This window comes from Haliotis rubra, unplaced genomic scaffold, assembly GCF_003918875.1.
Source record: "Haliotis rubra isolate DU_JTF1 unplaced genomic scaffold, ASM391887v1 Scf5, whole genome shotgun sequence".
Classification (NCBI taxonomy): domain Eukaryota; kingdom Metazoa; phylum Mollusca; class Gastropoda; order Lepetellida; family Haliotidae; genus Haliotis; species Haliotis rubra.
In genome coordinates, this window is record NW_025767190.1 from 3,262,870 (window position 1) to 3,334,958 (window position 72,089).

General features: G+C 39.5%; 3 protein-coding genes and 1 long non-coding RNA gene across 4 annotated transcripts; all 4 read right to left on the minus strand.

The window, feature by feature from the left end:
- Positions 1-6,929: 6,929 nt before the first annotated feature.
- Positions 6,930-8,579, minus strand: LOC124291792. The gene is made up of 3 exons (XR_006902278.1): positions 8,489-8,579; positions 7,610-7,706; positions 6,930-6,954 (listed from the first exon to the last, which is right to left on the minus strand). It is a non-coding gene; the product is annotated as an uncharacterized LOC124291792 (long non-coding RNA).
- A 16,159-nt stretch (positions 8,580-24,738) lies between these two features.
- LOC124291816 (trypsin-like) lies at positions 24,739-30,305 on the minus strand. Its single transcript, XM_046728894.1, has 7 exons — positions 30,217-30,305; positions 29,107-29,240; positions 28,207-28,304; positions 27,140-27,405; positions 26,264-26,409; positions 25,496-25,550; positions 24,739-24,874 (listed from the first exon to the last, which is right to left on the minus strand). Exons 1-7 carry the CDS (start codon positions 30,251-30,253, stop codon positions 24,771-24,773), a joined length of 840 nt encoding a protein of 279 aa, XP_046584850.1. The 5' UTR covers positions 30,254-30,305; the 3' UTR covers positions 24,739-24,770.
- Positions 30,306-33,370: 3,065 nt separating this feature from the next.
- Positions 33,371-40,202, minus strand: LOC124291814 (trypsin-like). Its single transcript, XM_046728891.1, has 7 exons — positions 40,090-40,202; positions 38,105-38,238; positions 36,627-36,724; positions 35,636-35,901; positions 34,883-35,028; positions 34,121-34,175; positions 33,371-33,506 (listed from the first exon to the last, which is right to left on the minus strand). Exons 1-7 carry the CDS (start codon positions 40,169-40,171, stop codon positions 33,403-33,405), a joined length of 885 nt encoding a protein of 294 aa, XP_046584847.1. The 5' UTR covers positions 40,172-40,202; the 3' UTR covers positions 33,371-33,402.
- A 3,339-nt stretch (positions 40,203-43,541) lies between these two features.
- LOC124291815 (trypsin-like) lies at positions 43,542-49,579 on the minus strand. The gene is made up of 7 exons (XM_046728893.1): positions 49,521-49,579; positions 47,433-47,566; positions 46,595-46,692; positions 45,904-46,169; positions 45,419-45,564; positions 45,198-45,252; positions 43,542-43,701 (listed from the first exon to the last, which is right to left on the minus strand). Exons 1-7 carry the CDS (start codon positions 49,561-49,563, stop codon positions 43,598-43,600), a joined length of 846 nt encoding a protein of 281 aa, XP_046584849.1. The 5' UTR covers positions 49,564-49,579; the 3' UTR covers positions 43,542-43,597.
- Positions 49,580-72,089: the final 22,510 nt, after the last annotated feature.

The following is a 72,089-nucleotide window of genomic DNA, read 5'->3' on the forward strand; positions in this document are numbered from 1 at the left end:
AAACAACAACACCCCACAAATAACGAAACAAAACAATCTCACAACTAAGGAAATAGGCTTTATCTCTCCATGATACTCTGGTGGTGATACTTGCTGTCTTGTGTTGTACGAGTCAGTCAACAGGTGGTCAAGTTATCACAAACGACATGCATCGTGTACACCAAGTTCTTCTGAGAGTGGTTTCAAAACCATATTACCCCTACTTTGGTTATGCATGGTGTAGCGGCACCTCACCCATACTCAGCGTTCGTGTTTTCGCAAACATTCTTAGTGGTTCTAGGGTTATGAGGAACGTGAGAGAATGATTATTGGAGATTTGATGAAGCAAACCCAACACAAAACAAATAACTGTGATCACGAAGATGTATAAGTAAATATTCGATATTTAGATTTAGAAACACATTAAATATATCGTCGTTAATTATGATTAAGTTATGTGTAAAAAATGACAGGATTTACGATGTAATTTTGTTTTCTCTACAATGACAGTGGATGGGAAAATTCCCAAATAATGCAGGATTGCGATGGGCATTAGTGTGCGTGATGTGTTTTGAATTTTATTGAACATCAAAGTGAGAGCGGAAGAGTCAGATAAGTTGGTTCCAACGCCATAAATACCGATTGCAGGTAGATGGTGATGTAGTTCATTGTGTGAAAGTTTACCCCGACGGTAGGGGACGTTGTTAGATTTCCACCACTGTGTGTGCATTGTTGAGTATTCCTACCTAACATTAGCAAACAAAAGCAGACAAAGGACAAAACTGTGTCAGAACATGAACCTGTTACCTACATTCTGGATACAACATCTGTAGATTTGATCCGAACAATCAGATGTCCACCTATTTGTAGCAGCGCGTGTCATGAAGCTGTTGCCTTTGTCATATTACCTGCCTGATATTGTTGGTGGTAATTTCGCCCTGTCTGTGGGCGTCAAAAAGACATATGTGTCAGAATCATCTTTTTTAATTGGAGGACTTGTTAGTTCAGCTTTTGCCTACGAATTGCACTATGATGCATTGAGAGAGATTAGATGCAAACGTAGCTGTGGAGGCGTTTGAGAAATTTTAAAAATGGTACAGGAAGAATTTTAAGATTTGTGAACACCTGGTGTCAAGATTGTGAGTGATCCATTCATATAATTCAACCAAACTTATGCTCCAAAAGGAATCTGTTCTGGTAGATAATCGTTATTGATTAATTAGTTATGAGAAAAATAGAAAAAGATCGATGCAACACATATATGCAAAAAGATTAATTATATACAGGGAAAACAGAGTAGAGAATAGCATGTCAGAACCCCAATCGTACATTTAGTAAATTATTACATTACTTGTCCAGCATACACAGTCTATTTAGTCGGATTTTGGGAGTGTCTTACTCCCAGTGGTAAGATACTGTTCGATATAAGTGCTGGGAATCGAGTCAAAATGATAAATAGTATAATGTCTGAACCATCCAGGGCTCAGTGGTTTGCTAGTCACGCCGAAGACCCGAGTTCGATTCCCAACGTGCACGTGTGTGTACAATGTGTGAAGCCCCTTTCTGGTGTCCCTCGTCGTGAATTTGCTAGAATATTGCTAAAAACGGCGTGAATTTAACTCACTCACTTACTCACTCTGAGCTATCCTAATAATAATAATGATAATAAATGCAGAAGGCTGCAGTGTTGGGGAGCCTTCATATTCTCCGGAAAATTCTTGGTGGGTTCGACTAAGCAGTGTTTCCTGGGAGAAGTCCCATTCGCTGTCTGGGCTGCGTGTAGAGGAGGCGAGGGCCCTGAGCTGATGATGGGCATTACCAGCATGACAGTGCCAGAATCACCCGAACCCTCTCTGCTGCAAACTATCTTTAATCTGTAAAACATAATAATAAACACTTTATCTTAAGAGACATGATGGCATGGCTCGCTGCTTTTATTACCGTCTTCGCCATGCCTGTGGCTTTGACTCTGAGGTCCATCCATGGTACCACCCTGAACATGTCCAGGGCGTCATGGAAAATGATGCTTTCAAACTTCTTTGGAAAAGACCCATATACAACCTAAGAAGAATTCCAGCCAACAAACCTGATCTTGTCCTTTTTGATAAGGCCAAAGAATGTATTTATATCATTGAATTTTCAGTCCCTTTTGACAGCAACGTGATTGGCAAGATTCAGGAAAAGCGTTCTAAATATGCGGACCTCGCCTTTGAAATGTCTCGCTTGCATCCCAAGTACACTGTCCTCAGACTCCCCATTGTTCTCGGTGCCCTTGGTTTGGTACCTCTTGATCTCTTGGCGCATATCAAGAGAGTACCCGGGTTCTCCACCGGGAGCACAGCCCGTCTGACATTCTGGGTAATGCAGAAGGCTGCAGTGTTGTGGAGTCTACATATTCTCCGGAAAGTTCTTGGTGGGTTCGACTAGGCAGCGTTTCCTGGGAGGAGTCCCATTCGCTGTCTGGGCCGCGTGTAGAGCCTGACTGTGCCAGGATCACCCGAACCCTCTCTGCTGCATACTATCTTTAATCTGTACAACATAATAATAGATAGATAGATAGATAGAATAACGTAGCAAAATGTCTATGATACCTAAAAAAACCACATGATGTCTACAGGATTTTAATTGACCTTAACTGAAAACTCACGGCCGCAAAATAAACGTGGAACCTGAGTCGAGTCATGCACAATTGCACTTGGAGTTTCTAATTACGTTAGAAAACATTTTCTTGTAACGTAAACTCATCCTGAATATCAAATTAAATGTTTCAATAGATCTATATGACATTAATGCTGCATATCGGATGCATGCTAACAATGCAGAGATGCATGGAAATAACATGTACAACTTCAAAATGAGAGTACCGGACTTAGTATTGATTGTCATTCAAATTATTAATGTTACGTTATTGCTGCTGTCACATATACCATGGATATCTTTTAGGACATTATCCATATATCTGATTATTTTTGTGTTGCATACTTATATTTGGGTCCTTTCAGTATGTGTATAATATACATTCTGCAAGTTTTGTGAGACAATATAATAATTCTATGTTTCAATTGGTGTTCTAACATGCACACAAAAGCAAGTCATTTTATGATACCCGGTTGTGTGGAATCACTTTCATCACTATCACGAACTGGAATTAAAAACACGCTGTCATATTTGCTAATAATTTACACATAATTCCTGATCTACTTACATGGTAGTACAATTGGGATTCTATTTGTATGATTACATGATTATAGTATGCAAACATTTTCATCAGTATATGTTCAGTGACACAACCTACTTTAGATACGTACAATCCTAATGTCCTTATTTGAAGGCCATATAGGAAACATCCGATATATTTCACATATAGTAAAACGAAGGTATCCAAGTTTATTTCATTCGTCATATTGTAGTGACCATCTATGCATTTATGTTAGCTTCAATCCACTGCTTTCCTCCTGAAACACTAGCATAGACCTCGGGGGAATTCGGCTCACCGCAACCAATTCCCTAGCTCACAATGCCTGCAAATATAAGAGTAACTGCCATGAAAACCGATGTCTTCGAGAGAAAATTTGACATGTTTCAATGTGACATTTGTGTATTCATTATGAAAGTTACTATTGAACATGAAGACAAAACACTAAGGTAGAAAAACGTACGCTTCAACAATCTGGTTAGAGTGTAAAATGCTAGTGAAACGAAACACGGACAATCAGAGACACAAAGTAATTTATATCTATTTCTGAAAGTGGTGTCAAAATGAAGCTCTCCATTGTTGTTAAAACTCGTTGACAATACCTCAAATGAGAGGTTCATATATTTCGTGTTAGACCGTGAAGTAAACAAGTCCACATTTAATATCAAGATTAACATTATCATCAAGTTGAAACTCTTATGTGAGGGGATTGCATCGTACGGAGAGCTGACTCTTGTCCCATAACTGGAGGGCTATGATGTTGCAAACGTGTTGGAAGTAATGGACATCAACACATGATTAGAAAATCATGCAGATCGTTACTCAGACGGACGTCAACAACTGAAAGGGCTGTGGGGTAGCCTGTTGGTTAAAGCGCCCGCTCGTCACGCCGAAGACCCGGGTTCGATTCCCCACATGGGTACAATGTATGAAGCCCATTTCTGGTGTCCCTCGCCGTGATAATGCTGGAATATTGTTGAAAGCGGCGTAAAACCATACTCACTCACTCAATAACTGAAAGCAGTAGGCGTGTCCATACGCTGGATTATGATCTGCCGGAAAGCGGGATGCAGTTATCATGGGCATTTTGCATATATCACTTCTGAGAAAGACATGTCTTAATATGACCCCTTACCAATGATCTCCATACGATTGTTTTGGTAGCACATCAAAGTTTCTCCGCTGTCGCTCTGTAATAAACGTTTTCTCTCTATCAGATCAACTACGTCAGCCCAGTTACATATTTTACAAATAGTCTCAGGTTTGTGACAATGGGAAGGTCAACTCATTTCATCACTAATTCACTTTGTAAAAGCAGTGCAGTATGTACACAGTGTTCTAGTCTTGCTTTTGTGTTCTTTTTGTCACTTGTCCTAATTGTCCATGAAATGTGGGATCGTGATTTAACACATACTTCTAGGTCACAAATACCGGCGGTTATTGTACTACTGTTCCCCAAAGTTTATCGTAAATAATAAACGTGACTTATTAATTGCGTAAATGCCAAACACAGCTTCTATGTAAAATGCAAACACAACTTCTATGTGAAATGCAAACACTTAATGTGTATCATAACAGTGACACAGTTTCTCATGACATTGCTTTTCATTCCGTTCATTCAACAGAAAACGTTTAAATTCTATTGATTCTATATATCTTTTCACCCAGCAGTGATTATACCAGCGCTTCAGAAGCAGCTTGATTTGTGTTCTCCAGAGAGGTGAGCATGCAATTAGACTACACACAGACTGGGGTAATAAATATTGTGTTTTGAGCATGCTTGAGGGAGTTGATTTGGTGCACTATAAAACTGCGTTTCAGTATTTATTAGACATACATATGAAACAAATGAGGCGGTTTCATCGGATTCTTTAATTCCTAGCTAAGGTACCGTGGGTAATACAACTGTAGGGCAGTGGCTATTTGACTTCTATTGAACAATCATTAAGACAAAGTACTTACGGTGCAGGAGTCCTTCCCTCCTTCTATGAAGCCTGCACAGATCATCGAAGCTTCGTGGAAGGTGTTCGAGCCAAATAGGTCCCTACATTGGGTTTGTGACAGGACAGGCTTTTCAATAAGCTGGAGTACATCTGATGTATTTCCTCCTGTATGTACAGTTTGTCAGCAGGAAGTCAGTCTCCTGTTATTACAGTCACACTTTATGCTTATGAAACGACGATACTATTGTTTTTGCAAGGCTGAAACTAATTGGAAATTAACAGTCAATACCTAAAGGTAAAACGGCATATTTTATTATACGAATACCAGTTTTGTGGAAGTGTGTTTTTCCGATACAACGGTAATATTCGTGTACACTACTCAAAGTTGGCTATGGATCACTATTTTAAAACGTAAAAAGTCAATTAGCGTGAATTTATTAAAAAAGTCAAAGTGGATATTGCGTGAACACACTTTAATAAAGAAAGGTCTTCTGTCATATGACACAATAACGACAAACAACACGTGAGTTAAAATAGACTACTTGTCAGAAAAATAATATCTGAACGAAACTGAAACATCCGGTACTATTGTCCTAATATGCTCCTAATTATGTGTCTGGGTGGTTGCCCACAGAAATGATTCCACTCTTGAAAAAGGTCATTGCCAGGTTCATGTAGAGTTGCTGAATGTCTTGAAAAGGGCAATCTGCAGCTCGTTCTACATGCGTTCAATAGCCTTAGTGCCGGGGTTACCTAGCTTCCCACTCCATATGGACAATAGTTTCCTAATCTAACTAGGCATCAACAAGTCAGTTGAAGTTTAGCAACGATGGATGCGGAGAGTCCTTAAATGGATGACCATATAGGGCAGCTTGACTCCTGGGAGTTTCTAGGACTTCAGCCCTGCCCCACAACGAAGGCAACTGAGCTTGTTCAAACTTGTCTCTGTTCACCTAGCAGAAATTGGGTACCCATTGGGATAAGTCGTGTCACTATTTACCTTCTTGGGCCTCACAGGCAGCTTGTTTTATCCGGGGTAATAATAATCAGATTGTGTATATGCTTTGTACATGGAAAAGGCGCATTATAAATTCACAATTATTATTATTATCATTATTAGTATATCGGAATACTGAACTCTCTCTCCCTGTACATGTGTACGCCACACTGTTCAGCCTGGGCCCTGGTCTGTCCACTGAAGGGATCTTCAGCCTAATCAAAACGCACCTGCCATTCCAAACACAAGTTTTCAAACACTTCGTACCGATGGCTGCATGTCTCCTTGTGGATCAACAGGTCACGGTGTATCAGGACATATCAGTCATTGGAAGATTCGACTGAACGTTAACAAATGTCCAGTATAATTTACTGACAAAATGGAATGTGGAAACAGAATGTTTGATACAGAAACCAGGACGGTCCACTTGTCAACGATAGAGAAAGAATGAGCCATGTATTTTTTTGATAAATTTTGAATTAACATGTCGCGACTTCATATACAAATAGATCGACGCATGTACAGTCAGTATTATACACGTATACGTTTAGCGTCAAGAACTGAAAGACATACCTGACGAGATGATTCCCCATCCTGCGACATAACACACTTCTCCTGCTTTAGTGACATCCCCGGAAACACACCCAATGTTGATTTCAGGCCCAGAGAGCTGCGGGGCGCTACTCAGCTCAATCAGGGCGATATCATACTCCAATGTTTGGGTATTGTACTGAGGGTGGATCATAGCGGTCTTTACGTCAATTGACTCTGAGGAAGATTCGGTTTTGGAGAGATCATGAACGCCAAGGCGAACCTTCCAGTCTGACTCAGAAGTTCCACTGACAACAAGTGAATATTGTTTTAGAATAATTACGTTTTGGAAATGTGTTATCTTACATTCTGATCTCGGCATAGTGAAATAGAGTAAACGTGATATACATCGACTCCCTTAATAAGCCTAGATTATCGTTTCACATCAATGATGGCACCAACTCTTTATCCCTGCATCCAATTTAAGAACTTGCCAGTCATATGGGTGTACACCATTAAGACAGTGGAATAAGGAATAGCACTGGCATGTTCACGTGTAATACATGACTATACGTCTCAGAAACTTAGGACCAAATATGTTATTGACTGGTTACTCTTAGCAAGAAAATACATTGGCTTGTCTTGACTATACCGAAAAACAGATTTCCTTTAGGAAAAGAAATGTGGCTGTGAAATTCTTATGAATGGATCACTGAAATTCAGTGATGGCACCAGGTGTATCACCCCCCACTCACACGATTTGCCTCATTATACTCTTGCCATATAACACCCTCATCAATACGGCATGCCATGACTGAAATATTGTTCAAAGTGGCAATAACATAGACTTACTCATCACTCCTCTCTTACGAAAACAATAATACTTAAGATTTAATTTCTCATAAACGTGGACGTCTATTGTTCTAAATATAAGTTTACATGTTTTACATGTCATCAACTTACTGCAAACAGTGGGCAGCAGTTAGGACGAACACCTGTCAGAACTGCCTTTCAGAAGTGACCCACCGCAATGCAAAACACCACGGTTTTCAAGAGCGGCCTGGAGACATAGATGCAGGCAATGAAGGAACAGGATATTTGGTCGTATTCAACTCAAGTCAGCTATTTCATGGGCAAACAAACCAGTGGTTCGTGGCATCAGATATGATATATATGTACAAGCTCATTAAATCAAGCAGATCACACATTGTGGCCGCCTCATTACATTCACCTTCATCGGCTGTTAAAATGGTATTAAGTGTTGGGCACATCTAGGTCACTCAGTATATTAAGTCAACTGTTAAAAACATTAAAAATTTAACCCAACAAAAGTACAAGAATCTGTACATTACTAAGAAAGTGTAATCCAAAATATAGCATATGTTACACTTGACCACTTTCTAAATGGCATTGTGTAATCATTCAAAACAAAATTCAAAAGGATGCCTGTTTTCACGTCTTTTTCTCTGGTATTTCTCCAGTACACGCTAACATACAATGTGTATTTACGTGTTTTTCCAGTACACGCTAACATACAATGTGTATTTACGTGTTTTTCCAGTACACTCTAACATACAATGTGTATTTACGTGTTTTTCCAGTACACGCTAACATACAATGTCTATTTACGTGTTTCTGATAAGTCTGTATCTTGACGCTCTATGTTGTTTCAAACTATTGAGTCATATAGATGCGGAAGGTTTAATTTAAAATTAAATTGACTGAAAACCCAACATCACTAGAATCTGCAACTGAATGAGAAAGTGTAATCCCCTACACCACTATCTAAATGGCATTGCGTATCCTGGAATTTAACGTTGGAAAAGATGTGCCTTCATTTACCATCCATGGAAATGAATGTGGAGTTGCAATTTCTCCACCAACGATGCGTTTCCGGGTTACTTTTGGGAGGGTGGTGTAGTCAAAACCCACACCATTGATGCCACGTCCTGGAGGACTCAAATCACTCGAAACACCTGCCAAAATGGTCACGAACACGTTGATATATTAGTCGTCGTTTAAAGTTGGAAATCATTTTGTAATAGTTTCATAAGAACCTAAAGCAAGTCTGCAGGCAGTACCGTCCTGAATTGAGCACACAAAGTGTATCCAGACAGAAACATTTAGTTCCAACAACATGATAGGAAGCAGTTAATCCAGAGGTGTCTAATATTATAGGCACTGCATTTATAGAGTAACGTTTCTCAGCCGCTGCATTATGTTGACTGTAGGTTCAACTCTTCACACCAGGCGGATGCATGAAATATTTGTAGAGTGTACTGGATGGCTGCTGTGAGATACACGAAAACTGACACTGGAGCGTTAAAAATGTATATAATGTTTCCTGTTAGAAAATGCACATGCAGTACTTTTAACTGTAAAAAGAGGCTAAATTTAGGTTCGGGCCATTTAAAACACGATGCACAAGACGTCAACCTGGTTTACAGATTAGATAAGTAGTCAGCGTTGGTGTTACATACTAGTTTTGACGGTAAAAAACACATTCTGTACTTGGATATTAGGCCAGTTAATTTTAAATCCGCAACAGATTATTTTATTGAAATACGTCGACGTCGATGTTCTGGCGTAAGAATCCAAATGGAGCTTTTCAGAACTCTTCCCCGAGACGTCGCATGTCGAACTTGTTCCAGAAGGATGAATAGTGGTCGCTTTAAGAAATATTCCAGCAATATCACAGAGGGAACACCAGAAATGACTTTCACACATTTTGCCAGTGTGGGAAATCGAACCCGGGTCTTCCACGTGACGCTGTAACCAGAAGGCTACCCCAGCGCCCTATAAAGGTGGAGCATGACCACTAACATCCAGTGAGTGAAGTGTGTATGTTTGTTCAAAGATTTACCAAGTATGTGTTTCATGAACATACATAGACCAGGGAAGGTAACAGTGATATCAGTTCATGAAAACAAGAAAAACAAGTGGTCATTTGACCTTAAATATGCAGCCTTATTGTTGGACCGTTCATTAATGTCAGATCACTGAGTGCTGCTTCGTGTGACTTGTACCGGAATTGGCGTAACTGTGTGTAATCGCACTACAATGCGGCGGGTGAGGCAGGTACTATTGTCGACGAGTCAGGGTCTACATTCATACCGTAAATCTAAACAATATCACTATCTACGCCGTACGCACATAATTCCACTCCTACTATCAAGGTATGATTAGCAATGAGAATGTTTGATTGCATATTGTTGCTGTAGGTGCTCTTACAATATCCTTGTTTTGGGTCGCTTCCAATGTCAAATATGTGTGTCGTACAATTATTCAAAAATCGCATTGCATATTATCAAACCGTGATTCACATTTTGAAAACCTGTATTCAAGTTGTGCATTAATGCGCCTCAATATTGATGGTGGTAACAATCCATTTGGCTGGAGAATTCGGCTGACCACAGCCATAGCCCCAGCTGAAGGTTCCTGGAATATTTAAACTGATTAAAGTATGCTCATGATAATGCATCTCTTAAAGACATGTGAATCCGTTGAAAGCATTCATTTCATTTTTGTCATTGTTTCTCTCTTCATTATATCACTGACACGCTCTTTATTAGACTGGTACCGTAATGAAGGATTACGATCGCTCAAGTCAAGACGTGTATTTGGCAATGTATTGATACCATATAATATTACAAACGCCACAATGTACACATACTATGAATAGTTATTGCAATATTTGAAGGCCATCTTATACACTAACACTGGCTTCATCCCAATATCCGTGACAATGTCTGCTCCCATACAACCTGGTTAGAACAATGTATAATCATATTATTTAGATTTAATGTTCACTTTGACAAAAGGACATTATCTGATTTAAGGATTATACCCTCCTCAGACATGAGTGCTTTCTTAATATCATTTTCCCTGACACATCATATATTCTAGCTGTACTTTTGAAATTCTTCATACATGTATGTCATTATATAGCCCTGTTTCACATACATTTTGCAATACGTACCAATTATTTCCATACAGCCATCACGATAACACATCAGTGGCCCACCGCTGTTATCCTGAAACAAACACGCCCCAAACAATTGAAATAAGGGGTTACACAACCGGGTTTGAGAACTATAACCTAGTCAATGTTCAAGTCATGGTTCGTCAAGTATCTTAGAAAAGTCAGTTTCGTGTATCTAGGAATGTGTGTGTCACATACATTACACGGGTCTTTCCCTCCTTCAGGAAAACCTGCCCAGATGTAAAGGATAAAACACGACTCCGAGGTCTTGGTCGGGATTGTAAAACCTGAGAGCAGCAGGGACGGAGCTTGTAAAACCTTCGCCCTCGGTTTTACAAGCTCCGTCCCTGCTGCTCTCAGGTTTTACAATCCGACCAAGACCGAGGGAGAGTGTTTTATCCGACTTATGAACCGGCATGAATCTAAAACACAAATGTGTTTTATTTTCAATTTGTGCATGTACTGAGCAGAACAACATTGATGGAACAGCCCGCAAATGATGGAACAGCCGGTGTCAACTGGGATGCGACTGGCAGCCAACGCCTTGCCTCGCACGCGCTACCCGTGTCAGTACCCGTCTTATGAGGAGCACGTGGTTCATACTGACAAACAATCTCAATTCTTGCAGCGATCCTTCGTAGCCTAGTAGATAAAACCGCCAAGCTACAGATCGAAGGGTTGCGGGTTCGAAGCCAGTTATCGCCACTATATATTGATCAGTCATAGCAACTAAAAGTTGTATCAATCATAAATAATGGCCATTTCAAAACCTCATATCAGGTTAAATAACAACCATTTCAAAACCTAGGTTATGAAGTGGTCGAAATTTAACCTGATATGAGGTTTCGAAACGTGTACTTCGATCGGTGCAAAGTGACGGCAGAGGTCTATCCGATTCTGGAAGGAACCTACTGTACTGCAGAGAAAATCGGAGATAGGTTTATAACATGGAGGCTTCGTGGAAGTTCTACATGCGGACTGGGACATTACGGGCCTCTCCACAGTCTGCAGCATATCTGATGGAGCGCTTTCTGTTGGGATATGAATGAACGAACGAACGAACGAACGAATGTAGTCAAAGGCATGATTGATGAAAATAAAGAGCTATTGATCAAAGTGAAGCGATTTAATTGGATTCTGTAGGGATCGTCTAAATATAAGTAAGCTAAATTGCAACTGTAATCTATTTCCCCCTTGCGTATTAATCTTGATGTCTGTTGGAAAAGTACATTAATCTTTAGGTATGGAATGGAAAAAGAAATTTAATTTAATCTAATTTTACCTAACCAGAATCAAACATGTCACATTGAAATGACATTGTTTGGAAACGGTAAGACTGGCATACCGGTTCCTCGATTGAAATATACCTTCTGAAGTTGTACCCCATCCAATAACATAGCACGTTTCTCCTGTAACAGTTCCATTGCCAGTAACACAACCGAAACTGATTTCAGGCCTGCTTATCCTTGGCGCTCTCTACAGCTCCATCAACCTGTGTCATGCTCAAGTGTGAGAGGCTTGAATAAAGGATGGGTCATCTTAGCCTTGACGTCAATTAACTCAGTGGAGTGTTCATTTGCCGACAGATCGTGTGCGCCAAGACGAATCTTCCAATCCGTGACAATCGTTCCACTGTTATGTGACACAATTGTTTGAAGTTTCATAAAATGGTTATAATCTTTTTACGAAGAGAATATGACTTAAAATAAATATAAAATGACCCTATAAACGTTAATGTGGCCACGGTTGTATTCAGATAGCTCAAGAAATAACCGGTCACGCTTCCTACACGTACTCCATACGAGTTATGATATTGTTTTCTAACAAACCGAATTTGGGAAAATCTTTGCATTTAACCAACACCCGACAGATCTTAATAGCTACAGCCAAATTTAAAACCTTAATCATCTCTTAATCCATGAAACCATAGCTCCATTAAGCTGAAGTGTTTCACGTGACGAACAATTCATATCGTATGTTTGATATTCGGTTGCATTGAGATCAATTTATCTATATTCCAATACAGCAAGGTATACATCTACATACTGGGTAACTTACTGAAAACAGATGGGCAACGGTGAGGATATACCACCTGTTTGACGAACCCTTCAGAAGCGATCCAGCACAGTTGAAGACCCCTCGATATTTAAGAGTAGCCTGCAAGTCAGAAAGAATTACTCATTGAGCAAGAATATAAACTGCCGTATAGTGTACCTCCTTATCCTTATTGAGAAGCATGCTCCTTTTAGTGATCACACGGTATGAACTTTCACTGAGCTAAACTCACCAAGTATCTGCTTTATAGTTAATTCAACCCATTAAAGTGCTGGTTACACTTTCACATATCTGTACAATTACGTATGTAATTACCATTATGTTAATTGGCCATGCAAAGAATTGTATGTGTGTGTATATGTCTCTGTCTCTGTATCTCTCCATATATATACATGTATATATATGTATATATATGTACATACATACACACACATACATACATACATACGCACATACATACATACATACATACATACATACATACATACACACATACATACATACATACATACATACATACATACATACATACATACATACATACATACATACATACATACATACATACATACATACATACATACATACATACATACATACATACATACATACATACATACATACATACATACATACATACATACATACATACATACATACATACTAGCTGGTAAATGTAAAAATAATTTATTCATGAATACAATACAATATAAAATTGGGTTATAGATCGCCAACAACCGAAGGTAGATCACCATACTAGGGACCATGGGGACTTACAGTGCCTTTGCTACCTGCATAGACCCTAGCTGGATTTACACCATCCCCTCAGCCACTGGCGATTGTAGGAAAATTTAGCCGAAAATTAAAATAACAAAAATGCTACGTTTACAAAATTTTGGTATGTTTAAATTTTACTTCGAAAGTTTTGGGTCTTACGTGCCATCTCAAGGGGACAATAATTTTACGATACTTCAACCCCCTTTGAGGGTACAACCACTAACAATCAAAGTTACTAATCAAAACCACCAATCATTAAAATACACCAGTCTACAGAAGATATTTATCAAAATTCATTAATTAAATCAATTTCTTTAAAAAAATTATAATTAAATGGAAATTAACAGTGTTAAAAAGATCCTTAACTGTTTTCACATAAAAATACAGTACAACCAGAAATTATTGAGAATTTAAGATTGTAATTTTTATCTTTTTTCACTTATTACTAACTTATTAAATGTGAATATTAGCAGAACATAACTCCAGATTCAAAGACAGGTGAACAGTTGGTATTTTGTCAAGTCACCATGGGCACCAATGCAGGCTTCAATGCGGCGGGGCATACTACTGATCAAAGAAGTTAGAAAGTCGTGGTCCATGCTGTCCCAATATCGGACCACCTCTTCTTTCATTTCAGCAATATTTGTCAGATTTTTCTTATTGACACTTTCCTTCATAAGTCCCAAAACATTTTCTATTGGAATTAGGTCAGGGCTATAGCTTGGCCAATCTAATAATGTCATATTTTGGGTCCGAAACCAGGCCTGTGAATGCTTTGAACGATGTTTTGGGTCGTTGTCCTGCTGGAAAATCCAAACATTTCCATAGAACACGTGAGCAAATGGAAGTAAATGTCCCTCGAGAATATATGTGTACCGCTCACTGTTCATATTCCCTTCAAATACACAGAGGGGCGTTGCCCCTAACACAGATATGCCACTCCACACGTGAAATTTCGGCTGTACTTTGGGCGCTGATACAAAGGATTTTCAGTTTGTTTGGTCCAGAATTTTAGTGTATTAGGAAACAGCCACACAGAATTTTCATCTGAGAAAATCAGATTGTCCCAGTTAAAATTTCTATGCTGTAAGCACCAGTCCAACCTTCACAACTTTTGTTCAGGTTTCATGATCGGTGATGGAATTCCTCGACTTTTCTGCCAACCCATTGCATGCAGCTCAGTTCTAATTGTCTCCTTACAGACAGCCACAGTTCCTCTATCAATAATATCCAGCCTTAAGTTTTCTAAACACCTTCGTTTGTTTTTAGAAACAAGAATACCAAGCCGCCTCCTGTCACAGACAGTCAATTTTCTGGGCCTACCTGCGCCTCCCTGGTGCTCAATGCCATATCCATTTGCAATATTTTTCAAAACACGATAAACAGTGGACAAAGCTTAAGAGATGCCTGTTCTACTTGAAATGACTTTAGCTGATCTGATGTCCTTGTTATAATACTCTAACATCAACTTCCCCTTCTCTAAATCATCCATACTGAGGATCACTGAAAATGTCGTCTGGTAGCAAGTAAACAAAGGGGGATAACTCTTCACAAACTAATGAAAAAGGATTAACGGAGTTGTCTCTCTTGAATGAAACCAAGCACTTGATAGCTGGTCAAGGCTGTTTATACTAAAAATCCAAATAAACATATTCCTAAAATTCTCAATAATTTCTGGTCATACTATATCTATCCCTTATGATGGAGATTTCAACACAGTCAAGCAGGATATGCTTGACCGTTACTCTCTCATCACAAGGGACACAAAACGGAGGATCTTCACCTTTTAGTGAGTGAGTGAGTGAGTTTAGTTTTACGCCGCTTTTTGCAATATTCCAGCAATATCACGGCGGGAGACACCAGAAATGGGCTTCACACATTGTACCCACATGGGGAATCGAACCCGAGTCTTCGGCGTGACGAGCGACCGCTTTAACCACTAGGCTACCCCACCGCCCCTCTTCACCTTTTAACAGGTATTTGTGAGTATAACGCGTATGGCCAATACGACATCGTCGCATAATGACTTCTTCAAATCTGGACTGACAACCCGAGTAGGTGTAACCAATATAGGGGTTTATTTCATGTAATTTATTTATACTTACTTGGGTGTCCCACCTCTTCTGCATCAAATCACGGATATAAGATCTAATGACAGCTTTATAATCAGAGTATGGAAGAAGAAGTGGTGTCACAGATCTGTTGAGTGCTGCCTTAGCAGCAAGATCGGCCATTGTATTCCCAGAAATACCAACATGGCTGGGTAACCAACAAAAGACGATGTCGCATTGGCCAGTAGCTAGATCATTATAAAGTTCAATAATCTCAATTAAAAGTGGAAGTTTACAAGAAAGATTTTTAATAGCCTGAAGGCAAGAAAGAGAGTCAGAAAATATTATAAATTGTTTATATTTAGGGTGTCTATTATTATATTTAAGAGCTGTTAGTATTGCGTTTGCTTCAGCTGTGAAAATTGAACTGTCATTGGGTAATCTGGAAGATATTGTTTTAGACCCAATGACAGTGGCACACGCCACTGCGTCACAATCTTTGGATCCATCTGTAAATAAGGATTTATATGTATTGTATTTACCTTTTAATTGATTAAATTCTTGTTTATATTGTAATTCATTAGTTTCTGATTGTTTTAAATGTTGATAGTGTGAGGTCAACTTCTGGCCTCACCAATTGCCAAGGAGGAGAAGAAAGAGTGAGTGAGTGAGTTAAAATTTATCGTCACATCGGCAATATTTCAGCCATATCGTGACGAGAACAATTAATTTTATACAGAGTAATCAATGGTAAATTGTAAAAAGCTGTCAACGAAGGACAGTAAAATAACTAAAATTATCACAGATTCGAATTTAAAACTAGCAATTAAATCTAAAACAGTTTAACTATAGATGACAATACAAGGTAAAAACAGGCTATATATTGCCAACAACTGAAGGTAGATCACCATACTAGGGACCATGGGGACTTACAGTACATTTGCTTCCTGCATGGACCCTAGCTGGATTTACACCATCCCTTCAGCTATTAGCAATTTTAGATAATCTAGCCACAAATTAAACGAACATATATTCTACGATTAAAAAAGGGGAGAGTTTACGTTTTGGTTGAATGGTTTGGGACTTATGTATCCTCTCAGGAGAACAATCATTTTACATTACGGAGAAGAAAGAAGACGGGAAGGAGATATATTTTCGAGCTCAATACCAGCAGCAGAAAGAAAAGGTTTAACTCTTAATCCTAGAGGCGGAACGTAAAGATAGTAAAAGACTAGTCATGAGAATATAGTTTTGTTATATACTGTAAGGATAATGTTATACGGCGTTGGCTAAGAGATAGCTCATCAGCCTCGACGTGCAGACTGTCAATAGGAGAAGTTCTGAACGACCCAAGACAAAGTCTTAGGCCTTGGTGGTGGATTGAATCAAGTATTTTGAGGTTGCTTTTACAGGCTCCGCCATATATGATGGAGCCGTAATCAAGTTTCGACCGATGAGAGATCTATATAGGTGTAGTAGGGTAGTTTGGTCCCCTCCCCACTTGGAATTTGAAACGACTTTTAACAGATCACGTGCCTTCAGGCATTTAGCTTTAAGTGATTTAATGTGTGGCAAAAATGTTAAATGTGAATCGAAAATAAGACCCAAGAATTTGGACTCCTTTACAACTTTGATGGGGGTGCCAATTTATAATAATTCTGGATCTGTATCTGGTTTATACTTTCCGCAGAAATGAATACAATTTGTTTTCGATTTAGAAAATTTAAAACCGTTTTCAAGACATCATTTATTTATTTTATTTAAACACAACTGCAGTTGTTGTTCAATAGTATGCATATTTTTACCGCGACAAGAAATATTAAAATCATCCACAAAAAGTGACCCATCTATTGAATCGTTTAAAACCGTCGATAAACTGTTGATCTTGATACTAAAAATGTGTGACAGACAAAATACTGCCTTGCGGGACACCCTGGTCCTGATTGTAATGGTCAGACAGGGTTGTACCCACTCGGACTTGAAATTGCCTGTCTTTTAAAAATTATGAGATAAAATGAGGCAAACGACCTCTCAAACCGAAATCATGCAAATCTTTCAAAATGCCATGCTTCAAAGTAGTATCATATGCTTTCTCCAGATCGAAGAAAGTTGATACTACATGTTGTTTACTTACAATAGCATTTTTAACACAGGATTCTAATCGTACTAAATGGTCGATAGTACTTCAGTTTTTCCGGAAACCACGTTGAATATTAGTAATGAGATTATTGGTTTCCAAATACCACACTAAACGATTATTTACCATTCGTTCCATAGTTTTGCAAACACAGCTAGTTAATGATATAGGTCGATAATTAGATGCATCTGAATGGTCTTTGGTATAGGAACAACAATAGCATTCCGCCAAGAAGGAGGGAATTTTCCTGAAGTTCAAATGTCATCAAAAATGTCTAAAAGCACTTCAAGACATGATGCAGGCAAATGTTTCAGGAGCTGATAGTGAATATTTATCAGCCCCTGTTGCTGTATCATGAGCTTGCCCAAGGGCAGTATGTAGCTCATGTAATGAAAATACTTCGTTGTAATCTGCACCATTTTCGGAGTGGAAATTAATTTTTTTCTTTTCCTCAATCTTCTGATATTTCTGAAATTCGGGAAGATAGTTTGATACGTCGAGCTTTAGCACTGGTAACCTTACTATTATTCAAATTATGTACAGTTGGATGCTTGCGAAAATATTTTTCTGCTTTTTTCCTATTTTTTCTAACTTGTTTGCAATCGCCATCAAACCATGTCTTACGAATGTGGGGATTTGCAGAGAACTTAAGAATTGTTTCGGTAGCTATTTTATTCAGTTCATCTGAAAACAACTGAATGGGGTCAGCGGTATTCTGGAACGTTTCATGTTTTAATTTCTCAGTACACCATGATGTGAATTTAGACCAGCTAGCCTTTGAAAAATTCCACCTTGATGAGGGTGGAACGTCAGAAGGGTTATTGACTGACAGAAATGTTGGAAAGTGGTCACTTCCACATAAATCATCATGAACAGACCATGAAAATTCATTGAGAAGGTTTGCATCTGTAATTGTAACGTCCAAGGCAGAATAGCTACCTGTAGCAGGGTGTAAATATGTGTGGGTACCATCATTAAAAATACATAGACTATTGTCAGAAATAAAATCTTCAAATATTTTACCTTTGGTATTGATATCAGTAATGCCCCATAAAGCATTATATCCATTCAAATCCCCCATGAGTATGCAGGGCTGAGGGAGCTGATCATATAGAGCTTGAAGGTCTGATTTCTGCAGGTTTGAAGATGGGGGAATATAAAGAGAACATAAAGTAAATGCAATGTGTAAAGATACACGGACTGCAACAGCTTGAAGGTTAGTAGTAAGATGAACAGGGCTGTGTATAATACCCTGCTTCACCAAGATAGAGGATCCTCCAGTGGCTTTGTTGCCCGGAGGAGAAAAGTAATGGTGAGAGCTGTACTGACGTAAGTCAAATTTATCTGTCTGTTTGAGGTATGTTTCTTGGAGACAGAAAACTGATGGTTGAAAATCGTGTACTATAAGTACTGTCGGAAATAGAAAAACTGTATTTTCTCATTGATCTCTACAATTTATGTAGTTGATATGTGAAAGTGGGAAATATCTGTTAAACTAAGTTCGGCCTAACTACATTGTCAGTGGTAGAGAGATAGGAAACGGAGAAAAAGGACTTTACTGAGGGGAAATTAGTGCAGAAATGAGTTTTTTTTCTAAGTCCAAAAAGACTTATTTGGAACAGACCATGGCTTTATGCAAATTAGTGTGCGACGATATTGTATTACAAAGGACACTTTTTAAATGCCCAATTTGAAATTAGACGTAGATTCATTATAAACGATAGCTGACGTAAAAAATAATAACTTTTATGCCGAAACTATTAAGGATGTAGCTACCATGCAGTCTCACTGTCACTATAAAAAGAAACAGATAGGAGGGGTCGCCTCAAAGGCAAAACCTGGGGTCGGGCTTGGGGATAGAGATATCAGCTAAGATAAGATAATCTCTACACGGCACGTCATAACAATTTACAAATATATCCAGTCCTGTCGATCTTCGGGTGGTCATGCCACCTATATACTACGATGCGTTTCTATGGTTTTCGGGTATCATACTCTCTTACATATCTCAACATAAACTTTCTGAAAGAAAGACACGTAAGATGTTAATCAGTAGATGAGACATAGTCAACACACATGAAAAAGCACAAAATACCTTTGTGCCTGTAGGCAGCACGTGCATTTCATGCCAGGTGAGTCGACGGTTCGTCGTCATACCTGGCTGAGCGACCTAATTGCCATCTATAGTCTGATCTATTGTTTTCAGAAGCTGTTCGTATTTTTTTCTAAGTTTTGCCCGATTTTACGAGTAAACATGCTTTTCTGGATATCGTATTACGCATCCCACTGAACGCCCAGTTAGGCCGAAGTGGGTTATTTCGACATATGCTATTTGCAATTGTGTAAATTTTAGGGATACAGAGTAACAGCCTCAGAACAGTCTTTTTTCTATTTCCGACAGTACTATAATAACTGTATTTCATTTAAATTGGCCCTAAGTCCTCTGCAGTTCTACTGAATAAGTGTATTACTTATATTCATATTACATTAGGTGGTAGAACAGGGGATCTGTTCCTAGACCGTGGCGAATGACTTTTGCGGCGCACACGGTGGTGAGGAGTGATTTCCATATCTTCCAGAATTTGATATTTATTGAATATTTGTACCGGATTCCGTTGGCCTTTTGGTACTCGATCCGTTTTTGGAATAGTTGACTGTCTTGCTGGCATTCACTATGACAGGCGATGGTGAACGAGATTGTTGACGCGATGGTGATTTTTTGTGTGTTGATGCAACAGTTTGCGGTTCATATACTGAATATTTCGCAGTACTCACCCAGGTGATTTCTGACTGGCACTCTACTGATTTAACAGATTTAGTAGGCTGACGGGTAACAGCTGCAGAGTATGACACAGTTGCAGTTGGGGTATTAGCATGCGTAACCAAACGTTTAGCCTCGGCAAAAGAGATACTCATTTCATGTTTCAGTTTAACAATCTGATATTGTAGTTGCCAAACTGGACAGGATTTAGATGAGGCAGCGTGGTCGCCAGAGCAATTAATACATTTAGGGCTATTTGGACAGTCTAAATTATCATGTGCAAGTTCTCCACAGCGGTGACATTTCTTCCTGTTGGTACATGATTGGGCACCATGACCAAACCTTTGACATGAGTAACACCGAAGCGGGTTTGGTATGTACTTATCTACACTGATATTGCAGTATCCTGCTTTGATGGATGGTGGTGGAACTGGAACAGAAAAGTTAAGCAGATAAGTGTTCAACTGTACAATTTGGCCATTCTGCCGGCTTGTAAAACGTTTTACGTCTGTTACACCCTGGTCTTTTAGTTCAAAAGCTATCTCACCTTAAGATATGTCTGCGAGACAATGTTCGCTGTCTCTGACAATGCCCTTAGAACTGTTGAGTGTTTTGTGTGGTGACACAGTAACTGGTACAGACACGAGATGTTTGACAGCCAAAAGTGTAGATGATTGAAATGCTGATTTGCATTCAAGTAATATATAACCAGATTGCATCTTTTTCATTGACACAACGTCACCAGCGACGTCACCCACCACGGAGTATCATTAAGACAATGCTATATGCCAGTGGATTTCCAACTAGCAGCCCCAAGGATACTGGGATGATATACTCCAGCATAAGTATCAATTCAAGATCAATAAATCCACCAGATTGACCCATGAGCCATCGCCTTCTGGGCATTAAGACTCTAGGTAATGACATTTTGATTTATATAGAATCAATAGATAATACAGGTAGATATAAGCTGTTTGACCAAGACCCATAGCAAACACTTGAAAAAATCAAATTTGTGCAAAAAAGTAGAATGCACAGGGCTCGGCAGGACCAGTCGATTGGTAGAACCGGGCCCATTCTACCACCCGTCTAGGTGAAGTTAGGGCCGAAGTGGTGTGTTGGGCAAAGGAACGCTGTTCCTGGAACCAGTGCCCTCAACCACCAAAATCCCTTCCTCCACCGACACAGGGGCGCAACCCACGGCAAACGGGTTGGTGGACCAAATATACCCCCGGGTCCACAACGGGGGGTTGAAGAGCTCTTAGCGTTACCCAGCACCCACCACGAGGAGGTGGCTCTTCACGGGTGCCGGTTTCTAAAGAGAGGTTAAGGCTTCATTTCAGTCAGATATTCCAAAAGAACTATTTCTTTATTTACCATCCATGGGAATGAAAGTGCAGTTGCGTTTTGTTCACGAACGATGCTTTCCTGGTTACTTTTGGGAGGGTTATGTAGTCAAAGCCCACATCATTGATCCCACATCCAGGAGAATTTATGTCACCGAAGACACCGGGTCGTGCAATTACACATTGGGACAACAGACTGAACCGTCCGTATAGAGAACAGAGCAAACTATATTTGTCATGAAACACAGTAGTGAAACCCACTTATCTGAAATACGTTTAGTGTAATATACACCACTGTGTTCCTTGTATTCATAAACTTTAGTTACTATGCAGTACATACGAATCTATCATTTAACTGGCTATTGTTCTCATTTTGCACTTTTGCTTCCTTATAGGTATTATATTCTAAATCACGTTGTACCACATAGTGAGAAAGGTTTGAAAGTATGAAGCGTTCACTTCAATACAACTCGTAATGTGTGACATGTAATATAAGGCCACATATATACATTTGTTGTAGACGACAGAATTGTTACAAACTATGGCCCACAGGGCTTTTAGTCGTTTTGTTGACTTAAACATTTCTTCCCTTAGATAGAACAGTGTACCACTATGATTTAGATTTTTATTCTGATTCTAAAAGTGCTAAATCTAAATTTGTATAGAAGCCTCAATTGTCTATTCTGCAATTCATAGTATTAATGTAAATGTGCGATTTTGTAAAATATCATAGGTTCAGTGAATTCCATTTTGGCTTGTTTATTATGATGATTTAGTTTATGTACTAAAGTATAATCAGAAACCTTAAAATGTAATTAAAAACATTTGATAATGTTTGAAATAGAACTTTAAAAATTGTGTTGATTGCTGCATGCAAATTTATGTCGCAACTGGAGTATGATGACTATATCAAGGGGTATTTTAGATGTTTCACGACGGTATCCATTGCCATTAAGATGTGGTATACAATTGCTTTTATACAACTAATGACAACAACAGAGACAAACTTTAAAAAAACATACAATTTTCTATAAACAATGTCTTAACACTCATGTAATGAATGAGAATGGGAATTAACTCAGCAGTTTGACTTTTATCAAATCAATAAAACACATACATATTGAAAAATCAGAACCTTCTATAACCGAAACCGGGCTAGAACAATTCGGGAGGCTCGGTTTGTGGAATTGGAGGCAGCAGGATTTGTAATTTGATCTTGACCTAACACTATATCACTATTCATATCTACAAAACGAATCTATTTTTAAAAGACATTCCTTTAACGGACTTAGTTCAATGAGAATTTCAAATATTTCAACCGCATAGCAACACGATGGTTTACTATCAGTTGTCAAGTCCAAATACTAGTTCAAGAAAAACACGTGAACAAACCATATGTGTTCAGTTGTTACACGATAAGTAATCTCGCTTTCAGAACAGTTTTAGAGTTTAGATTAAGAATGAGACTACACATAGAGACTAAACTTAATATTTTTATATTTGCACTTCCAACTAAATTCTTCCTAATTTTGTCGACAGAACAGTATGATTCTTAATCTGGAGTATAATTATACATTTATGGAATACAACGTAAGATTTTAGGGTCGTAAATCTATGCTACTTTTGGGGTCTCCACAGGACTGACTCGTTCTACTGGTGATTCAAGTTTGATTTGAAGTGTCAAGCAGGTTTCATTAACATACACAATGACATAACATTGAGTCTATGAGTCAAGGGCGGTTAAGTAAACAATGACACAATGGGAGAGCAAGTCCTGCTAATTGATATAATTCTCAATGGTTTTACATTTGTATTTTTCAATCCCAAGAAAAACACCTAATTGTGGATTATGCATTGGGGGTGGTGATCATTTGAACTAAATAAGGTAAGGTAGAGTTGCTACCGCCTCTTGGCGTAAGATTATGTTATGTTGTTATGTAACTCCGTCTGTAAGTAATTGAGTCTGGACCAGACAATCCAGTGATTCCACGATGACGTGTGTCAACCAAGTCAGCGAGCCTGACCACATGATCCCGTTACTCTTCCTGACTGGACAACGTCAACGAATCTTTCCAGGCCATCAAAGAGAACCCAGTACACACAGAATGTGTTGGATACGATTGTTGCTCGACACCTGAAGAGAAAGTAAAATGCAACTGGATGTGCTAAATGAGTTTCTCTTTACACAAACTTAAACTGCATAGTGTCCGAACTCTAGACGTCACATGTGGGAATGAGACAGATAGTTAAACAGTAAACTGTAAAGGATATTTGTTGTAGCCTGAAAATAATAGCATGTATCAAGTACTCACCAAGACAATTTCTTGTTTCAACATATTCAAATCGTCACGTTTGCCATTAGATACAGGTGAGACATCACGATTCGAAGCATATTTTCAACGTTTACTATGATATTATACGACATTTCAGATCAGAAAGACTGTGACTCAGACACTCAAAATCACTTTAAGCGAAAGCTATCAGCTTTTCTAACCAATGTCCATTGTTGTCATATCTAGTCAAGGCTACACCATCGGTTGAAACTCACAACTGAATTTCCGTCGTAACCTTTACCAAAGATGCCCTACAAATCAATCAAACGTTGATATAATAGACCTTGTGCTGTGTCGTGTCTTGTCCATCGCTTGATTGACTGGTTTCTGATAATGTCGTCGCTGTAAGAAGCACTGCTATGTGGTGTGCACATATTGTTGCGGATTGAATGAATGAATGAGTGAGTGAGTGTGTGTGAAAGAGTGTGTGTGTGTGTGTGTGTGTGTGTGTGTGTGTGTGTGTGTGTGTGTGCTCACGCTACCGGTAGCTCAAGGTATGCTTACCCTCTTCGTAACACCTATGATCACTTACTTTTAGTCTTCATAAAAAAGAGCAATCTTTATGTAATATTTCAGTCTTAATGTAATGTGTGACGGCCATGTGGGAAACTCCCGCTTCATTTCACCAGTTAATAAAACGAGGGTATGCGACGTATTTCAATGCTTTTATTTCGGATGCCATCTATCCGTTTATGTTAGCTTCAATCCACTGCTTTCCTCCTGAAGCACTAGCATAGACCCCGGGGGCGTTCGGCTCACCGCAACCAATTCCCCAGCTCACAATGCCTGCAAACATGAAGAATAAACTGCCATGTACTTGTAGGGAGACTGATGTCTTTGATAGAAGGTCTGATATGTTTCAATGTGACATTGACATTTATTTAATATTTGGGCTACGATTGATTACAAAACGCCAGGATAGAAAAAACTTGCTTTGTAGATAAGTACTCAAATTAGAAAGAAAATGCGAGTGAAACGGACAACCAGAGACTCAATGTAGTTATATCTATTTCTTAAAGTGGCATCAAAATGAAGTTCTCCCCTGTGTTGTTAAGACTTGTTGATTTATATGATGTCAGACCGTGGAACAAACAAGTTTTGCTTTTAATATTAAGATTAACGTCATCATTAAATTAAAACTATTAGGTAGGTCTTGCACCGTAAGCAGAGCTGCACCGCGTCCCATGATAGAAATGCTTTGATGTTGCAAATGTATTTTTGAAATAATGGACATGGCATTAAAATACAATGAGAAAATACTACAGATCGTTAATCAGACGGACTTCAACAACTGGAAGCAGTAGTACGTTTGTTAACTGGTGTGCCGGAAGGTGGGATGTGATTATCATGGCCATTTTGTATGTAACACTTCTGAGAAAGGCATGTCTTGTAATAATGACATCTTACCAATGATCTCAATGCGATTGTTTCTGTAGCACATCAAAGGCCCTCCGCTGTCACTCTGTAATAAACGTTTTCTTTGCATTAGATCAACTACGTCAGCCCAGTTACATATTTTACAAAATATTCTCAGCTCGGTCATAATGGGAAAAGGAACATATTTTTTGCTAAATCACTTTGTAAAGGCAGTGCCCCTGGTGTTCTAGTCGTGATTTCATACTTATCTCATTGTCCATGAATTGTGGGATCGTGATCAAACAGATATATCTAGGTCACAAATACCGGCGGTTATTAAACTACTGGCCCCCAAAGGTTATCGTAAATAGAAAAAAATGTGTGTTATCAATTGCGTAAATACCAAACACAATGGCTGTGGGAAATATAGGCACTTAATGTGTATCCTTACAATGACACAGTTTCTCATGAAATTTCTTTTCATTCCGCTCATTAACGAGAAAACGATGTAATTCTATTGATTCTGTCTTTTTGTAAACCCAGCAGTGACTTTTTCAGCGCTTCACCAACAGTACTCTCAGAAAGGTGAGCATACAATCAGACTACACACTGATCCATTGGTAATAAATGTAACGTTTTGAGTTTGCTTGAAGAAGTTGATTTGGTGCACTATAAACGTGCACATCATTATTCATTAGATATTACACATGAGACAAATGAGGCAGTTCCATTGGCTTCTTCTATTTGTAACCCAGGTACCGTGTGTAAATCAATTCAAGGGCTGCGGCTATTGAACGATCATAAGGCCATGGTACTTACGGTGCAGGAATCTTTTCCTCCTTCTATGAAGCCTGCACAGATCATTGAAACTTCGTAGAAGGTGTTCGAGCCAAATATGTCCCTACATTGGCTTTGTGACAGGACTGGCTTTTCAATAAGTTGGAGAACATCTGATTGATCGCCTCCTATAAGTACAGTTTGTCATCAGGGAGTGTCCCAATAATACTTTGTATAGTCACATTGTATATAAGTGAACAAAAATCCACTGTCATACGACACACTCACGACAAACAACACGTGACTAATAATCCGCTCGACTACCTGTCAAAATGAGAGTGTCTGTACAAAATCGTCCCATGCTTCCAATATGTGTCTGGATGGCTGCCCGCGGAAATTATTACACCCTTCCGTAAGATCATTGTCGAGTTCCTGTAGAGTTGTTGAATACGGTCTCACGAACACGTACATAATGTCACGCCTGTGACACCCTGTTCGAGATTGGTTCTTCCAGATCCCTAACAAATCATGATTGAGCCCCCTTCACAACAGTCATGTTAGGTTAACTCGGAATGCTAAAGCCACGGTCTACGACTTACTGAGAGGTACTTGAGGCCAGTCCTGGTCTGTCCTATTGAGGGGATCTTCAGCCCACTCAAACGTCCCTGCCTGTCTAACACAAGGTTTCAAGCACTTCGTGCATGGAATGCGGAAATAGAATGTTTGATATGGACACCAGGACTGCCCACTTGCCCACTTTTAAACGATACTGAGAGGAAGAGCCATTTATTTTCTTGATAAACTTTGAATTAACATCTCGCGACTTCAAAGTGTTGCTCTGATTACGCAATTAGATCGACGCATAGACAGTCAGTCATATACACGTGTACATTTAGCGTCATGAACTGAAAGACATACCTGACGAGGTGAGTCCCCATCCTGCGACATAACACACTTCTCCTGCTTTAGCGACATCCCCGGAAACACACCCAATGTTGATTTCAGGCCTAGAGAGCTGCGGGGCGCTACTCAGCTCAATCAGGGCGATGTCATACTCCAATGTTTGGGTATTGTACTGAGGGTGGATCATCGCGGTCTTTACGTCAATTGACTCTGAGGAAGATTCGGTTTTGGAGAGATCATGAACGCCAAGGCGAACCTTCCAGTCTGACTCAGAAGTTCCACTGATAAACAGAAATAGTGTTAGTAACAAATAATTCGTTTTTATATACTTTGCTGGTGAACTGACATAGAAAACAGATCGCTCTATCGTACATGATGTTTCAAATATTACATAATTAAGCAATCGGCTTGAGGGCATTTAGAACCCCAAAACAAGCGAATATTGTTTTAGAATAATTACGTTTTGGAAATCTGTTATCTCACATTCTGATCTCGGCATAGTGAAATAGAGTAAACGTGATATACATCGACTCCCTAAATAAGCCTAGATTATCGTTTCACATCAATGATGGCACCAACTCTTTATCCCTGCATCCAATTTAAGAACTTGCGAGTCATATCGGTGTACACCATTAAGACAGTGGAATTAGGAATGGCACTGGCATGTTCACGTGTAATACATGACTATACGTCTCAGAAACTTAGGACCAAATATGTTATTGACTGGTTACTCTTAGCAAGAAAATACATTGGCTTGTCTTGACTACACCGAGAAACAGATTTCCTTTAGGAAAAGAAATGTGGCTGTGAAATTCTTATGAATGGATCACTGAAATTCGGTGATGACACCAGGTGTATCACCCCCCACTCACACGATTTGCCTCATTATACTCTTGCCATATAACACCCTCATCAATACGGCATGCCATGACTGAAATATTGTTCAAAGTGGCAATAACATCATGACTCACTCATCACTCCTCTCTTACGAAAACAATAATACTTAAGATTTAATTTCTCATAAACGTGGACGTCTATTGTTCTAAATAGAAGTTTACATGTTTTACATGTCATCAACTTACTGCAAACAGTGGGCAGCAGTTAGGACGAACCACCTGTCAGAACTGCCTTTCAGAAGTGACCCACCGCAATGCAAAACACCACGGTTTTCAAGAGCGGCCTGGAGACATAGATGCAGGCAATGCAGGAACAAGATATTTGGTCGTATTCAACTCAAGTCAGCTATTTCATGGGCAGACAAACCAGTGGTTCGTGGCATCAGATATGATATATATGTACAAGCTCATTAAATCAAGCAGATCACACATTGTGGCCGCCTCATTACATTCACCTTCATCGGCTGTTAAAATGGTATTAAGTGTTGGGCACATCTAGGTCACTCAGTATATTAAGTCAACTGTTAAAAACATTAAAAATTTAACCCAACAAAAGTACACGAATCTGTACATTACTAAGAAAGTGTAATCCCAAATATAGCATATGTTACATTTGACCACTTTCTAAATGGCATTGTGTAATCATTCAAAACAAAATTCAAAAGGATGCCTGTTTTCACGTCTTTTTCTCTGGTATTTCTCCAGTACACGCTAACATACAATGTGTATTTACATGTTTTTCCAGTACACGCTAACATACAATGTGTATTTACATGTTTTTCCAGTACACGCTAACATACAATGTGTATTTACGTATTTCTCCAGTACACGCTAACATACAATGTGTATTTACGTGTTTCTGATAAGTCTGTATCTTGACGCTCTATGTTGTTTCAAACTATTGAGCCATGTAGATGCAGAAGGTGAATTTAGAATTAAAACTGCTTTACAGAAGAATCCCAGACTGAAAACCCAACATCACTAGAATCTGCAACTGAATGAGAAAGTGTCATCCCCTACACCACTTTCTACATGGCATTGTGTATCCTGGAATTTTAATGTTGGAAAAGATGTGTCTTTATTTACCATCCATGGAAATGAATGTGGAGTTGCAATTTCTCCACCAACGATGCGTTTCCGGGTTACTTTTGGGAGGGTGGTGTAGTCAAAACCCACATCATTGATGCCACATCCTGGAGGACTCAAATCACTCGAAACACCTGGCAAGATGGTCACGAACACGTTGATATGTTAGTCGTCGTTTAAAGTTGGAAATCATTTTGTAATACTTTCATAAGAACCTAAAGCAAGTCTGCAGGCAGTACCGTCCTGAATTAAGCACACAAAGTGTATCCAGACAGAAACATTTAGTTCCAACAACATAATAGGAAGCAGTTAATCCAGAGGTGTCTAATACTATAGGCACTGCATTTATAGAGTAACGTTTCTCAGCCGCTGCATTATGTTGACTGTAGGTTCAACTCTTCACACCAGGCGGATCCATGAAATATTTGTAGAGTGTACTGGATGACGGCTGTGAGATACACGAAAACTGACACTGGAGCGTTAAAAATGTATATAATGTTTCCTGTTAGAAAATGCACATGCAGTACTTTTAACTGCAAAAAGAGGCTAAATTTAGGTTCGGGCCATTTAAAACACGATGCACGTTGACGTGTATCGGTCCTCCTACAAATGATGTCCCAATTTATGACATGGTTGTGATAATAATGTCTGGACCTACAGTGCAAAAGTGCACACGATAGTGTCACTCTGACGTATAGGTCAGTTCATAGATCATTAATTATTAATTAAATACATAATTAATATTAGCAGTAATAACATTCACAACTAAACTTATATAAGAATTTGTTACAAGTAATATATTTTAATTTCTACGTTTGAGGCAACTTGCATATCGTCTAATCTTGTTTGTGTCAAAACTAATATTTAAACAAAGATACGAAACAAAAACATAATTTTCATTGAATCGTATTAATATTGTAGCATTACATTCCTTTTCATTTAATCGAGATAAAGAAATAAAAATATATTTGCATTGCATTATGTAGATCAGAAATAGTTTCACACCACACAGAAGACAGATGTGGATATAATTCTTTAAAGAAAGAAAGCTATTACCAGGCGAAAATTGACCAGTCACTGTAGCAGTATAACTGCATCGTTATAGCTTACCTGATACAAGATACAACAAAAGAAGAAGAGCTGGCATATTCTTCTTGCTGACACCAAATTCACCAAATACTGCAGAACAAGACGTCAACCTGGTTTACAGATTAGATAAGTAGTCAGCGTTGGTGTTACATACTAGTTTTGACGGTAAAAAACACATTCTGTACTTGGATATTGGGCCAGTTAATTTTAAATCCGCAACAGATTATTTTATTGAAATACGTCGACGTCGATGTTCTGGCGTCAGAATCCAACCCGAGCTTTTTCCGAACTCTTCCCCGAGACGTCGCATGACGGACTTGTTCCAGAAGGATGAATAGTGGTCGCTTTAAGCAATATTCCAGCAATATCACGGAGGGAACACCAGAAATGTCTTTCGTACATTTTGCCAGTGTGGGGAAATCGAACCCGGGTCTTCGGCGTGACGCTGTAACCAGAAGGCTACCCCAGCGCCCTATAGAGGTGGAGCATGGCCACTAACATCCAGTGAGTGAAGTATGTATGTTTGTTCAAAGATTTACCAAGTATGTGTTTCATGAACATACATAGACCAGGGAAGGTAACAGTGATATTAGTTCATGAAAACAAGAAAAACAAGTGGTTATTTGACCTTAAATATGCAGCCTTAGGGCAGTCCAGTCTCTCATTGTTGGACCGTTCATTAATGTCAGATCACTGAGTGCTGCTTCGTGTGACTTGTACCGGAATTGGCGTAACTGTGTGTAATCGCACTGCAATGCGGCGGGTGAGGCAGGTACTATTGGCGACGAGTCAGGGTCTACATACATACCGTAAATCTAAACAATATCACTATCTACGACGTGCGCACATAATATTCCACGTCTACTATCAAGGTATGATTAGCAATGAGAATGTTTGATTGCATATTGTTGCTGTAGGTGCTCTTACACCATCCTTGTTTTGGGTCGCTTCCAATGTCAAATATGTGTGTCGTACAATTATTGAAAAATCGCATTGCATATTATCAAACCGTGATTCACATATTGAAAACCTGTATTTAAGTTGTGCATTAATGCGCCTCAACATTGATGGTGGTAACAATCCATTTGGCTGGAGAATTCGGCTGACCACAGCCATAGCCCCAGCTGAAGGTTCCTGGAATATTTTAACTGATTAAAGTATGCTCATGATAATGCATCTCTTAAAGACATGTGAATCCGTTGAAAGCATTCATTATATTTTTGTCATTGTTTCTCTCTTCATTATATCGACCGCCTCCGTGGTGTAGTGGTTAGAGCGTCCGCCCGGAGAGCGGAAGGTCGCTGGTTCGATCCCCGACCGCGTCATACCAAAAGACGTTAAAATATGGTACTTGTTGGTCCCTGCCTGGCGCTCGGCATTAATGGGTACAACAAGGACTGGTCGGCTCGGAGTCAGTATAATGTGTCTGAGTGGGGTATTCATGCTTCACTGCGGCATGGTATCTCAGTGAGCTAACACTATAAAACCAGCTTAAGTCTGGGCTAGTACAAGCAGCCGCATATACACATACACACGCATGCACGTCGTCATATGAGCGAAATATTCTCAAGCACGACGTTAAACCCAATTTCACCTCACCTCACCTTCATTATTTCACTGACATGCTCTTTATTAGACTGGTACCGTAATGAAGGATTAACATCGCTCAAGTCAAGACGTGTATTTGACAATGTATTGATACCATATAATATTACAAACGCCACAATGTACACATACTATGAATAGTTATTGCAATATTTGAAGGCCATCTTATACACTAACACTGGCTTCATCCCAATATCCGTGACAGTGTCTGCTCCCATACAACCTGGTTAGAACAATGTATAATCATATTATTTAGATTTAATGTTTACTTTGACAAAAGGACATTATCTGATTAAAGGATTATACCCTCCTCAGACATGAGTGCTTTTCATTTTCCCTGACACATCATATATTCTAGCTGTACTTTTCAAATTCTTCATACATGTATGTCATTATATAGCCCTGTTTCACATATATTTTGCAATACGTACCCACTTCTGACACCATTATACTATAATGGGTTGGGGGGTGGGGAACGTGGTAGTCAGGATATATTTTATGTCCCATCCCAACCGTCAGTTTTGAAGATATATGTAAAAACGGATTAAAAGAAAATTCTAACAAATATATAAAGTCAGTGAATCTTTACTCGCTGTTGTTGTTATTTATTTTACAGATGACAATAGCAATTCAAGGATAGGCAACTGCAAGAGTGAATAAAACTTTGCTAGTTTACCGACTTGTCCGTTATGACAGTTCAGAGGACTGTAGATCTATTATGCCTATAACTTCCAAATTTTCAATTTCACAAGAATAACTTCTGTGCGCAAAAGCAGAGCCAAAAATGCAGCACTGTAGTATTTAGTAATTCAAATATAAAACTCTAATAATGCAAAATTTCCTAAAAAATATCTCGGCACAAAAACACTACAACTTATGTTGAGTCTGTTGTCTCTCTAACTGCTTTAGAACGAGAGTATGCTATATGACGTCATCTTACTTCCGGTAATGCATGTAGCAGAAGACGCCGAACGTTAGAGCGAGAAGAATGCGATCTAACATCCAAATAAGACGTGACATTAAATTAAACGGATATAGTTTACCAGTTACCATCTCCAGGAAATCGCCTGCGTAAGTACTTTTTTAAATATCCATTTATATTTTAGCAGATTTAATGTATAAACAAAATCTCTGAATCAACAACACATGTTTTGATGACGTATCGCCTGGAGATCGCGGGACAATTCGAGCATATCTCTGGAGCGAATCATAACCATTAAATCTTACGACAAAATACATTAATATGAACTTGTAACTACAATATACATTGTTTTTACACACAATACATGTATGTAATAAGATGTAATCATGTTTTGAGAAGTTAACAAACATGAACACGATCTCGGAAGCGTGATAAAAATACAAAGTCCTCGATCGTTTACGACCTGACTATTACAATAGCCCGTTTTTGAAAGAAGACTCGTCCCGAGTTAACATATTTACATTAATACATAATAATTCATAAAAAAAAGAGCAATCTTTAAGTATTATTTCAGTCTTAATGTAATGTGTGACGGCCATGTGGGAAACTCCCGCTTCATTTCACCAGTTAATAAAACGAGGGTATGCGACGTATTTCAATGCTTTTATTTCGGATGCCATCTATCCGTTTATGTTAGCTTCAATCCACTGCTTTCCTCCTGAAGCACTAGCATAGACCCCGGGGGAGTTCGGCTCACCGCAACCAATTCCCCAGCTCACAGTGCCTGCAAACATGAAGAATAAACTGACATGTACTTGTAGGGAGACTGATGTCTTTGATAGAAGGTCTGATATGTTTCAATGTGACATTTTGTATTTAATATTTGGGCTACGATTGATTACAAAACGCCAGGATAGAAAAACTTGCTTTGTAGATAAGTACTCAAATTAGAAAGAAAATGCAAGTGATACGGACAACCAGAGACTCAATATATTTATATCTATTTCTTAAAGTGGCATCAAAATGAAGTTCTCCCCTGTTGTTAAGACTTGTTGATTTATATGATGTAAGACCGTGGAGCAAACAAGTTTTGCTTTTAATATCAAGATTAACGTCATCTTAAGTTAAAACTATTATGTAGGTCTTTCACCGTAAGCAGAGCTGCACCGCGTCCCGTGATAGAAATGCTTTGATGTTGCAAATGTATTTTTGAAATAATGGACATGACATTAAAATATAATTAGAAAATCCTACAGATCGTTAATCAGACGGACTTCAACAACTGGAAGCAGTAGTACATTTGTTAACTGGTGTTCCGGAAGGTGGGATGTGATTATCATGGCCATTTTGTATGTAACACTTCTGAGAAAGGCATGTCTTGTAATAATGACACCTTACCAATGATCTCCATGCGATTGTTTCTGTAGCACATCAAAGGCCCTCCGCTGTCACTCTGTAATAAACGTTTTCTTTGCATTAGATCAACTACGTCAGCCCAGTTACATATTTTACAAAATATTCTCAGCTTGCTCATAATGGGAAAATTAACTTATTTCTTTGCTAAATCACTTTGTAAAGGCAGTGCCCCTGGTGTTCTAGTCGTGATTTTATACTTATTTCATTGTCCATGATCGTAATTGAACAGATATATCTAGGTCACAAATACCGGCGGTTAATGTACTACTGGCCCCCAAAGGTTTAATATCGTAAATAACAAAAATATGTGTTATCAATTGCGTAAATACTGTGTAAAGGCTGTGGGAAATATAGGCACTTAATGTGTATCCTTACAATGACACAGTTTCTCATGAAATTTCTTTTCATTCCGCTCATTAACGAGAAAACGTTGTATTTCTATTGATTCTATATATTTATTAACATAGCAGTGACTTTTTACAGCGCTTCACAAACAGTACTCCCCATAGAGGTGAACATACAATTACACTACATACAGATCCATTGGTATTAAATGTAACGTTTTGAGTTTGCTTGAAGAAGTTGATTTGGTGCACTATAAACGTGCACATCATTATTCATTAGATATACACATGAGACAAATGAGGCAGTTTCATTGGCTTCTTCTATTTGTAGCCCAGGTACCGTGTGTAAATCAATTGAAGGGCTGCGGCTGTTGAACGATCATAAGGCCATGGTACTTACGGTGCAGGAATCCTTTCCTCCTTCTATGAAGCCTGCACAGATCATTGAAACTTCGTAGAAGGTGTTCGAGCCAAATATGTCCCTACATTGGGCTTGTGACAGGACTGGCTTTTCAATAAGTTGGAGAACATCTGATTGATCGCCTCCTATAAGTACAGTTTGTCATCAGGGAGAGTCCTAATAATACTTCGTATAGTCACACTTTATATAAGTGAACAAAAGTCCTCTGTCATACGACACAATAACTACAAACAACACGTGACTAATAATCCGCTCGACTACCTGTCAAAGTGTCTGTACAAAAATGAAACAGCCTGACACTATCGTCCCATGCTTCCAATATGTGTCTGGATGGTTGCCCGCGGAAATTATTACACCCTTCCGTAAGATCATTGTCGAGTTCCTGTAGAGTTGCTGAATGGCTCGAGCATCTTCAAAGGGTAATCTTCATCTTGTTCAATAATGTTAGTGCTTGGATACCGAGCTAGACATGACATAAATACAAAGGTTTCCTACTCTAACTAGGCATCAGCGATCCTGGTACGACCAAGCCGTGCGCATCGGCCGTGACAATGAAACTGGACCTACAGCACTTGTCCACTTGTCAACGATACTGAAACGAAGAGCCATACATTTTCTTGGTAAACTTTGAATTAACATCTCGCGACTTCAAAGTGTTGCATCCCTAATCCCGAATCCGTTTCTAACTTCATGTTGCTCTATACATTTAGCGTCATGAACTGAAAGACATACCTGACGAGGTGAGTCCCCATCCTGCGACATAACACACTTCTCCTGCTTTAGCGACATCCCCGGAAACACACCCAATGTTGATTTCAGGCCTAGAGAGCTGTGGGGCGCTACTCAGCTCAATCAGGGCGATGTCATACTCCAATGTTTGGGTATTGTACTGAGGGTGGATCATCGCGGTCTTTACGTCAATTGACTCTGAGGAAGATTCGGTTTTGGAGAGATCATGAACGCCAAGGCGAACCTTCCATTCATCGGCAGTAGTTCCACTGATAAACAGAAATAATGTTAGTAACAAATGATTCGTTTTTATATAATGATTGCTGACACAGATGCTCTATCGTACTGGTGTTTTAAATATTACATAATCTAGCAATGTTCTTGGGGGCATTTTGAAACCAACAAGCGATTGTTTTAGAATAACTACATTTTGGAAATGTGTTATCGCTCATTCTGATCTCATCTTAGTGAAAAAGGGTACACGTGTTAACATCAACTCCCTCCCTAGATTATCGTTTCACGTTAATAAGGGCTCCAACTCCCTCCATTACCTTAGGCATCCGGAGTACCACTATATTTACCCCTGCATCCAATTTAAGAACGTGTGAGTCATATCGGTGTACATCATTAACACAGTGAAATTAGGACTGGGACTAGCATGTTCACATGTAATGCATGACTATAACTTAGGACTAAATATATTATTGACTGGTCACTCTTAGCGAGAAACATATTGGCCTGTCTTGACTATTATGAGAGCAGATTTCTTTGGGTGAAAAGGATATGTAGATGTGACATTCCATTCTTATGAATAGATCACTGAAATTCGGCACCAGGTACAGTTTGCCTAATAAAGTAAATATTTATACTCCAACTATATGACACCCTCGTCAATATGACATGCCATAAAATGACTCAAATACTGCTCAAAGCGGCAATAACATAGACTCACTCATCACCCCTAAATATCAACACAATTATGCCATCAACTTACCGAAAACAGTGGGCAGCAGTTAGGACGAACCACCTGTCAGAACTGCCTTTCAAAAGTGACCCACCGCATTGCAAAACACCACGGTTTTCGAGAGCGGCCTGGAGACATAGATACAGGCAATGCAGGAACAGGATATTTGGTCGTATTCAACTCAAGTCAACTATATCGTGGCTAGACAACCCAATGGTACGTGGCAACAGATATGATATATATGTACCAGCACATTAATTCAAGCAGATCACACACTGTGATCACCATATTATCTTCACCTTAAACGGTTGTCGCGACAGGCATTTAGTATTTGGAACATCAGTTTCATCTAGTGGTCTTTAGATGAAACGCCATTGTGAAAAACATTCAAAACAAAACTTAATAGGGTTCCTTGTTTCCCGTCTGTTTCTCTTGCAAATCTTTAGTGCACACAAACATATGATTTAGAATTTACGTGTATCTGGTGATAAATATGTTCCATTTCATTGTAGAGTTTACTAACGACTTGGTGCCTCCACAAGCACATTTTGCGACAGTTTTGCGTTGAAAACAGACTTAAGGTTGCCATAATAATGGCCAGTGAAGATCGGATGATTAGACTCTGTGACTCGGTGAATAGTGGGATGTCATTGTAATCGGCTGGTGTGTTGATGCTCATTCTTTCAGCCACTGGTTTGCCTGGTCCAGACTGCACTTGACTGTGTTACAGATGGAACTATGCGACCGGCATATTTAAGCCTTATGTATGATCTAGAGCCACATCATTGAATCATATTTATTAAGGCATGTTTTTTATGTAGCTTTCTTATCTTTATTCCCCTCATTGAACAATTTGTCCATATCAAGACCGAATCTTTCCGATAACTAAAATCATAAAACATAATGTTAGTGCATACATATGCAATGGTCATTCAAAGACTATTTGGTATTGTCAGCTAATTTACTTATACATTGTTTATGAAATCTGATTTGGTTAGAATATGTATATGCTCACACTGTGTAGTTTGAGAGACCCTGTTCGTATTACACGGTATTTACCATTCATTCTGAACAAAACTAACAACTTAACTTAAACCAGTGTGATGGAATTTGATGATACATCCCTTAACTAAATGTAATGAATGTGCTTGAAAGATTAGTAAGGAGATCTTTGCACCGACATGTTTTGGCTAGGACTTTCTCAGAGTGAAACCATTACAAGTCAGCACACAAGGTCAAATCTAACCCACTCAGCCAACGAGCTTCCACAAAAATGGTAGTCCAAATGTGTACCCCTCTGACAAATGTAAATTGTGACAAAGCTATGATTCGAATACCCAATGCCATTTCGAAAGTGTGTGCTGATGGTGTGGCTTCGAATCCTAGACTGAACCCCCTACATCACAAGAATCTGTACCTTACTGAGAAAGTATAATCCCCTACACCACTTTCGAAATGGCATTGTGTATCCTGGAATTTAATGTTGGAAAAGGTATTTCTTTATTTACCATCCATGGAAATGAATGTGGAGTTGCATTTTCTCCACCAACGATGCGTTTCCGGGTTACTTTTGGGAGGGTGGTGTAGTCAAAACCCACATCATTGATGCCACATCCTGGAGGACTCAAATCACTCGAAACACCTGGCAAGATGGTCACGAACACATTGATATATTAGATATTTTGTCGTTTTAATTTGAAAATCATTTAGTTACAGGTTGATAAGAGCTTGAAGCGAGCAAGTATGCAGTACCAACCTGAATTAAGCACACAAACTGTACCCAAACAGAAGCATTTAGTTCCAACTACATAATAGGACGCAGTTAATTCAGTTAATCCAGTAGTGTCTAATACAAGGGGCACTGCCTTCAGAGAGCAACATTTCTAAGCGTTGTATCACGCGATACATCTGCCAAAATATAGTTTTGCATTTTTGGAAATGATTTAGTAACAAGTTTATAAGCACCTAAAGCGAGACCAGCCTGAATCAAGCAAAGTGTGACTGGGATAACAGAAGCATTTAGTTCTAACGACATAGTAGACCCCAGTTATGTCTAATACTATAAGGGTAACGCTATTGTTCAGGGCATTATCATTTGCAGAAGCCCGAGGTATTTCATTAACTGCCCGACGAAGGCACCGATATTATAGCTAAATGGGTAGAATCTTTTATAAAATAAAAACAAACAACGGTATCGGTTTTGAAGCATCTCCTTCTAACACCAAACGACGGATCTCACTGACCCACTTTTTACAAGTATGGAAACGTCATAGAACAAAACAGATGACGTCACTATTGAGCGTCACAACATTCGACTTTGGTCTGTGCCCATACTACCAGCCGCCTTTTTTTCAGTGCTCAACAACGTTAAAGTTCCAGTCAATGTTTTCATTGCTGCATGTTGTAATTTATGGTACAATTGTTAAGGTTGGCATCGGCAAGAAAGTCCATAATGGCACCAGGTACATGTGGCGAATGTGAGTCAGAAATATCGTCAATATTGAACCCAAGTTCAAACGAGCCGTAGGACATGCCAACGTGTCGGTGGTGAGGCATGACGTCATGGGGTCATGGGTGATTGAACATCAAGAGCTGAGCTCCTTATGACGTCACCAAACAACGGGCGTGATAATGGCCCGTCGTCAAGCAATTTGGGCCGCTCATTTTGATAACATGCGTGCGTTATAATGATAATCTATCCATTTTAGCTATAATATATATTCACAGCCTTTAGGGTGCAACGTTCCTTAGCTGCTGCTATATGTTGACTGCAGGAAGATACATGGTATATTTGTAGGGTGTACTCAATGACAGCTGTGAGGGTGGGAGATGCGTAAGGCTTCAACGTTAAAAATGTAGATAATGTTTACTGTGAGAAACTGCACATGCCATACTTTTAACTTTAAAAAGAGGCTAAATTTGGGTTCGGGCCAATGAAAACTCATATGTACTTTGACGTGTATCAGTCCTGCAAATGATTGCAGTATGGCAGAGACACTGACCCAGTTTATGACATGGTTTTGATAACGATCTATGGACCTGACCTACAGTGCAAATATGCAGCCGATAGTGTCACTCTGACGTATAGGGCAGTTCATGGATCATTATTTATTTATCAAATAAATAATTAATAATATCAGTAATAACATTCACACCTAAAATTATATCAGAATGTGTTACAAGTAATACATTTTAATTTCTACGTTTGAGGCAACTTTCATAGCGCGACTTGCGTCTAATCTTGTTTGTTTGTGTCAACACTAACATTTAAACTAAGATACGAAATAAAAGCATAATTTTCATTGACTCGTATTAATATTGTAACATTACCTTCCTTTTCATTTAATCGCGATAAAGAAATAAAATATATTTGCGTTGCATTATGTATGTTTATCGGAAATAGTTTCACACCACAAAGAAGACAGATGTCGATATAATCCTTTAAAGAAAGAAAGTTATTACCGGGATAAAACAATGCATAGTTATGTCTTACCTGATGCAAAATACAACAAAACGTAACACAGAAGAGCTGGCATATTCTTCGTGTTGACACCAATTGCAAATTCACGAAACATGCTGTGGAGCAAGGCGTCAACCTGCTTTACAGATTAGATAATCAGTAAGGACAATGTTTTATAATAGGTTTGATGGTAACAGCCACCGACATACTTAGATGTTACAGAATTTAACTTAAAATCCGCAACAGGTTATATTTATGAAATACGTCGACGTCGATGTTCTGGCGTCTGAATTGCCCAGCCGGCTTGGCGTCTTACACGGATGCCACAGAGGCGTAGACGTCGTCGGTCTGTTCTCGCAGATATACCTCTGTTGGCAGGTATGGTAAAGGCTGCTGGCTTGAACCTGTGTCGGAGTTCGAATTCACTAGACGTTGGGTGGTTATTGGTGGGCCGCCACTACGGGAACGATATGTAACTTGATTGATTTACTGAAACCACCTGTGTCAAATGGTGTTTCTGTTGACGTTGAATCGGCAAGCAACGTCACGCAGCGAGGTACCATACTGATACATACCCTTTGCTTTCTATCTGTCACTTCCCCTGAGACGTGGCAAAACTTGTTCCAGAACGATGAATTGAGGTCTTTTTTTCTATAGATGCCATTGTCATATATGTGGAATGTGACATATGTCATGCGCCTTCATGCAATCCAACTTCAGCTTTAAAGCGTTTCTTCGAATATTATAAAAAAACTCTTTCTCTGGTTTAAATCCCAAAATTCATTCAAGAGATTACCAATGAACATATTTTATGTCCCATTAACGTTTGATTCTGAGTATATCTTTAAAATTCTTTTCTAGAGGTCAGTGAGTCACTGAGTGACTGGGCGAGTTAGTTAGTGTTACGCCGCTTTTAGCAATATTCCAGCAATGTGGGGAATCGAACCCGTATCTTCGGCTAGCCCACCACCCTATAGTGGCGGGTCATGGCCACTAACAATCAGTGGGTGAAGTGTACATGTTTATACAAAGATTTACCAAATATGTGGTACACGAGCAGCCTGTGGAAACTTGTATGGACATCCATAAACAAGGGAAGGGAAAGGAAGGGTGATATTCTGTTTCTGGAAATATACAAAACAAGTGGTCATGTGACTCAGGGCTGATTTACCTTATGCTAGGTTCACTGGCCACTCGCAGCTTCAGATTTGGATACGAGGTGATGCGAGTCGATACGTTCTGATACAATTTGTTGCGCTTGAATGCGATATTGTCAACATAAGGTGACACGATCTATCTCGATCTGGCCTCCCGTTCAGATACGATCGCATGCGTTGTGATAGGATTTTCCCGATCGAGTCCACGATTGGCTTGCGATCTGACACGGTCAGCACGATCGGGGTCCCCGATTTAGGACGATCTGGTACGTGCAGGTACCTTCCGATTCGTTCATCACAAACCGATGCGCGATAGGATACGATTGTGGTCGCGATGTCTTTCATTATCAGGATCGAGGGTGATGATGATTTGATTTGAACTACGATTGGACCCCGACGGGTATACATACAGCCCGACTGACCATACACTTCATTGTTTCTTGAACTTCTACAGAGTGAACGCTACAACCTACAACCATTGATGATGGCTTGAGTTGAGGATGATGACAACCCAACATTTGCAGTATTACTGTATGCTTACATTATCGCCAGAGAGGAAGAAGACGAGCAGCAGCCAGACCAGCTACAACTCCAACCACAAAGGGCCAGGAGAGCTGCAGTCAGGCACTACTGGGTGCGACCATGGCTCACAGAGGAGAGGAGACAACAGTTTGATCAGTTCTCCAGCCTCCAAGACACCCATTTGAGGCTGAATGATCCAAGAGCGTTCCAAAACTACACAAGGTTAACACCACAGCTCTTCGATGAAGAGTGCAGAGGGTGGCCCTAGCAATCGATAGGGAAATCACCAGTTTCAGGCAACCCCTCTCACCTTGACTGAAACTGGCAGTGACACTGAGGCACCTTGCCACTGGAGACAACTATCGGTCTGCCTTCAGGTGTGGAGTGTCCACCATCTCAGAGATGGTTCCATAAGTGTGCCACGCACTTGTGCAAGCGTACAAATATGAGCTGTTTAGCGTACCTGTGCCCATTGAAGCATGGACAGCCGTAGCTAACGGAGGGAGCAAGTGGAGTGGCTAGATGTGGATCAACCTCCTGCACCTCGAAACTCACTTAGAACAGATGCAAAGGATCATCAGAGGGAATTCCTGAAGGCTTTCTTCAAATCACCACAAGGTGCGGTCGCATGGCAAAGGCAAAGGATGACCGGGCTGCATGACGGGGAAGGTGGAGAGGATGATATTTGATATTTTGAATTTTATTATTGATAAAACTGAAACTCTGGCAGGACTGCTCAGGCTCAGGGGGTGGGGCAGCCTTGCCCTTTCCCTTCTTGCCTCTGGTACCCTTGGGTGGCATCTTTCAAACCCTCCAAAATTAACTAACAAAAGCAGGTTGACAGACATGCTCTCTTCAAGGGTAGATCACTGAATGAGGCGCATTAATTCTGATTCCCGGTACATATATGAGCGCAAGACCTCGTGACAGATCGTGGGTGTCCGTGAAAAAGCGTCAATTGTCGTATCTGCTTGTGAGTCATTCGTGAGCAATGGGACCCGACAGAGCGTGACAGCTCGAGGGAGATCAACAGAGCGTGGTGTTTGTCTTGTCCACGACTGATTCCGATCACCACGATTTGGAAGCACGATTAGATTCAATATATTGCGCTTTGTTACGATGCAATACGATCTGATGCGATGATCACGACTGACAATTAATCGTGATGATCGAAGAAAATTTTTGAACCGTCCAAAAGTTTTCTACGATCAACACGATCGCCACGATTAACCTCGAGATCTGATAAGATCTGATAGGATCACGATGATTAGTCCACGATTAAGACCACGATTTCGTGAATCGTGATAGTGCGAACATAGCATTAAATATGCAGCCCGGGGCTGTGCAGTCTCTCATTGACGAAACCGTTTATTAAGATCACTGAGTGCTGCTTCATGCGACTTGAACCGGAATTGGCCTCTGTGTGTGTGCGTTTGCCTGTGTGTGTGTGTGTGTGTGTGTGTGTGTGTGACATCGTTTGCCTCTGTGTGTGTGTGTGTTTGCCTGTGTGTGTGTGTGTGTGTGTGTGACATCGTTTCCACAAGTCCGTGGTTTGTCACTGAATCGGGTTACATTTCTACCGTAAATCTAAGCAATATTACTGCGTACGACGTACGCACATCACTTCAATCCTACATTGAGGGTTTGATTGGCAATGAGAAAGTTTAATTGCATATTGTAGCTATATGTGCACTTATACCATCCTTCATCCATTGATTCCTTCCAATGTCTAATATGTGCGTCGTACAATTATTGCAAAACAATTATCGTCGCATTGCATATAGATATTCAAATCAAACTGTGACAAGCGTTTAGAAAACCTGTATTCAAGTTGCACATAAATCTGTGCCTCATAACGCTTATTATGCATTGATGGTGGTCACAATCCATTGTATGGCGCTTGTTGCACTTGCATATACGGCTGGAGAATTAGGCTGACCACAGCCAAAGCCCCAGCTGACGGTTCCTGAAATATTTAAACTGATTAAAGTCTGTTCATGATAACGCATCTATTAAGACATGTAAGAATAATATGAAATCATTGTCATTGTTTCTCTATATATTATATCACTAACACACTCTTTATTAGACTTGTACTGTATTGAAGGAATACGTTCGCCCCAGGTCATGACCATTGTTTGACAATGTATTGATGACATATAATATTACAAATGCTACAATGTACACATACTATAAGTAGCTATTGCAATCTTTGACGGTCCATTGTGAACGGTATTTGTTGGTACAGATACTAACACCGGTATCCGCTTCCATTACATCCTAACCCCTTTGGTTTATAGAATTTATAGTCATACCATAAACATTTAATGTTGATAACACGTTGATAACAGAATAACAGACGTTTATTGCATTTCAGGGTCAGGAGGTCTAGAGTACAAGTTTAAGATATAAAGCTGTTAAATAACATTTTCAGAGCGCTATAATCTTTGAACACACAATGTCATTCAGAAAGTGGTTAAATGAACACATGTTCTATTGGGACCACACCCTCCCAGCAAAACACAGACCCCCGCACCCCTGTCGGGACGAGTCCCATCTAGGACCTGATTCCGCACCCCACAAAGAAAGTGCAATCCCAAACACATCATGTTCCTCTATAATCTTGTTTTGAACACTTTATACTTTATAAAGGCACTATCTGATTAAAAGATTATACCCTCTTCAGACAACAGTGCTATGTAAATCCCAATTTTCCTAACTCATCATTTATGCTTAATGTATCTTATTATATAACCCTGTGGTTACATATACTCTGACCGCCTCCGTGGTGTAGCGGTTAGAGCGTCCGCCCGGAGAGCGGAAGGTCGCGGGTTCGATCCCCGACCGCGTCATACCAAAGACGTTAAAATATGGTACTTGTTGGTCCCTGCCTGGCGCTCGGCATTAATGGGTACAACAAGGACTGGTCGGCTCGGAGTCAGTATACTGTGTCTGAGTGGGGTATTCCTGCTTCACTGCGGCATGGTATCTCAGTGGGCTAGCACTATAAAACCAGCTTTAGTCTGGGCTAGTACAAGCAGCCGCACATACACATACACACGCATGCACGTCGTCATATGAGCGAAATATTCTCAAGCACGACGTAAAACCCAATTTCACCTCACCTCACCTCACATATACTCTGAACAGTTATTGCAATATTTGATAGTCTGTTTCTTATTACACGCTAACTCTGTCGTCATACCAGTATCCGTGACAATGTCTGCTCCCATTACATACTAACACCCTGGTTAGAACGATGTATAAACATATTATTTAGATTTAATGTTCGCTTTGACAAAAGGAAATTATCTGATTAAAGGATTATACACTCATCAGACATGAGTGCTACGTAAATCTCAATTTTCCTAACACATCATATATTCTAGCTGTACTTTTGACATTCTTCATACATGTATGTCATTATATAACCCTATTTCACATATATTTTGTAATACGTACCAATTATTTCCATACGGCCATTACGATAACACATCAATGGTCCACCGCTGTCAGCCTGAAACACACACGCCCAAACCGTTTAAGCAATTGAAATAAGGGGTTATAAGAATGGGTTTTAGGACTATAACCTAGTCAATATTCACGTCATGGTACGTCAAGTATCATAGAAAAGTCTAGTAATCCAAAAATAGCGTATATTCAGAAATGTATGTGTAACACACTTTACACGGGTCTTTCCCTCCTTCAGGATAACCTGCACAGATCATGGAAGCTTCGTGGAAGTCGTTCGAGCCATATATATTTCTACATGCGGACTTGGACATTACGGGCTTCTCCACAATCTGCAGCATATCTGATGGAGCGCTTTCTGTTGGGATATAAAATTAATATTTTCAAAATCATGATTGATGGAAATAAACATACCTCTTGACTAAAGTGAAACAATTTATAGATTATGAAGGAAATATAATAAAATATAATAAATATAATACAGTAAAATTACGACCATAATCTGTTTACCGATATTGTATTTATCTGGGTGTTAGTTTGAAAAGTACTGTTAATCTTAAGGTATGGAATGGAGTAATAAACTTATTTAATCTCAATTTACCCAATCAGAATAAAACGTGTCACAGTGATACAACATGACATTTGTTTGGTCATAAAATGGTAATATTGGCATACCGGTTCCTCGATTGAAATATACCTTCTGATGTTGTACCCCATCCAATAACATAGCATGTTTCTCCTGCAACAGTTTCATTGCCAGTAACACAACCGAAACTGATTTCAGGCCTGTTTATCCTTGGTGCTCTCTCCAACTCCATCAACCCGGTGTCATGCTCAAGTGTGAGAGGCTTGAATAAAGGATGGCTCATCATAGCCTTGACGTCAATGAACTCAGTGGATTGTTCATTTGCCGACAGATCGTGTGCGCCAAGACGAATCTTCCAATCCGTGACAATCGTTCCACTGGTACAAAACGTAGGTGACACGATTGTTTGAAGTTTCAGAAAATGGTTATGATTTATTCAGGAAGAGAGTATGACTTAGGATATATGTAAAATGGCCCTATTAACGTTATTTTGGTTTCAGTTGTATAAATATAGTATAGGAAATAACCGCGAAAACACAACGCTTTCTGTACAAGTACTCCATAAGAATCATTATCAAACCGAAAATTGAATTTGGGAAAATCTTGGAATCTTACCCACTTCCGGCGGAACGTTTTAAGCTATAATCCTCTTGGCAACCATAGCTCGATTAAGCTGAAGTGTTTTACGTGACGAACACTTCATATCGTATGTTAGGTACATTTGTATTCGGTTGCGCTGAGATCCATTTATCTATATTCCAATACAGCAAGGCATTCATTATCTACATACTGGGTAACTTACTGAAGACAATGGGCAGCGGTGAGGATATACCATCTGTTTGACGAACCCTTCAGAAGCGATCCAGCACAGTTAAAGACCCCTCGATATTCAAGAGCAACCTGCAGTCAGAAAGAATTACACAGACTCTGAGCAAGATTATAAACTCATATAGTGTATATTCCTAACGCTACTGTGAGGCATTCTCCTGATTGAACTTTTGTGATGACACGATATGAACTTTCACTGGGTATCTGCTTTATAATTAATTCATCCTATTAAAGTCCTTGTAAAAATTATTAATTACAAATTATTGTTACACTTTAACATATTTTACATTAATATATATATGATGTGATAGACGCCATTACCGTAACTGGCTATGTAAAGAATATCATATGTATATTTACCTACTAGTTTTGCTCGACATTCTTATACAGAGTTAGTTCATTTTTCCAGTGTAGTCAATCTTGATACACTTGCTGGTGATTCGCCAGTTAACTGAATGTAATAATAGTGTGTGTGTGTGTGTGTGTGTGTGTGTGTGTGTGTGTGTGTGTGTGTGTGTGTGTGTGTGTGTGTGTGTGTGTGTGTGTGTTTTTGTGTGTGTGTGTGTGTGTGTGTGTGTGTGTGTGTGTGTGTGTGTGTGTGTGTGTGTGTGTGTGTGTGTGTGTGTGTGCCTTGTTTATATCTGTTATCTTATTTCTGTACAGACTAAGTATATTTTTCCAGTGAAATGAAACTTGTTGATGATTCATCAGTTATATAATACATTGTCGTGCAATTGACTCAGCCTGGTTTCTAAAGAGTGGCTAAGACTACATTTCAGTCAGATATTTCAAAAGATCTCTTTCTTATTTACCATCCATGGAAATGAATGTGGAGTTGCGATTTGTCCACCAACGATGCGTTTCCGGGTTACTTTTGGAAGGGTGGTGTAGTCAAACCCCACATCATTAATCCCACATCCTGGAGAATCTATATCACTGAAGACACCTGCAATTACACATTGGGACAACAGACTGAACCACTCGTACAGAGAACAGAACAAGCTATTTTATTCCATGAAACAGTAGTGAAACCGACTTATCTGAAATACCTTTAGTGTAATAAACACCATTGTGTTCCTTGTATTGATAAAAGGAAGATAGTTTTCAGAACGTACGAATCTATCATTTACAAACCTGTTATTGGCTCATTTTGTACTTCAAAACCTCGTATCAATAAGTTCCTGCTTCAGAGTTATTTCATTCCAACTCACATAGTACTGCTTTGTAAGAAATGTCTGAAAGTTTGGAGTATTCACTTCAATACAGCTCGTATTGTATTTATGAGGCTACAGAATAAGAGGTTTTTGCTAAGTTTTGTTGCAGCAAAGAATTTCATTCCTTAGATTGAACAGTGTACCACAAGGTTTTTTTTTACTGTATTTTAATTCCTAAAGGTCCAGATCTACAATTGTCTATTCTGTAAGTCACGTCATCAAGTTTTGAAATATTAGAGGTGCCGTTGCTCTTGTGTTGCCCCTACGATGCAAACATCCTTTACGTACACGAATAAATGTGTATATATTATGGATGGGCTAGTTTAAACTGAGTTTCATTTTGGCTTGTTTATTACGATGAGAACAAGATCTTTTGCTGATGTTCAAAAGTGTAAACAGAAACTATAAAATGTAAAGAAAGAAATAGATGTGTTGATTGCTGCATGCAAATTTATGTCACATTTGAAAGTTCTGTTGGGGTAAGCAGAAGTAATGGCTGAATATATCAAATGGTATTTTTTCAAGACGGTATCCATTGTCATTAAGAGTGAGTGAGTGAGTATGGTTTTACGCCGCTTTTAGCAATATTCCAGCAATATCACGGCGGGGGACACCAGAAATGGGCTTCACACATTGTACCCATATGGGGAATCGAACCCGGGCCTTCAGCGTGACGAGCGAACGCTTTAACCACTAGGCTACCCAATCGCCCCTTGTCATTAAGATGTGTTATATACAACAGAGACAAACTATAAAACAGACAATTGTCTCTAACAAATATCTTTACGCTAATTTAATTATAAGCCATTGATTATAAATGAGAATCACAATTAACGCATCATTACGACTGCTTTATTTATTTACTATTTATCAAATTATTTCACCAATAAGATATTTACATGTTGAAAAATAGGACCTTCTTTATCCGAAACCCGGCTAGAACAATTCGGGAGGCTAGGTTTGTGGAATTTGGGGCATCTGGATTTTTAATCTGAACCTTGACCTTACACCATACCACTATTTATATCGACAAAATGCTTTTTAAAAAAAAGTTAATTTAACGGACCCACTGCAATGAGAATTTCAAATATTTCAACTGGATAGCAACACATGCGTTTCCTATCACTTGTATGATGTCCAAATATTGGTTCAAGAAATAAACGTGTTCAAACCATGTGTTCAGTCGTAAAACAATAAAGAATCTCACTTTCAGCACAGTAATATAGTTTAGTTTAAGAAGTAGACAAAGCATAGAGACTAAACTTTACAAACATATTCTCGACGATATACACTTCTATTAAGTCTGAATCTTTTAAAACTTTAGACTTGATTCATGCTTGAAATAAAAAAGAGTTGACCATATTTTTCTGTGTCATGACATCAAAGGAAAAACACCGATCACGTGGTGTAAAATGCGACACATGAATGGTTGAGAAACATAGGGCATTTTAAAGATTAATTATTGCGTCATTTTCTTGATAGAACACAGTGACTCTGTAAATTGCGGCTTTCCTCATAAGCAACTGAAAATACCTATTGCACTGTCGTAATGATCAGAATTTTCACTTTCCAACTACATTTAACCTAATTTTTTCGATAGAACAGTATGAGGAGTTTAATTAGGAATTTATGGAAGACACCGCAAGGTGTTTCTATCTATTACTAAAGGTAATCGGTTTGACCTACCTGACGTAAAACATGCCAGAACGAGAAACAAAACTCCTGACATTTTCTCCAAACACTCCTTCTGTCACTGTCCCTAACATACTATTGAAACTGTTTTCTTATCAAGGTGTTGCCTCTGTGCCGGGCGAGAGTGATAAGAAGAGAAGTCTAAGTCACTGGGGTTTGTTCTTATTGTGATAAGACTTAGGCCAAACGTGGAAGTGTCTCCTTTACAGGTGAATCAATGTTGTACATAAAAATGACAAACTATGGTTTGTTCACTTAATAATATTCACTAGGAAGCACAGTTACAAAATCCAGTGTAATAAAATAGTTTGCGATGTAACCCCTTGTTACGATTGACATTGATATTTATATAATGACATTAGTTAATAAACGGGTTTCAGAGCGATCCTGAAAAATGGATGTATACATACAGATTAATCAATGCGTAGTATTTCTCATTTGACCTTGACTGAGATAAGAGAAGTTACATCCTTAGACATTCAGGGTAGCAAATCTATGCAAGGTTTTGGGTCTCAGAAGGAATAATTATTTATATTAAAATGATATATTTAAAAAGTTTAAACTTTGATGTGTCAAGCAAGTATCATTCAAATTATTAAAAAAATAGTATAACATTGGTCAATGTTTTCTTTGAGCCAGGGAGCCATGAAGGTCCGGGTTGGAATTGATCTTCAGCAACCCATGGTTGTCGTAAGAGGCGACTAACGAGATCGGGTGGTCAGGCTTGTTGACTTGGTTGATACATGTCATCGTTTCCCAATTGCGTAACTCGAAGCTCTTGCTGTTGATCATTGGATTGTCTGGTCCAGACTCGATTATTTATACACCACCGCCATGTAGTTGGAATATTGCTGAGTGCGGCGAAAAACTTAACTCACGCACTCACTCACTTTGAGCCAGGTGTGTGTAAGTAGCAACGGCACAATGTGAAAATGTCAGATATAATTCCGTTTGACAACTCTGCATGTTTTCAAAGCTGAAATGAGTATAATACTTATAATAACAACATTGCAAAAATCGAAATATGTGTTGCAACTTGTCTGCTTATGTAAAACATCCGGTATTCAAACAGAATATAAGTCTTGGCCTGTCTTTCCATTTCTTCAAAAATACTTAAAATCTAACTACATGGAAATAAGTATCGCAACACGCCATATATTTCACAGCAAATATATGTTACCATGAACCACAGCAAAGGAACTTATCCTAACCTCAATTTAACTTACTATCTAACTGACCCTTAAGGAATAATTTAGCGTTAATCTAAACGCAAAAAGAACGTACAACTGTAGTTTATTCATAGAAGCAAACATAGCAAACACTGACTCATTTTGTACTGCTGATACCCATGGACGTATAACGTTAACAAACGCGGTCTTTTTATGGCATACAATCCTCAAGAAATCACATAAGTATCAATGACCGATATTGGGTGTAACATTCGCCAACTGCAATAAAATCCTGGCCCCACTCCTCATTGACTGTATCAGACATTGAATTTGATGTTGATTTATTGCTTTCCATTTTGGGCGTAGGGCTTGCTTCAATACATCAAGATTTTGAACTGGAGGACTTTGAGGTTTCATGCGATCCATAATGTCCACATGCTCCATGGGATTGCGATATCAAGGTAGAGTTGAAACCGCTTACTGGCAAATGGTACTTGCTCCAGGATATTCCGTTGTGCATATCCAGTGTTTCCAAACACGAGCTCGGCCATCCATCAGTCATGAACAAACGAAATAGACTTTCATCATACAAGTTCGCCATGACCTCAAATTCTAGTGCTTGACACCAAGCTAGGCTTTTAACAGGTCACTTGACATGAACAGATGAAATCGTGCGAAGGACTGTATCCTACCTAGGAGTTGTCACTCGTTGTCGACCTGAACGCTGACATTACTTTACTGTTGTTTTCTGTTCTATCTGCTCATAGTCGATTGATGATAACCAACATCACTTGCAATAACCTTTAAAGACATGTGATCGTACTAATAACTTACCATCTTTGAACAGTTGTGATTTGAAGAGGCCCCATATTTGCTTTTCAACAACGACATCAATTGATTTTACTAAAATGTGATAATTGCTTAATCACGGTGCACGTATTTCACGTGAACCTCGCCTTTGATCGTAGCATGTGATAAAACCAATTCATGATGGGCCCGAAACAACCAAACAAACGGAATTATGGTGTGAATATAAATGGCTATGTGAGGTTAAAAGTCGTAGGTGTAAGCCAAGAAATCCAAAAACAACAACAATAACAAATCGATACACACACACTCAGGAACAAGCCGGAAATAAGGGACGTGACAATACGGAGTTATCCAAAATACTGTTTGCAACTGATGCGACAAATTTGACAATTTTGCAACATGTATCCTTTAAACAATTAATGTTATAACCCTTTGGGCAATTGTGATATGACGATCTCTAAATTCTTCGCAGAAAGAGCATAATTGATTGTACATCAAAATATGTGAATCGTAGACGATACAGGTTGGAGCTGCAAGAATATTGCTTGACATGAAGGGGAAATCGATTATGGGAAAGTTGAAGTCGTCCCTCTTGGATCACTCCAAATCTGATCTAAATATGGAACAGAAAAGACCGTCTCGCTGGTCCCCTCTATTTCTAGTCATCGATGCAGTAACTTACACCTCTTGACCAAACCACTTTGTTTTGACTTTATATAATTATACAGATCAGCGGGAAGGGAAGCAGAGGGATGTCATAGATCGTTGGGATCTTTTCACCCGCGGACACGGAAATCAGATTGTAAAATACTTTAAAGATATTTTATATGCCATGCTGACAATTTAAATTTGCGTGACTGAGAATTTTGATGTAGCGTTATTTCTTCAGGTTAAAGTAGCGTAAATTCATGTTTCTAATTTTACAATGTATTTTCTCCACAAAATTTCTTCTGCGACTATGAGGCATGTTACATGTCGAATAAGTTGACCCAGAAATCTATTCACAAGAGAATTCAGAGTGAAACCGACAAACAGCAAATACCTGTTATATAATTAACAACTGTATGAAACAATTTAACTTCACAAATCACAGCAATGAATTACAATGGAAGTACAAAATGTGCTAACAAGGGTTACAATGTGATAATATGACACTTTTTTCAGTCGAATTCCTAAGTTCTAAGGGGTTCTGGATGCTTTTTGTCTATGAAACTTGCTACCATTCACAAATAATGCAGAATTGCATGACATTTGTAAAGCTATTTTCGAGACGTACATTATATGAGCAAATGTGTACATTCAGGAATTCTGTGCTTTGAACCAATGTAAAGGTGTGACTCTACATCATTCGGTTTGATTTCATGACTTGTACTTTGTTGAGTTTTCGTCTGTTTGCTAAACGTTAAGACGCGCCTTTTAACTGTTCTTTATCTTTAAAGTATTAATTCTCGACCCATGGTGGTCATTTTTGTGAACACAGACATAACAATGTTAATGAGTCGGTCTTTAGGCCACTTCCCCTAATATTAGAGCCATCGCGGCGAAAACACAAACAATCTGATTCAACAGTGTCTTCGTGATGAGCCTGAACTCTCTAACCACTGGGCTAAATAGTTTCCTTAAGATTTGTAGGTTTGGTGGCTATTGGCACTGGCTTAGGAACCGTACTGTAAGGATTTAGAAACTCGATCAAATATGACACACACGATAATGAAGTGGAGATGTGTCCCAATGAATGTATAGACATAATGATACAACGTTGTCAGGTTAGGTGTGTCACAATGAATGTATAGACATAATGATACAACGTTGTCAGGTTAAGTGTGTCACAATGAATGTACAGACATAATGATACAAGGCTGTCAGGTTAGACGTGTCCCAATGAATGTATAGACATAATGATACAACGTTGTCAGGCTAGGTGTGTCCCAATGAATGTATAGACATAGTGATACAAGGTTGTCAGGTTAGGTGTGTCACAATGATTGTATAGATATAATGATACAAGGTTGTCAGGTTAGATGTGTGTTACAATGAATGTAGAGATATGAAAATACAATATTGTCAGGTCAGGGCCGTGCCGCGGTGAATGTATAGATATGACGATACAGGTGGCCAGGTTAAAGGTGTGTCACAATGCATGTACAGAGATGAAAATAACATTGTCAGGGCAGGGTCTTGTCACAGTGAATGTACACATGAAGGTACAAGGTGGCCAGGTTAGAGGTGTACCACAGTGAAGATACAACGTTGTCAGGGCAGGGTCTTGTCACAGTGAATGTACACATGAAGGTACAAGGTGGCCAGGTTAGAGGTGTACCACAGTGAAGATACAACGTTGTCAGGGCAGGGTCTTGTCACAGTGAATGTACACATGAAGGTACAAGGTGGCCAGGTTAGAGGTGTACCACAGTGAAGATACAATGTTGTCAGGGCAGGGTCTTGTCACAGTGAATGTACAGACATGAAGATACAAGGTGGCCAGGTTAGAGGTGTACCACAGTGAAGATACAATGTTGTCAGGGCAGGGTCTTGTCACAGTGAATGTACAGACATGAAGATACAAGGTGGCCAGGTTAGAGATGTACCACAGTGAAGATACAACGTTGTCAGGGCAGGGTCTTGTCACAGTGAATGTACAGACATGAAGATACAAGGTAGCTAGGTTAGAGGTGTACCACAGTGAAGATACAACGTTGTCAGGGCAGGGTCTTGTCACAGTGAATGTACAGACATGAAGATACAAGGTAGCTAGGTTAGAGGTGTACCACAGTGAAGATACAACGTTGTCAGGGCAGGGTCTTGTCACAGTGAATGTACAGACATGAAGATACAAGGTGGCCAGGTTAGAGGTGTACCACAGTGAAGATACAACGTTGTCAGGGCAGGGTCTTGTCACAGTGAATGTACAGACATGAAGATACAAGGTAGCCAGGTTAGAGGTGTACCACAGTGGAGATACAACGTTGTCAGGGCAGGGTCTTGTCACAGTGAATGTACAGACATTAAGATACAAGGTAGCCAGGTTAGAGGTCTACCACAGTGAAGATACAACGCTGTCAGGGCAGGGTCTTGTCACAGTGAATGTACAGACATGAAGATACAAGGTAGCCAGGTTAGAGGTGTACCACAGTGAAGATACAACGTTGTCAGGGCAAGGTCTTGTCACAGTGAATGTACAGACATGAAGATACAAGGTGGCCAGGTTAGAGGTGTACCACAGTGAAGATACAACGTTGTCTGGAAAGGTCTTGTCACAGTGAATGTACAGACATTAAGATACAAGGTGGCCAGGTTAGAGGTGTACCACAGTGAAGATACAACGCTGTCAGGGCAGGGTCTTGTCACAGTGAATGTACAGACATGAAGATACAAGGTAGCCAGGTTAGAGGTGTACCACAGTGAAGATACAACGTTGTCAGGGCAGGGTCTTGTCACAGTGAATGTACAGACATGAAGAGGTAGTCAGGTATAAGGCAATCTGGCCGCGAGTGATTTTTCCGGAACTATCACAACTTCGCAACCATTGGTCGAGAGTATCTTAATACATTTTACAAGAACTGATAAATACGGACCGATATTGTGTTCAGTTACAATAATATTATCTCATATTCGCCGTCTGTGATACAACACTGTGTCGTGTGTGTTCTATTGTGCACACGAAGAACCGTTCTGACCAAATGCGTATGTTATATATGACACAGATTGTCGACTGGACTTAGCATTCGTCAGTAGGAGATCTACACAGTTTGAGCGTGCAACGCTGGGATGAAGTCACAATAGCCATCATCAGTTAATCCAGGAACGAATGATCAGAAAGGACTGGGCCGCTGTTCAGTTGTGTCGCTGGAGTCCACGGAGCAAAGACATGCTTTTGTTATGGTCTGAAACATGTCAAAGTATCTGAATAGGTGAACCTGGCGAGCATAGCTTGTTTGTGTGATTTAGGGTTGAAAATAAAACACTCTCGAAACTATGATTACGGTTAAAGGATTATAACAGAAGTAAATATTATGTTTATATTATTGTAGAGAAAACCCTGATATAAACAGTATTGAAAATAATGAATAGAAAGTCTTATAAATATATATTGAATACAATAACGTCACGCCACGAAACCGTGCGCTCAAAGTCAATGACAACATCACGGCGTTAACGATCAGTGAGCATTTCAGTGCATTATCAGTAATTGGGGCGTGTATACAACTTGAGCTGCCGCAATGCAGGAGTGAGTGAAGGAATATGTTTTTTACGCCCCTTTTAGCAATATTCCAGCAATATCACGGCGGGGGTCACCAGAAATGGATTTCACACATTCTACCCGCGTGGAGAGCGAACGCTTTAATCACTAGGCTACCCTAACGCCCCGCCCCAATGCACGAAGCTATAACTACCGTTCCATAGTGAACATGACGTACCTGCTTGTCTATCATGACGTAAACATTATCATCATCGAGTGGAGAAATCTGATCTTTCAAACTTTGATCATGAAGAAATTCTAGAATATTGTGAATCGTGCGATGAAGATCAAGAGCCGTTACTCTTCCTGACTGGACAACATCCATGAGTCTTTCCATGCCATCAGAGGGAACGCCAGTATACACAGAATGTGTCGGACACGGTTGTTGCTGGACATCTGAAAAGCAGGATTGTCAATCTGTACAACACTTTATAAACTTGATGTCCTCAACAAATAATAATGTTATCTATAGTGTATGTAATTATTTGGAAAAAGTCGAAAGATTAAGGAAAAAGATAAATACTACTTTATTACTTCGCACATTGGTCAAAGATTCTGTAAAGACTGTATTTTGGGCCTTAGGCCTTTAACTGAAATAAATATGCTGTCTGATAGTTTATATGATAAATGTAATACCTCTGAATGTGGCGTCAAGCAAACACATGTTCATTATATAGTCAGAATTGTACAATCGACGTTGCTTTTCGTAGACATTTCTCACGAAAGAGTTGTGTCGTTTCTGTTCTGTTTATACACACTCATACTGCATAGTAAACAAAGATCTAGGCGACACATTAACTGTGGGAATGTGATATCACAAGGATAGTAAAACTGCAAAGGATATTTATAGTAGACTGAATACGATGGCATGTATCCAGTACTCACCTTTGCAAACAAGAGAATTTCCATCTTGTTCCATCATATTCAAATTGTCGTGTTTGTCAATAGATACAGAGGAGGCATCAACATTCGAAGCCGAGGTACTCTTCTTCTTGGAATCTGTAATCCCATCTTTACTCTTACTGGATTTCTGGAAGAACATAATACGACGGTAAAACGAGTATGTACGCATCACATATGCCTATTGAATAGCCATGTGTGCAAAGCAGGTGTATCTGTTTATGATAGTACCTTTAGAAAAGGATCGTTCAAAGGCATATGGCATAAAATAGTTAGAAACTCTATCAATCGTGGTCGTTTCGTCATCAATACACACAAATAAGAAGAAGGGAATTGGCTATTTGATGGCTATGCAACGATATTAGATCATCGATACATCTGAAGCTAAAGTGTAACTTCATGGTCAAATTAATTTTGATTTTGCCAACCCAGGCAATATTCCGATTCACATGCACACAAAAACGGATCCGCATGGATGGGGACACGATCGGTGTCCGCTGGTTTGTCTAATTCATGTCTAAATACCACGAAATGCTACATAGATGTTATGAATGACTAAGTCCAGCATTTGATAATCAATTCATAATTTTGATAATAACTCGCCTATCACAGCTGAAGCTGTTAAACTTTACCAAACAGAGAAAATGTATTCTGAGACAGAAAAATACAACTACTACTCGTCTGAATACAAGACCACGGTCATGTTTCAGGTAGTTCAGGGTTGTTGCATACCTTCATCCGTGTTATAAGTGGTAGCGTGTACAATAGAGGATTGATGGCAGAGTTAACAGGTAGAATAAACACCAAGGTCCAAGCATAGGTAACGTCAGGAATCTCAGTACCAAATGCTGCGAGCAACGCTGAAATATATGCAATGCGTTCAATTAAATTAAGTTTGATTCATATGGATTTTTACGTAGAACAATCAGTGACCAATGGCGCACTTGATACAGCATAGCAGAAATGTAAGACGTTTGCCCTTCTACACTTGATGCAGACGGTTTGGGAATATTTGATGATTTGTCACTTGACAGTGACAACAAATTGTAAGAAACCTGGTACCAGATTACCAACAACTGCTTACATTGCAGAAACAGAAACTCAAGTCCTTTTGTACATCAGATGCACTGTGGAATCAGCACCCCTAAATACTCCTTCAATGTAGCGCTTTGAGATTGCGTCAATGGGTGGATTCAATCTATTTGGATGCTCAATATTTGTTATATTATTGTCCTCAACTTTGTAACAGTACTGGGAACGAAAACTTAGCTTATTATTTTCTGGCATTTGTTTTGAAAGGAAAAAGAAGGAAACCAATTTACCCATAACACCAATTGGGAACCAGCAACAAAAATCTGTAAAAGCAACGAAGAAGAGTCGTTTTGCAATGGACAGCTCCTGGGCACTCCTCTTCTGATCTTTCACTAGAGCATTTGAAGTCACCACTCTATAGATGGATATCTGACCAAACGCAATCAGAAGGAACACAAGGAAGTTGAAGCATACAAAAATAGAGAATGCGTACATCCATTGTGGTGTCATGTCGTCAGAGAATGGTAGAGCCAGACATACAGAGTTGTCAGTGTAGAAGTTCCAGTCTTCAAACAGGAGAGGGGTCGCTGATAATATTATGGCGATGAGCCACGTTAGTACTGAAACAGCTACTGCCCATCTCCTAGTGAATCTGATTTGGCCAAAAGGGAATTTAGTTGCAATAAATCTGTCCACAGTGACTAAACAAATGAAGAGACAGGAAGCCTCTGAGGACATCGTTGAGAGGAATCCGCTAAACTGACATAGGTAACTTTGTTTCCAGTACAATTCATGCCACATGTAGGTTCCTTTATAGTACACATTAGCTGATCCAATGATGACTAGATATAAACCCATGATAAGATCAGCCACGCAGAGATTTGTGATGAAGATTCCATAGCCTTTCCTCAGCACAGATCTGTTATATGTAAGCCTAAACACAAGGGCCGCGAAGTTTCCAATGACAGCCATGACTGCCAAAATCCAGAGGAAAATACGGAGCAAGTCATTACCTATCAAGTCAGAACAAGATGATATTTTGTCAGTTTCTGCATAGCATTCCCCTATCTGAACCGTTTGAGGTCGAACTCCATCACAGCACATAACAGGGGAATCAGCATACAGGGTTTTCAAATGATCAAGGCCTTTGAATATATTTCCAGAAAAGATTTCAATATTATCAGAATCGTCAATATTCAAGGTCTTGACCAGTGAGAGTCCATTGAATGCGCCAGATTCAATAACAGCAATCTCGGTGTCGGAGAATGAGATATCTTCCAGATTCGGCACACCTAGAAAAACATCAACTGGTAAATGGGATATGTCAGTCTCAGATAAATCCAGCGTTTCTAAAGCTCCCAAACCACTGAAGGAGCCTGGTACAATATGATGAAGCTTTTCGTTCAATGATAAGTCGAGATGTTTCAGACGAGGAGCTAAGAAGGTTTCCTGCGGTATCTCCGTTATTTGATTTTCCCTTAAGTCCAGTGACTGCAGGTTATAAGAATTAACAATCCGAGGAATTTGCTTCAAACTGCAATTAATAATTTTCAGACTCTCCAATAAATAAAAACCATCAAACTCCAAAATACTTTCTGACAAGTCAATGTTTAGAAGTTCGATTCTTCTGGCAGCTTTAGGCAGGTTTGAAGTTAATGGCATTCTCATCTTGCATACAATGGAATGTCCGTTGCAGGAGCATTCATCGGGGCAGGTGCTTTGACAGAACCTCTCATCGTCACCTTCTGGGCAATGGTAAATGTTGTCACAGAGTTCATTAGTGTGGATGCAATGGTTGATGACTGATCCAGACTTCCGGCAGCGATAGTAACCAGGACATCTGAAGGAACCTGTTGTGAAGAAACTTTGTGTATTAGGGTATAGGATAGATATTTTGTCTCAAAGTGCTTCTTATGTAGGGATTGGTAAATGATATAGACTGTCTGAGCGAGTTTAGATAAGCGCCACTTTGACCAACAATCATTCATAATCAGTAAAAACTAAGGATTGGTATAAACTATGCAGGACGAGAGGATAGCGGATATCAATAAATTATATCTTTCTTGCTTTCTTCGTGTAGTGTCATTTAGAACCTCTGACTAATGTGCCCTGGAATATTTACACGTAGAGTTACCTTTGTCCTTTGCTGCATATGGTAGAAATACCCTTACCTCTAAATGAAAGGCACCATGACGTGGCCATAAATGGGCATTGTACAGATCTTACCGCACTCGTGTTCGTCATCTCCTCTTGGGCAGTCTTTGACGCCATTGCACACAAGATAGACAGGAACGCAGTAGCTGCCCGGGCACCTGTAGAACCCTGCTGGGCATTCCGTTAGGCCTTAAACATATGGGTGGGATGAATACTTCAGACGAGGTCATTTGAGCGTTCTTGTGAAGACAAGCTTGTTAAGGAAAACAATCTAAACGAGAACGTGAAATAAGCTGACTGCTCATATTGCAGAACAATTTACTTTGACATTTGAAATGGAATCTGTCAGTCATGAACATTATATAAAGTAAATCGGAGACATTAGACGACACTGTTTAGCAGTTATATTTTCAGACGGATAAAATTTATATTTATAGATTGCGAACATACTGCAGTTATCAATGTGATTTCCATCAAACGATGATGACACTTTCCCAAATACATCTGGCACCCTCAGACAAGATAGGTTTGTAGTTCCATATATCTTCAGTGGATACTGATCTGTGGGCATAAACAGCAATGTGTTGTTCGTACTTGACCGAAGCACTTTGTAAAACTTGCTATTTCCAGGACCCTTTACTCAAAAGTGTCACATTATTGACCTCCAACCGCTAATAAAATCTCCTTAGCAAGGATTATTTACTTGAAAGTGAATTAGAGAGACATTGTCTTCTATAAATTAAAATGCGTTAGTTCCTTTAATTATTAGGCAGTGGACCATTTTCAAGGTGACACCTGTTTTTAAGTTTTTGTGCCATACTGCAACTGGAAAGTGATGAATACAGATCAGTTTACTTTATCCGTTACATTTCCAAACCATCGACTTACTGGAGGGTACAGAAAAATTAAGAGGGGGCATATCTTCAGGTTGACCGTATTCGTCTTTCCATTTCGCACCGTCACAGTCGACGATGTCGTCATTCTTCCAGAAATTCGGGATACAACGACCATCATAGCACTCAAAACCGTTACAAGTATCTGTAAAAATACATATTTTGTGTATGCATCAGAATAGGCTGTGAATCCTCACAGAAGGACTAATATGGAAACCAGGTGGCCACATTCACACATTACATATAGTAATTGCATAACGTCAGGTACGTTTCTTGATAAAATGAACCAGTGGATGACTGCACGTAGAACGACCCAGACCCCCGTTGAGGATCGATGACACGAAACCATTGTATTCTGGCCTTAAGTCCAACATTGGATATGATTTTAGTCGACTCGTATGACTAACGCGTGTTTGACCCACGAATCCAAGAATGTGTGTAATAATAATGATTCGAAGTTAAGTACAAGTGAAGGCAAACTATTTTGTGATGACAACTTCTCTATTCGATAATAACGATGCAATCTTTTGGTATCATAATAGAACGTAGACGTTGTCGTCCATAGAATAATTTGGCTTATAATTTTACTGACAACGTTTAATAATGACAGTGAATAGTTAAAAATGGAGTACATGTACATCTAGGTCAATCTGCCAGTGTTATCAGTACAAGGAATGAGGCACCATCGCTTATAAGAGGTCAAATGCCATGGAGAGCTGAGTTCTTGCGCTGGCTTTATTTCCATGGTCTCATCATCTATCGTCTACTCTGGTTTGTCTGTCGCTTATAACAAGATTGAACGCCTAGATATTTAACTAGACAAACTTGAACAACCCAGAAATCAATGATTGAGGGTTGGAATCCCGGTTCCACCCAGTTATGTTTCTTGGTTTGTGAACATAGCTTCCGTACTCGACAACGTTAGACACCCAGTTTAAATCTAGATTATTGTGGTCTTAAACCACACTCACTCACTCATTCACTCCCTACACTCCCTGATCAAAGAGCATGTTGCCTACCACAGTCCTCTTCATCACTGCCATCAATACAGTTTGCTACCATGTCACATCTCTCTGCAGTCGATATACATTGCCCGTTCTCGCAAGACCAGCCGCTACTGCACGGGTTAGGAACTGGAACAGAGTTAAATGGTGACTGCCTTTACCTGATGTGCCAAAAAAGTTCTTGTATCAGTTCTACTGTTGTGAATGCTCATCTGCATGTAGTACATTTCGGGGCGAAACCTTTATGGGTGATCGGAGAAGCGTCAGGGAACTAACCATGAATGCTAACACGAAAATTCAAGATGGGCTCACTTATGAAACAAAATTCATGAAGCACACATACAACATCAAAAACGGAAATTGCCTTGACGGTTAATTTCCTTTGAATGTACGAATGCGTAGAAGCTATGCAAAGATAGAACAAACTTGGCCCCAACTGTTGCGATTATAATGTTAATATGAATTAACAAAGGAAAATAACCAGTTGCGAATATTTATCAAAGTTGTGTTTGGTATCGCGACATTATCATATATGCAACTTAGCCACTTAGACGACGTGGACATATGTGTCGCGATGCTGTGTGACTCACCACAGTGTGACTCATCAGAGTTGTCACCACAGTCGTTGACGAAGTCGCAGTAGAGGCTGATGGAGATGCATATTCCGTTGTCACACTTGTACTGATCGCGGCCACATTCACTATCTGCATAAATCAGAGTCACATAGTGGTAAAACACATGCAGGTGTACTGTGCCCGTTCACTTATGTTGGAGAAAAGCTAAAACTGACCACTGTCGTAGAGGTGTACAATTTTAGCGAAGTCTACAAACATGTGGGTCGTTCTTAAAACCAGGGACTGAAACCCAGACCTGCAGATACTTTCTGCTGAGACATGAAATGTAGATTAACATTTAGACTTTGAAATGATCACAGTTCCTAAATTATAGCAAAAAGAGCCTGGGATGTATTTTTATTTTGGCCTGTATTTGTACAGAATCTACCAAAACTGTGTGTACACACCACATTCCAGCTCATCTGTGCCATCCAAACAGTCCTCCCTCCCATCACACGTCAGCAGCATGGAGACAATCTCACCATTGTCACAGACCATGTATAGTGACATAGAAGGCTGAACCTGATTAGAAGGAGCCGGAAGGACTGGCGGACCTGGACATGGATCAATACAGGCTCAGTACAAATAAAGCAAAACTATAACCTAATAAAAACGAACATTAAAACGATTTTGGAATCATGTGACAGTCAAACAATGGACACCAAAGTAGCTGTTTAATCATGTGTCAACAGTTATGTGAATATCCCAATCAATACAAAGTGCTTCTGGCTTTTAAACAACAGTAAACGTGTTGATTGTTTACACAAGTATGATCGTAATGCAAGATCATAAACGTAGTAAAGATAATTGTTTCCATCATTTTTGCATTCAACCTAGTACAGACATGCTCTTCTATATAAACTTCAATCAACGTGCTACAAGGCATCAGCTATGTATAATATACCTAATGTCATTGACGACATGACTATGAAGAATGCAATATGATGCCTCTCATTCGAAACCTTTATCCATAATGAATCAGTGACGTCATTCGGGTCCATCAAAGGGAAGAGCTAAGTGCCGCCCTAACATCAGAGCATCACAGCATAGGTCGGGTGGGTCCTTTAATCGTCCACACAAATCATTTATTTTTTCTTTGATCACAATGACAACACGCCTTGAATATAAAACGTCAGTGCTATGGAGCAGCTTCGATTATCCAACTAAACGGATTCTAATGGGCGTCAAAAGCAGAATAGGGGTGGAAATGGTATGGCATAATGCCTAGATTACCGGGTGTCCACAATATGTTAAGCACCTCCTGTCCATCCAGCAGCACATACCATTCAAACAATTTGCCAAATTGTAATCTTGCATTGCCAGCCGTCGCACATCTGCCATGCTGCCAGACAATCACGTGATAGCGAAAGGAATTAAATGGTTGTACCGAAACTAAAACAATTTGAATTTGAATTCCGTCTGTTGTATTTAAGTGCAGGGAGTCAGCTGTAAGGTGCACGTTCGTTTCGCATTGATGGGCAGTTTTAAAGCCTCGAAGATATCTGTTTTTCGTCGACTCGGCATAATTTACACTCTTTTGAGCTTATGATTAAACTCGGGGACTATATACAAGCAGCATATTCATCGAAACAGTTCAAGTAAATATTAAACGTCAATGTCGGAGAATAACCTGTCTCGATTATCAAAGCACGCAACAATCAGGCCAGGTGGTTGTAAGTGTCTCTCGACCATCCATTGCAATGATGCATAGTTATGTGAAGATAATATACGACAGATAATGCATTGACCATGTAACACGTGTTCATGTCAATCAAAGGACACTTGGTAATGTATTGACGCAGTTGTTATTGTCTGTTTGTCATGTACAGATGGTGATACACACGGATGTAAGCATACGATTGATGCGCCAGCAATACTAGTTCTGTGCGAATACATCAGACATCTACATTAAACGACGAACCTCATGAACAATAACCCTTCAATATTCCCCTTCTTTTATAAATGTCTTAATAAGCCCTCTTAATTCAAATTTTAAAATCAAAAGGTTTAATTCAAATACACATATCAAAGGGTTGATTCAAGTCAAAACATTGATTACACAGCAGTCTCGTTTCCTGTTGACTGGGTCCCGTCCTATTGCGCAACTTAGTACAATAACCAGTCCAGAATTTTGGGACCAATTCATTTAACTGGATATATAATTATGAATCAGTATTATTTGATACATGTAAGCACTTGTATAGTGCAACACTACGCTCCTTCTAATCCTTGCAAACACGTCATGCAGCGTGCTCTGTTGCATAGCGAGCTCTGACAAACGGAAACCTGGAAATCGTGGAAATCGCAAAACGAGGCTCTCCCGCCAGAAAAGTGTTGCGGTCTGGTACGGACGTGATATTATGTCAATCACATTGTGCCTTACAGGACTACACTGAATAAGCGCACAAAACACATAACAGGTGTAACCAGATACATAGTGAATCATTTTACGACCTCATCAAACAGGGGCAGTCTGTGACGTCTTTGTTAAGGTCATGCTTCCTACACCTCGACATAAAATATAGAAATACAATGTTACTAAAGTTTAAAATTCATTTGTAAATACCATTTTTTTAGGAAACAAGGAATTAGAATTCAGTGTAGCCATAGTTGTCATGTCTATTTTCACTTTCACACGAGAAAATTCAGATCGGCTAAAAAGTAGGTCATTGTCTTAATAGGTTAATGAGACTCATATTTCGGTTTGACAACTATTTTGAAATGTCACCATATTATAATCATACCAAAACATTACAAAATCGAACTGTTTTAATACATGTGGAAGAAAGTTATCTTTGTTGTTTTAATAATGTTCTATTCTGAAAATCAAATCTTACCAACAGACTGCGACACATTACTAGCTTCCTTTTCACAGATAAAGCCAATACCGATTGGATTACCACACCCAATGTCCCGCCATCCGCCCCTTGACAAGGCTGTACACGTCTCGAGACGAGCACCTCCTGGTTCAGTCACCACGTCGTCTTTATACCTGTTGATTAGTATATAGACGTGTAAGTTTACCTGTTGACGTTTATACGCCATACTTAGCAATATCCCGGTTACATGACAACTGCCTGTAAATATGAAAAACGGACCCGACAACCAACTGCAAGTGATCGATAGTGTGAGCATCGGGGTACGCTCTAAGATAGCTTTGTGCACGAGGGCCCTTTTAATCTGTAAAAGTTGTATGCACAGAGGTTTTAGCGTTAGTTATAAGGAGAGGGAATTGTTTCACAAAATGATGATTACAATTAAAAAGAGGTTGATTTGGGAGCCGGAACCCAGATGGCTTGACAGGACAATTGTTTGGCATATGCCATATAAATTAAGATAGGGAAATGCTACGTCTGTTTTCATCTTACCAGTTCCTGAAAGTCAGTGGTGAACCATCCTCCCAGATAAACATATCTTTGAATATTCCGGGTTTTCTTGTGAAGGTTTTCCTGAGGCCTGGAAATACAGTATCCACATAATAGCAAATTTATATACATGTACCCCACACAACTTGTTGCTAGGAGCATGTAAGAGCTAAAATACGGATCAGTAAATGATCAAAGAACACATTACCATTTTATTTCAAAACTCAATCAATTGACCGACAGTGATTAAACGCTATCTTAACATGTAAATGTACTTAATTTGTGAAATCTGTGTATGTTTATATGCACACATCTTCAATTACTTCCTACCTATATGAATGTATTCATCTCCCGTTTGATTGCTCAGTACTCCCGAAGACACAGATTCGAACTCCTCGTTTTGTGATCTGTTCATCAAGATGCTGGAGAAATTGACCAAATAGTTGTACTCGTCCTCCGAGCCTATACTGACCAACAGACTGCCCTTTGTCCGACATTCTCGCTTTGCCGCCGACCATCTTATATTTGCCTTTGCCAACTCAATCCAATAGCAACTTTCTTCGAAGAACTGCCAGTTGTCTTCGCAAACTAAAACAAATATCAAGGAAACAATAATCCAATACATGTACTGTGCGAAGCTAACCCTGAAAATGGGAAAAAGGGAAAAGTGCTGAAAATATCGTGAAAAGATATGTGATATGGTATATTTGGCTATTCGTTTATACAATTATACAATATTTATCATAGCAAATTCATTGGCCAAACCCATGCCTGGTTGAAAGAAACACAGCGACACTCCCTCAGCTCAAAGAGGGGTGGTGGAACGACTTATTTACATATCAGCAATATCGGTTGTGACCACCACTGGATACAAGGGAGATGGCGGCGGTGTATTAAAACACCACGTCATTTGAAACGGCCTACGTGATGAAATGTCAACCAAACACTGTTCCAACTGAGATGGTGTTACCGGCTGGTTCTAGCCCAGTCGCAAGCAGCCATGTCTCATCCAAGACGTGTTCTAAGGGGGAGAGGTCTGGAGAAACAGCCGACCATGCAGTACAGCAATGATATGTTACCTCATAAATCTGTTAAACCACGTGCAACGTATGGAATGGCGTTATGCTGCCTTAAAAGTCTGTTAAACCACGTGCAACTTATGGGTTGGCGTTATGCTGCCTTAAAAGTCTGTTAAACCACGTGCAACGTGTGACTGACGTTATGCAGCCTTAAAAGTCTGTTAAGCCACGTGCAACGTATGGGTTGGCGTTATGCTGCCTTAAAGTCTGTTAAACCACGTGCAACGTATGGGTTGGCGTTATGCTGCCTTAAAAGTCTGTTAAACTACGTGCAACGTGTGACTGACGTTATGCAGCCTTAAAAGTCTGTTAAACCACGTGCAACGTATGGGTTGGCGTTATGCTGCCTTAAAGTCTGTAAAACCACGTGCAACGTGTGACTGACGTTATGCAGCCTTAAAAGTCTGTTAAACCACGTGCAACGTATGGGTTGGCGTTATGCTGCCTTAAAGTCTGTAAAACCACGTGCAACGTGTGACTGACGTTATGCAGCCTTAAAAGTCTGTTAAACCACATGCATCGTATGGGTTGGCGTTATGCTGCCTTAAAAGTCTGTTAAACCACGTGCAACGTGTGACTGACGTTATGCAGCCTTAAAAGTCTGTTAAACCACGTGCATCGTGTGGGTTGACGTTATGCTGCCTTACAGCTAAAATGGATAGAATTATCATCAAAACGTCCGCACGTTATCGGAAATGAGCGGGTCACTGTAACTTGATAATGCCCGCAAAATGCTTGATGACGGGCATTATCAAACCCGTTGTTAGGTAACGTCACAAGTAGCACTTTCTTGCCGGTGTCAACCATAACAATTGTACCATAAATTACAACATACAGCAATGAAAACATCGACTGGAACTCTAACGTTGTTGAGCACTTAAAAAAATGGCGGCTGGTAGTATGGGCAAAGGTCAAGGTCAAATGTCGTCACTCTCAATAGTGACGTCACCTGTTTTGATCTATGACGTTTGCATATTTGTAAAAGATGTGTCAGTGACTTCCGTCGTTTGTTTGTTAGCAATAACCTTCAAAACCGATGCCGTTGCTTTTATTCATATGTTATTTAAGAAATACAGTTCGCTCTACCACGCAAGCGTCCTCGTGCTTTAACTATAATAGTTCAGGGCAAAAGTGTGTTTTATTACACTATACATGGTGGTAGAGCGAACTGTATTTCTTGTAAGATGCCAAATTAAATACTTTCTAAGGATAATTACGATTAATTTAAGGCAGAAAACAAACGGCGGTGTCGGTGACCTAAATTAAGAATCCTCGCACAGGGCTAACTGGCGCGCTGTTCTATTGATGTGTCTGCCCCCCTACGTCAAGACGAACGTTACCAGAAAAACAAATGATAAACAGTTTCATGACGGTTTACGTTCGGATTAAATATCTTCTCTAAAGTATTTTAATTACATCTGTGATTAACGTAAACCATGTGAACGTCGTATTTCTACTACCAACGTATGTTTAGATTAGTACATCCAGACGAAGCTGAGTAGTCTAGCGACATTCCACAATTGCATTGTGGGAATGTAAACATTGCGAACGTTACCGTGTCGCTGAAAACTTGCGAGTCGAATTGAGACATTTAAAACGTCAGAAAACATAAACGTAATGTTTCCACCAGTGATGTTAGGTGAGTGAAGCAACTGCAAACCAAGAAACGGGATGCAACGCAGTAGTTTACTGTAGGAGGCTGTACGAGGCGAGGACAACTGACATGCATCGTGACGTCGCTTACACTGTGACGCAATGTAAAATGGTTCGATTACGAGGGGGCACACTAGAATGGCGCACTGACGGGATAGCGTCATTCAATTGTTACGTCATCAAAAAACTATACCTTTATTGTCTGATAATGTATTTTTTTTTTTCGATTGTTCTATGCGCTAAGCATCTTAGAATAGAAATTCTATCCATTTTAGCTATAATAACGGTAACGCTATTTGTCAGGGCATTATCATTTGCAAAAGCTCTCGGTCTTTTCAACTGCCCTCCTTCGTCGGGCTTCTGCAAATGATAATGCCCTGAAAAATAGCGTTACCCTTATATTAAAAGTCTGTTAATGCAGCCTTAAAAGTCTGCTAAACCACGTGCAACGAGTTGACTGACGTTATGCAGCCTTAAAAGTGTGTTAAATCACGTTCCACGTTTGGGTTTGCGTAATGCAGCCTTAAAACGTCTGTTAAAACACGTTCAATGTGTGGGCTGACATTCGGTCCCAGCAGGTAGGAGATGATCTTGAACGATGTCCTCTCGGTAGCGTACGCGAGTTGTGTTCTCCCACGAGCTGTGATCCTCCCGCAACCATTACACTTATACCGAAACTGACGACGTTAAGTATCGCAAGCGTCACCTTCACGACATAGGCTGTTCGGGGAAACCATGACAATATACCATCCCAGTTTGGACTTCAGAAACTAAGATGCTGTTTGCACAAATCTAGCCGTGTGTTGAGCGTGCATGATGAGGAAATGTCTATATCTATTAAATATGTCAGATTTGTTTAATTGAACTTCATGTAAAGTTACTTTTCCCCCGTGGTTATATAACAGCGTGACATTTTTATAACCGTTATCAACATATACTATGGCATAAGCATATTCTATCGACGACGGAACTAAATCAGTCTGAAGATAATAAGGGGGTAGTTTTGCTGTCAGGAAAGATCGCAAAGACAAGAAGTCCGTGTATCGCTACTTACGTGAATTATTCTCGTGTGTGGTCTTTGTCGACAATGTCACGGGCAGGACGCAGAGACACATGATTATGATAAATATCGTCATCGCTCGTTCACCTTGGCTGGAAAAAATGCAATGATTGTTAGAAATGTTTAGAATTAAGTTTAATCCACCAATCGGATAGATGTTGACGTGTGTTACTGTATCTATATGTGTGAGCATGGCTGCGGTAGCAGATTATTTAGTTCAGTTTTTATTATTTATAATTGGATATTTATATAGCGCACATATCCACGCACTAGTGCATGCTCAAGGCGCTGGTATTTTTTTCCCTCGATCATTGGATGTCAGTCTCAACGGCAGATCTTAATATCAATCTCAACGCCCTGGGGATCATACAACTCTTGCTGCAACAAGGCGCACCGAGTTAGTGTGGCTTTCCCATCCTTACGAGGTAATCAATCACAGCTGGGTGGACTGGGACACATAGTCACAGTACTTTGTCCAAGTTTTACTGCACGTTGCTGTACCCGCAACGAGGTGTTTGCACGTATTCATGTGACCACCATCTGGTCATATACCAACGGATTCGTGTGTTCTTTTCAGTGCACAGGGTTGTGACAACACTGAAAGAGTCTGCACACAAAGTTGACTCCAAGTTTTTACACCCGGTCACAGGTGGGCTCGATCCCGACACCTCATGCCCGCTGGATCACTAGCCTGGCGCCTTAGCCAGCTCGCCTACCACACCCTTTATAAGTAATTCGTCAATGAAAAATGTTACAATGACTCAGCTTTTAGTAGAGATGTGTTATGATTATGATAACAGTTTAGTTGCACATATTATTTATAGAGACTACACTATTCACAGAACAGTGTTACAGTCAGTTGTTTTATTCATATTAAGTTCTAGAAATCACCTGTTTGGTTCCACTTCGGACTAGTCATTAACAGTTTCCTCACATTAGCGTTGGTGTTAGTGAACCGATGTGGATATCCTGGGAAATAACTGTTTTACAGAAGTAAAAAGACATTATGAAACGTACATCTTCACATTTTACTAACACTGGTATAGAGTTGGGCTAGTTCTCAGGCCATCTGGAATCTCGTTACATTTCACAGCAGTGGTTACATGTGCGATGGAAATAGTGAGTGAGTTTAGTTTTACGCCGCTTTTGGCCTACCTTTAGAATACAGCGCCACAAACTTTAAAAATACGTCATAATACCCTTTTACGTAATGTAATGTGATTTTGTTCGAAAGCACGTTCTCGAAACAATGCCCTATGACGCCTGCATGGCAACACGGTTGTCTAGCTCAGCGACTGTGTATAAGCTCCGCTCACTGGTGTTTCATCTCTACGAGCTATGTCATTGCATAAGCCAAACGATGGTGAGAGTTTCCAGTAGTTGTATGGCGGATGCCCAATATTTTGCAAGCACCAGTTTGAAATATTTTTTCTTTTTTCACTAATACGCTCATATTTATTTGTATTACGGGGTGCTGAGGTGTTATGTTTTGTGTTTGTATTTTTGAAGTTGACATATATATTTTTGTCATTTAGTAATTTGCATCATTACATAGAAAAGTTTTTTTATTAGTATTTTATTTTTCGAAGCGGTAATAATGCATTACACTGGACACGTCAGTCATGTTTGTGCCGGTTCGATCAATGCATTCTATTTATTAGTATTAATTCAGGAGGTTAGGGCTAGGGCTAGGGCTAGGACTAGGGTTTAGGGTTTAGGTTTAGGGTTTAGGGTTAGGGTTAGGGTTAGGGTTAGGGACCTAATCCAATATAGTAGATACAAGTTCGGTGTAATACATGAGTACCATTTGTTGTTTTTTCTTTTGCATTTTAATACTGCCGGTTCGGCCAATGCATTCTATTTATTAGGATTATTTCAAAGGATTAGGGTTAGGGTTAGGGTTTAGGGTTAGGGACCTAATCCAATATAGTAGGTACATGTCCGGTGTAATACGTGAGTACCATTTGTTGTTTTTCCTTTTGCATTTTAATACTTTTTTTCACACAAAAAAGGGAAACAAAAGCGTCGAAAGTACACTATGAAATGGTTTAATGTAGAAATTTTGGGCTAATGGAAATTGGCCTGAAATTTGCACTCAAGCCTCTTTCACACGCAACATTTGTTCAGTAATGATTCGAAGGCTAACTCTCCCTCGTGCCGTCAATACACATGCTCATGTCTCCCTAGTACCTTAGTGCGATCCACATTATCCTTACAGCGTTCCCTACATCACTTTTCTGTCACAAAATCACCGATTTATATAAGAGCACTTCATTCATGCATGCACCGTGAAATCTACGTCTGACGCCTGACGTCAACAACCCTTTTCAGTTTGAGGCATATCGGCTCGTTCCACGCCACACGTTATCTTGCAGATTACGGAATGGGACGAGTGTGCCAAATGGCATCGGATCCATTCGGCAATTGTCCGTAGATAAAAATCACGAGACACCAAGTCTACCCGTAACCTTCGTTATTGTCCGTGACCTATTCGACTCTTTCCGTTCATTTCCGTGACGTCACAGGAATGACTCGATAAATTTGCACATTGTGCAACAGTGTGGACGTAGCTCAGTCAGTTAGCTCGTCT

Excerpts from the sequence above, each read along its gene's own strand:
- LOC124291814 (XM_046728891.1), bottom strand. The coding sequence starts at position 40,171 with ATGTTTCGTGAATTTGCAATTGGTGTCAACACGAAGAATATGCCAGCT. Across the intron at positions 38,239-40,089 it reads TTTGTTGTATTTTGCATCAG|GTGTTTCGAGTGATTTGAGT; the intron begins GTAAGACATAAC and ends CCATCTTGCCAG. Across the intron at positions 35,029-35,635 it reads ATGGGGACTCACCTCGTCAG|GAGGCGATCAATCAGATGTT; the intron begins GTATGTCTTTCA and ends CTGTACTTATAG.
- LOC124291816 (XM_046728894.1), bottom strand. The coding sequence starts at position 30,253 with ATGCCAGCTCTTCTTCTTTTGTTGTATCTTGTATCAG. Across the intron at positions 29,241-30,216 it reads TTTGTTGTATCTTGTATCAG|GTGTTTCGAGTGATTTGAGT; the intron begins GTAAGCTATAAC and ends CCATCTTGCCAG. Across the intron at positions 28,305-29,106 it reads CACATTCATTTCCATGGATG|GCCGCTCTTGAAAACCGTGG; the intron begins GTAAATAAAGAC and ends CTATGTCTCCAG.
- LOC124291815 (XM_046728893.1), bottom strand. The coding sequence starts at position 49,563 with ATGTCAGGAGTTTTGTTTCTCGTTCTGGCATGTTTTACGTCAG. Across the intron at positions 45,565-45,903 it reads ATGGGGTACAACATCAGAAG|AAAGCGCTCCATCAGATATG; the intron begins GTATATTTCAAT and ends ATATCCCAACAG. Across the intron at positions 43,702-45,197 it reads TGGCCGTATGGAAATAATTG|GAACCGTCAGCTGGGGCTTT; the intron begins GTACGTATTACA and ends TAAATATTTCAG.